Source organism: Anolis sagrei, chromosome 2 (genome assembly GCF_037176765.1).
Source record: "Anolis sagrei isolate rAnoSag1 chromosome 2, rAnoSag1.mat, whole genome shotgun sequence".
NCBI classification, from domain to species: Eukaryota; Metazoa; Chordata; class Lepidosauria; order Squamata; family Dactyloidae; genus Anolis; species Anolis sagrei.
This window is the reverse complement of record NC_090022.1, coordinates 20,548,976-20,621,064: the sequence shown is the minus strand read 5'-3', so window position 1 is coordinate 20,621,064 and position 72,089 is coordinate 20,548,976. Positions and strand designations below refer to the sequence as shown.

At 42.1% G+C, this 72,089-nt stretch overlaps 1 protein-coding gene and 2 non-coding genes across 3 annotated transcripts; 1 reads left to right on the top strand and 2 right to left on the bottom strand.

Annotated features, from left to right (window-relative positions):
• The first annotated feature begins 8,971 nt into the window (after window positions 1-8,971).
• On the top strand, window positions 8,972-9,044 carry TRNAA-AGC (transfer RNA alanine (anticodon AGC)). The gene has a single exon. It is a non-coding gene; the product is annotated as a tRNA-Ala (tRNA).
• Window positions 9,045-31,926: 22,882 nt separating this feature from the next.
• Window positions 31,927-50,096, bottom strand: LOC132765199 (lymphocyte antigen 6 complex locus protein G6c-like). The gene is made up of 3 exons (XM_060759421.2): window positions 49,886-50,096; window positions 43,258-43,374; window positions 31,927-33,136 (listed from the first exon to the last, which is right to left on the bottom strand). Exons 1-3 carry the CDS (start codon window positions 49,935-49,937, stop codon window positions 32,931-32,933), a joined length of 375 nt encoding a protein of 124 aa, XP_060615404.2. The 5' UTR covers window positions 49,938-50,096; the 3' UTR covers window positions 31,927-32,930.
• A 2,584-nt stretch (window positions 50,097-52,680) lies between these two features.
• Window positions 52,681-52,753, bottom strand: TRNAA-CGC (transfer RNA alanine (anticodon CGC)). The gene has a single exon. It is a non-coding gene; the product is annotated as a tRNA-Ala (tRNA).
• Window positions 52,754-72,089: the final 19,336 nt, after the last annotated feature.

The window sequence follows — 72,089 nt, the reverse complement described above, 5'->3', positions numbered from 1 at the left end:
CAAACAAACAATTCGACCCAAAATTTACAATAGACAATTGGCTTTTCCAAAACGATCTCCTGACATGGTAAATCTGAGTACCCAGGTTGGCGGATCCTCCAGCTTAAGGATGATGCTGTTAAACACCAGGTCTGTAAATGGAAAAACCATCACCATTCAAGACTTAATTCTTGATGAGCAAGTGGACCTGGCATGTATAACTGAGACCTGGCTGGATGAGGCTGGGAAGGTCAATCTCTCCCAGCACCAGCACCAGCCGCGAACTGGAGAGTGGGGGGGGGGGGGTTCCAGTAATCTATAAGGATTCTATCTCCTTGATCAGGGCCTCCATCCCACAATCTACCATGTTCAAATGGGTCCACTTGAGGGATTCTGTTAGTGTACCGACCACCCCGTACACTAACAGAATAGGGATTCTGTTAGTGTACTGACCACCCCGTTTCACTTCAGTCTCCCTGCCTGAGCTAGCTGGGGTGGTCTCGAGCCTGGCGTTGGAGTCCCATTGGCTTATAGTGCTGGGGAACTTCAACATTCATGCAGAGGCCATCCTATTAGGAACAGCTCAGGACTTCATGTCTTCCATGGCAACTATGGGGCTGTCCCAATTGATATCGGGCCTCACACATTGTGCTGGACACACATTAGATTTGATTTTCTGTTAGGGATGGGAGGAAGGTGGTGGTGTAGAGGAGTTAACCATCTCTCAGTTGCCATGGACAGACCTCTTCCTGATCAAATTTTAATTGAGGACCCATTAAAATGGTCCACCCCAGGAGGCTTATGGATCCGGATGGATTCCTGATGGCTCTTGAGGATATTCCTGCCTCGTTGGTTGGTGATCCTGTCAATGCTCTTATCACTCACTGGAATAGGGAAATGACTAGCGTAACAGACACGATCGCTCCAGAATCCCCCTCTCAAGTAGCCGAGCTAAACCATCTCCTTGGTTTACCGAGGAGCTGGCAGCGATTAAGTGAATGAAGAGGAGACTAGAGAGCATGTAGTGGAAAAAGCCTAGTGAGTCAAATCAAGCACAGCTTGATGGATTTGTTTCAATCTGTGCAGCTCGTGGATGTGGACAAGATTCTTGGAGAGGCGAGAGCGACCACATGCACCCTAGACCCCTGCCCATCCTGGCTGATAAAGGAAGCCAGAGGGGATTTGGCAGAATGGGTGAAGGTAGTGGTTAATGCCTCCCTATGGGAGGGCAAGTTTCCAGCAAACCTAAAAGAGACTGTTATAAAGCCGCTGTTGAAGAAACAATCACTAGACCCCACTCAATTAGACAACTTTAGGCCAGTTTCTAATCTCCCTTTCTTGGGCAAAGTCATGGAACGTGTGGTGGCCTCACAACTCCAGGGATTCTTGGTAGACACTGATTATCTAGATCTGACACAGTCTGGCTTTAGGCCAGGATGTGTTGGTCGCCTTGGTAGATGATCTACGCCGGGACAGGGGGAGTGTGTCCCTGTTAGTTCTACTGGACCTCTCAGCGGCCTTTGATACCATCAACCATGGTATCCTTCTGGGATGCCTCAGGGATATGGGACTTGGGGGTACTGTTTTGCAGTGGCTCCAGTCCTTCCTTGAGGGTCAGTCCCAGAAGGTGTTGCTGGAGGACACCTGCTCACCCTCACAATCATTGAATTGTGGGGTCCTGCAGAGTTTTATACTGTCCCCCAAGCCACTGGGAGAGATCATCCGGAGTTTTGGGGTCAGATGTCATCTATATACGGATGATGTTCAGCTCTATCACTCCTTCCCACCTGTCACTAAGGAGGCTGTGCAGGTCCTGAACTGGTGCTTGGCTGCTGTGTCAGACTTGATGAGGGCGAACAGATTGAAACTTAATCCAGACAAGACAGAGGTACTCCTGGTCAGTTGAAAGGCCCAACAGGGGATAGGGTTACAACCTGTGTTAGACAGGGTTACATTCCCCCTGAAGACACAGGTTCGCAGTTTGGGAGTGATCCTGGACTCATTGCTGAGCCTGGAGACCCAGGTCTTGGTGGTGGCTGGGAGAGCTTTCGCACAATTAAAATTTGTGTGCCAGCTGCGCCCGTTCCTTGGGAAGTCTGACTTGGCCACCGTGGTCCACGCTCTGGTTACATCCTAAATGGATTACTGTGACGCTCTCTATGTGGGGCTGCCTTTGAAAACCTCTCAGAAGCTTCAATTAATCCAACGGTCGGCAGCCATGTTGTTAACCAGCGCACTACTCCTCTGTTGCGCCAGCTCCACTGGCTGCTGATCAGCTTCCAAGTACAATTCAAAGTGCTTGTTTTAACCTTTAAAGCCCTGAATGGTTCTGGCCCAGATTACCTATCCGAACGTATCTCCTGCTATGAACCATCACGAAGTTTAAGATCATCAGGGGAGGCCCTGCTCTCGATCCCACCACCTTCACAAATGCGGTTGGTGGGGACGAGAGACAGGGCCTTTTCGGCAGTGCCCCCCCCCCCCCGGTTTATGGAACTCCCTCCCTAAGGACATCAGGTTGGCCACCTCTCTCCTGTCCTTTAGAAGACAAGTGAAGACCTGACTCTGGAACCAGGCATTTGACTAGGGGGGAATGGCAATATGAAAGAAAAACATTTGGACATCCCGACCCGATACTGGACTCTCCCGGCTTGGCTTTGGTGTATTGGCATGCTAATTTATTGTTAATGAATTTATGGTGAATCTGGATAATGTTTTAAATGGACTTTATTGTTTTAATTGTAATTTTATTGGTATATATGTGGATTACATCACTGGATGCTCATGTAAGGCCCTGAGTCCCCTTGTGGAGAGAAGGGTGGGATAGAAATGTATGTAATACATAAATAATAAATCTATATAAATTAAAATGTAATGTTCGTTTGTGGGATTAACAGAACCCAAAAACCACTGGGCGAATTGACACCAAATTTGGACACAATACATCTATCAGGAGAAGGAGTGACCATCACTCATAAAAACACTGAAAAACACAGAAGAGACTTAGAAAGCCAAAAACCAAAAATTACAACACATGCACAAAACCATATATATTTACGTAAGCACACATATATACACATATACATAAATATAAACACACACAAAACACATATATACAGACTGGGACACAGCAATGCGTGGCAGGGGACAACTAGTAATAAATAAATTGGGCCAAACTTCCCACACAGAACCCCCATGACCAACAGAAAATACTGTTTTCTGATAGTCTTTGGCAATCCCTCTGACACCCCCCTCGTGATCCCCTCAGGAGGCCTGACCCCCAGCTTGAGAAATGCTGCTGTAGGGGTTGTTGTTCAGTCATTCAGTTGTTTCCGACTCTTTGTGACCTCATGGACCAGCCCATGCCAGAGCTCCCTGTCGGCCGTCACCACCCCCTGCTCCTTCAAGGTCAATCCAGTCACTTCAAGGATCCCATCCATCCATCTTCCCCTTGGTCAGCCCCTCTTCCTTTTCCCTTCTGTTTTTCCTAGTGTAGGGGACCCCCTGCTTGGGGTCCTTGCTGAGTCCGTCACAGAGGGCAGCAAAATGAAGAAAGTCTAGTCTCTAGAGGTAAAGCAAAAATCTCTTTATTTCAAGTGTGGCCACACAGGGAGAAACAGCCCAGACAGACCAGTGTCTTCAAAGAGAGCTGTCTCTGATATTTGGATATTTCAGTCACCTTATATACATGTCTTTTCGCTGTGTCATGGGCACACACCTCTCTTATCGGATCAACCATTCAAAAACATGTTTTTCTCATATTTTGCCACTTCAGTGTCTTTCACTGCTAACCTTCTACAAACTACGTAAACACACACATTATTGTTACAGATAAGCATTTTGGGTGTTAACCCACCCTGGGTACTCCCTGGGCGTTCTTAACCCACCCTGGGTATCTTGTGTCTTCTAGATACATTATCTCCTCTTAGCTTCTGGTCTTCTGCAGGCCAGAGGAGAGGCACAAACCCCTCTCTAGGTTTGCATTTTAGAATTTCAACATTTCTGAGTTCTGTTAGCCCCTTCACTAGCATCATTGTTTACGGGCCTGCTGTAGGCAGGCCCGTAGCCAGGATTTTTATTCGGGGGGGGGGGGGGGTGCTGAGTTTGATTGGGGGGCGGGGGCTGAGTTTGATTCAAAGGGGGGGGGGTGAGGATCTACTCTAGCAAACTTTTTGCATCGTTATCCCAATAGACCCATGCATATGGGATATATATTGAGCATGGTGATCAGATCATGATATGAATAAACATAACAGTTTAAATAATGTACCAGTAAGGCCTTCTCGTGGACCACCCTGAGAATTTCGGGGGGGGGGGGGGGCTGAAGCCTCTCAAGCCCCCCCCCCCCCTACATGCCTGGCTGTAGGGGTAGAAAACACAATCAGGCAGAGAACACAATCAAAGAACCCCTGGCGGATGACCTTCCAGGCTCTCCTTAAAAAAAAAAAAACCTCCAGAAAACCTTGACCCCACTTGAACTGGCAGGGCCCCATGCTCTGTAGTTTGACGAGGCACCAACATCTTTTGGCAGAAAAGCCTAAACACCATGCAAAACTATAACTCCCATGACTAGAGAGCACTGAGCCATGCCAGTTTCAAATTGATTCAGGCTCCTTCTACTCTGCCATATAATCCCCACTATCAAAGCAGACAATCCACACGATCTGCTTTGAACTGGACTATCTGAGTCTACGCTGCCATAGAACCTAGTTCGAAGCGGATAATCTGGATTTCATATGGCAGTGAAGAAGGGGCCTCCGTGAATCCCAAGCCGGAGGCTTCTGGGAGTTGAAGTCCAAATCACTTGGAGGGACAGAGTTTGGAAACGCCTTACCTTGGACCTGGACAGGGGGAGAAACAGACAGCGCAACCAGCGCCAGCAGCAGCAGCAGCAAGCCCCAGGATCCCGCTTCCATAGCCTCTCCTTTGATCCCAGCACGTCCCTCTTTCCAAGCCTTCTCCAACTCCTTCATTCAGGACCTCGCCCGGCTTCGAAGGAAGCTACACGTGGAATGCACCTATGGCGCTCTTGCGGTCTCCTTCCGCGTTCTCCACCAATCAGGAAAGGAAGGGCGTGGAGGAGAAAGAGCTGGCCAATAGGAGAGGGTTCTACCTGACGTCAGTGCTCTGCAAGCCAAGCCCAGTCGCTTTCGCGCTCTTGAAAAGCCAATGTAGGCGCAGAGCCTGACAGCTCAAGTCATTAGGTTCTTGTGGGTTTTTTTCGGGCTATAGAGCCATGTTCTAGAGGCATTTCTCCTGACGTTTCGCCTGCATCTATGGCAAGCATCCTCAGAGGTTGAGAAGGTCTGTTGGAAGTAGGAAAAATGGGTTTATATATCTGTGGAATGGCTGGGGTGGGGCAAGGAGCTCTTCCCTGCTGCAGGTAGGTGTGAATGTTTGGCTGATCACCTTCATTAGCATTTGAAGGCCTGCCTGAGTCTGGGAAAATCTGTTGCTGGGAGGTGTTAATCTGTGCCTGGTTTTTTCCTCTCTGTTGTTTAGCTGTTATAATTTTAGAGTTTTTTTAATACTGGTAGCCAGATTTTGTTCATTTTCATGGTCTCCTCCTTTCTGTTGAAATTGTCCACATGCTTGTGGATTTCAATGGCTTCTCTGTGTAGTCTGACAAGCATGTGGACAATTTCAACAGAAAGGAAGAGACCATGAAAATGAACAAAATCTGGCTACCAGTATTAAAAAACTCTAAAATTATAACAGCTAAACAACAGAGAGGAAAAAACCAGGCACAGATTAACACCTCCCAGCAACAGATTTTCCCAGACTCAGGCAGGCCTTCAAATGCTAATGAAGGTGATCAGCTAAACATTCACACCTAACTGCAGCAGGGAAGAGCTCCTTGCCCCACCCCAGCCATTCCACAGATATATAAACCCATTTTTCCTACTTCCAACAGACCTCACAACCTCTGAGGAAGCTTGCCATAGATGCAGGCGAAACGTCAGGAGAAATGCCTCTAGAACATGGCTCTATAGCCCGAAAAAACCCACAAGAACCTAACAGAGTCTCTGTTAGGCGGCAAGCATGGAGAAGGGATCACTATGATACTTCTTGTTGTCGGGAAGCTTCCCACCGGAGTGGAAATCATCTATCTGACAGATGGCAAGCTATTGAACCTCAGCAGACTGAAAGCCAAAAACTCCAAGGTTACAACATGTGTTATAGAACTCCAGTATGCTGATGACAATGTCACCTGTGCGCATTCAGAAGAACACCTACAAGCCACTCTAAACACTTTTGCAGAAGCATACGAGAAGCTCGGCCTGTCATTGAGCATCGAGAAAACCAAAGTGCTCTTCCAGAAGTCTCCCTCTGGCCAGGTCCAAGGTAAGGCATTTCCAAACTCTGACTTTCCAAGTGATTTGGACTTCAACTCCCAGAAGCCTCAGGCTTGGGATTCACAGAGGCCCCTTCTTCACTGCCATATGAAATCCAGCCAATCCCTTTCCAATGCCAGAAATACAGCTTAATGGTGTAACATTAGAAAATGTTGATCATTTCTGCTAGCTTGGCAGCCTCCTCTCCACAAAAGTCAGTTTTGACACTGAAATACAACACCACCTGAGCTCTGTGAGTGCAGCATTTTTCCAAATGAAACAGAGTTTGAGGACCAGGACATCCATAGGGATACCAAGGTGCTTGTTTATAAAGCTATCGTCCTCCCAACCCTGCTATATGCCTGCAAAACGTGGACTGTCTACAGATGTCACATGCAACTCCTAGAACGATTTCATCAGTGCTGCCACCCGAAAATCCTGCAAATCTCTTGGGAAGACAGGCGGACAAATGTCAGCGTGCTGGAAGAAGCAAAGACCACCAGTATTGAAGCAATGCTCCTCTGCCATTAACTCCACTGGTCTGGCCACGTTGTCTGAATGCCCCATCACCGTCTCCCAAAGTAGTTACTCAACTCTCAACTCAAAAACAGGAAATGTAACATTGGTGGACAGGAAAAGAGATTTAAAGATGGACTTAAAGCCAACCAGAAAAACTGTGGCATAGGCCCATGAGCACTCTAACTGGTCAGCTGTGACCAGCAGTGCTGCAGAATTCGAAAAGGCACAAATGGAGGGTGAAAGGGAGAAATGTGCCAAGAGGAAGGCATATCAAGCTAACCCTGACCAGGACCGCCTTCCACCTGGAAACCAATATCCTCACTGCAGGAGAACAAGGAAAGGGCTCCACAGCCATCTACAGACCCACCTCCAAGACACCACATCATTCCAGCACCCCCTAAGGCAGTGGTTCTCAACCTGGGGTCCCCAGATGTTTTTGGCCTACAACTCACAGAAATCCCATCCAGTTTGCCAACTGTTAGGATTTCTGGGAGCTGAAGGCCAAAAATATCTGGGGACCCCATATTGAGAACCACTGCCTTGGGGGGGGGGGAGAGTGCTGGAATGATTCAGGGGCACTTGTAACTTGGCCTGCAATTGAGTCCCCCTTTGGGGGGGGGGGGGGAAAGATGGGGTAGTAATGCATGAAATAAATAAATAAATAAAGATATTGAATAAAGGTGTCTTATTTACAACATCTTGTTGTAGGATGAAGATAGAAATATAGATCCACAGAAGAACGCAAATTGTCACTACACCTTTCTGTTTCCAGTGAGGATGCTGAGTAATTTTTTTTCTGAAAAGAAGGCAATAGGTCAAATAAGTTTGGGAACCTCTGTTCTAAATAGCTCAGAGCTGGGGCTTATAACATGCTCAAGTCCCTGGTGCCATAACGCTTCGTCCCCAGCAGGTAGAGCTCTTACTCCATTCATAGCTGGATCCACTAAGCGTAGCTCATTTTCAGGAGATAAACTGTTACCTACTATATTATGCGATGGCCGGGGCTTGATGAATGCAAGGCTGGGGTGAAAATTGCTGGAAGAAACATTAACAACCTCAGATATGCAGATGACACCACTCTGATGGCCGAAAGCGAGGAGCAGCTGAGGAGCCTTCTAATCAAGGTGAAAGAAGAAAGTGCAAAAGCTGGGCTGCAGCTAAACATAAAAAAAACCAAGATTATGGCAACAAGAAAGATTGACAACTGGGAAACAGAGGGAGAAAATGTGGAGGCCATGACAGACTTTGTATTTCTAGGTGCAAAGATGACTGCAGATGCAGACTGTGGCCAGGAAATCAGAAGACGCTTCCTTCTTGGGAGGAGAGCAATGTCCAATCTCGATAAAATAGTAAAGAGTAGAGACATCAGACTGGCAACAAAATCCGCATAGTCAAAGCAATGGTATTCTCTGTAGTAACCTACGGATGTGAGAAGGCTGAGCGAAGGAAGATAGATGCTTTTGAGCTGTGGTGTTGGAGGAAAGTTCTGAGAGTGCCTTGGACTGCGAGAAGATCCAACCAGTCCATCCTCCAGGAAATAAAGCCCGGCTGCTCACTGGAGGGAAGGATACTAGAGACAAAGTTGAAGTACTTTGGCCACATCATGAGGAGACAGGAAAGCCTAGAGAAGACAATGATGCTGGGGAAAGTGGAAGGCAAAAGGAAGAGGGGCCGACCAAGGGCAAGATGGATGGATGGAATCCTTGAAGTGACTGGACTGACCTTGAAGGAGCTGGGGGTGGTGACGGCCGACAGGGAGCTCTGGCGTGGGCTAGTCCATGAGGTCACGAAGAGTCGGAGATGACTGAACGAATGAACAACAACAACCATATCCTTTATCTCAGTAGGATTTCCTTCTCCTGACAATCCAATCAGTTCTTCAGTAGCCTCTACAGTGAGATTTTCCTTTTGAATCATTATCTTTGGAGAATCACTCCAGGTGACATCTTCCTCCACTCCCAGCCAGTGACCTTTCGAAGCTAATTTATCCCTTTTCATGGTCATCAATGAATTCTCAAGGGTCATCATATACAAAGGTTGAACAGCAGAATGAGTTCCAGAGAGAGCCCCTTCCTGTCCTTCCATCCACAATACAAAGCGTTTTGAGATCTATTGCAGGACAGTTATGCCAGGCAGGTGGGGAATTAGCTCAAATGGTAGAGCGCTCGCTTAGCATGCGAGAGGTAGTGGGATCGATGCCCACATTCTCCAGCCAGGCTTTCATGTTCTTTCTTTTCCAATGCAAGCCTTTTATGCTCAGTTTCTGCATGGCTTTGTGGATTTTCATGCTATCTTACAGACCAGCACCACTAGGAAAATGCAAGGGAAGGCCACCTTAACACAACTTTGACCCACATTAATCAAAGTTGCAGGATTCAGATTAACTTTGTACCCATTTAAACGGTTGAGCCATAGAACTGGCCACAATTGTTCATACTGCCATCTCATATGTCCCAACCTCAGGCACCCCAAGTCATGGGATGGAATTTACAATCCCCTCCCATTCACCATCTCCAGCAAAGGATCGCCGCCTTGTCGGGGCGCTGGAGCTTGAGCACCTCAATGATGTCATGAGCGAAACCGTGAAGGGACACCCAAGACGGGACGGTTGTGGCAGAGAGGTCTGACCAAGTGTGATCCCTGGGGAAGGCAATGGCAAACCACTCCAGTATCCTTGCCAAGAAAACTAAATGGACCAGTACAACCAGAGATATGTCGGTATGCCATTGGAAGATGGGACTCCCAGGTCGGAAGATGGCCAAAATGCTACTGGGGAGGAGCAGAGGATAAGTTCAACTAGCCCCAGATGTGATGACGCAGCTAGCTCAAAGCCGAAAGGAAGGCTAGCGGCCGACGGTACTGGAGGTGAACGACGAATCCGATGCTCTAAAGATCAACACACCATAGGAACCTGGAATGTAAGATCTATGAGCCAGGGCAAATTGGATGTTGTTATTGGTGAGATGTCAAGACTAAAGATAGACATTCTGGGGGTCAGCGAACTGAAATGGACTGGAATGGGCCACTTCACATCAGATGACCACCAGATCTACTACTGCGGACAAGAGGAACATCAAAGAAATGGAGTAGCCTTCATAATTAATAAGAAATTCGCTAAAGCGGTGCTTGGATACAACCCAAAAAATGACAGAATGATCTCAATTCGAGTGCAAGGAAAGCCTTTCAACATTACAGTGATCCAAATATACGCCCCAACCACAGCTGCTGAAGAAGCAGAAGTAGATCAGTTCTATGAGGATCTGCAGGAACTACTGGATAATACACCAAAAAGAGACATTATTTTCATTACAGGAGACTGGAATGCCAAGGTGGGAAGTCAAATGACAACTGGGATCACAGGCAAGCATGGTCTGGGAGAACAAAATGAAGCGGGACGCAGGCTGATAGAATTCTGCCAGGAAAACTCGCTGTGTATAACGAATACTCTCTTCCAACAACCTAAAAGACGGCTTTACACATGGACCTCTCCAGACGGTCAACACCGAAATCAGATTGACTATATCCTTTGCAGCCGAAGGTGGCGGACATCCATCCAGTCGGTGAAAACAAGACCTGGGGCTGACTGTAGCTCAGATCACGAACTTCTTATTGCCCACTTTAGAATAAAACTAAAGAGTTCAGGGAAAATACACAGACCAGTTAGATATGATCTCACTAACATTCCTAGCGAATATACAGTGGAAGTGAAGAACAGATTTGAAGGACTAGATTTAGTAAACAGAGTCCCAGAAGAACTATGGACAGAAGTCCGAGACATTGTTCAGGAGGCGGCAACAAAGTACGTCCCAAAGAAAAAGAAAACCAAGAAGGCAAAATGGTTGTCTGCTGAGACACTGGAAGTAGCCCAAGAAAGGAGGAAAGCAAAAGGAAACAGGGATAAGGGGAGATATGCCCAGTTAAATGCGCAATTCCAGAGGTTAGCCAGAAGAGATAAGGAACTATTTTTAAATAAGCAATGCATGGAAGTGGAAGAAGACAACAGAATAGGAAGGACAAGAGACCTCTTCCAGAAAATTAGAAACATTGGAGGTAAATTTCAGGCAAAAATTGGTATGATAAGAAACAAAGATGGCAGGGACCTAACAGAAGCTGAAGAGATCAAGAGAAGGTGGCGAGACTATACGGAAGATCTGTATAGGAAGGATAATAATATTGAAGATAGTTTTGACGGTGTGGTGAATGAATTAGAACCAGACATCCTGAGGAGTGAGGTTGAATGGGCCTTAAGAAGCATTGCCAACAACAAGGCAGCAGGAGACGACGGGATCCCAGCTGAACTGTTTAAAGTCTTAAAAGATGATGCTGTCAAGGTGATGCATGCCATTTGCCAGCAAATATGGAAAACACAAGAATGGCCATCAGACTGGAAAAAATCAACTTATATCCCCATACCAAAAAAGGGAAATGCGAAAGACTGCTCAAACTTCCGTACAGTGGCCCTTATTTCTCATGCCAGTAAGGTAATGCTCAAGATCCTGCAAGGAAGACTCCAGCAATACATGGAGCGAGAGTTGCCAGATGTTCAAGCTGGGTTTAGAAAAGGCAGAGGAACGAGAGACCAAATTGTCAATATCCGCTGGATAATGGAGAAAGGCAGGGAGTTTCAGAAAAACATCTACTTCTGCTTCATTGACTATTCTAAAGCCTTTGACTGTGTGGATCATAATAAATTGTGGCAAGTTCTTGGTGGGATGGGCATCCCAAGCCACCTTGTCTCTCTCCTGAGGAATCTGTACAAGGACCAAGTAGCAACAGTCAGAACTGACCACGGAACAACAGACTGGTTCCAGATTGGGAAAGGCGTACGGCAAGGCTGCATACTCTCACCCAACCTTTTTAACTTGTATGCAGAACACATCATGCGATGTGCGGGGCTGGATGAATGCAAAGCTGGGGGGAAAATTGCTGGAAGAAACATTAACAACCTCAGATATGCAGATGACACCACTCTGATGGCTGAAAGCAAGGAGGAGCTGAGGAGCCTTCTAATCAAGGTGAAAGAAGAAAGCGCAAAAGCCGGGTTGCAGCTAAACGTCAAAAAAACCAAGATTATGGCAACAAGAATGATTGACAACTGGAAAATAGAGGGCGAAACCGTGGAGGCCGTGACAGACTTTGTATTTCTAGGTGCAAAGATTACTGCAGATGCAGACTGTGGCCAGGAAATCAGAAGACGCTTACTTCTTGGGAGGAGAGCAATGTCCAATCTCGATAAAATAGTGAAGAGTAGAGACATCAGACTGGCAACAAAGATCCGCCTAGTCAAAGCCATGGTATTCCCTGTAGTAACCTACGGATGTGAGAGCTGGACCTTAGGGAAGGCTGAGCGAAGGAAGATAGATGCTTTTGAACTGTGGTGTTGGAGGAAAGTTCTGAGAGTGCCGTGGACTGCGAGAAGATCCAACCAGTCCATCCTCCAGGAAATAAAGCCCGACTGCTCACTGGAGGGAAAGATACTAGAGACAAAGTTGAAGTACTTTGGTCACATCATGAGGAGACAGGAAAGCCTAGAGAAGACAATTATGCTGGGGAAAGTGGAAGGCAAAAGGAAGAGGGGCCGACCAAGGGCAAGATGGATGGATGGCATCCTTGAAGTGACTGGACTGACCTTGAGGGAGCTGGGGGTGGTGACGGCCGACAGGGAGCTCTGGCGTGGGCTGGTCCATGAGGTCACGAAGAGTCGGAGACGACTGAACGAATGAACAACAACCCATTCACCATATCGTGGCAGTCTTCACAAATGACACAGGTCCTGCTGGTTGGCTATGGCTAGGAGTGATGTTGGACAGGGAGATGGGCCAATTGAAAAAAGTTTCCCCACCTCTTGTCATCCTGTCACCTGGCTGACATCATTACAGGCAATGGCTGCCGGCAGGATGAATGGATCCAAGAATGGAAGGCATGTTAAAGGTTGCAGTCCAGCAGTACCAAGCCGGATTTAGTGATGCTGGGCAGTTGGTACCCCCTCCCGTTTCCACAGCAGCTGTGGGATGATTATGCTAACCATCCTGGTGTCGATCTGGTATACAGCATGCTGGATTGGCCCTGGGATAACTGGTCAGTGTGGATCTGCCTTTAGACAAAACTGGGAAAAGCAAAAATGTCATGGAAGCAATAGAGGGAAGTGCCAAAAAATATGGGGCTCCCATTACCATCATCATGCATAGAGCAAAACATTTTAGATCATTTTCTGTATGAACTTTTGAATTGATCTTTCTCAGGATATTGCTGAAGACTGCAGCTAATCAGATGGGGAATTAGCTCAAATGGTAGAGCGCTCGCTTAGCATGTGAGAGGTAGTGGGATCGATGCCCACATTCTCCAGGTTGAGCATTCTTTTCTTCCCTTTGCCATGTATTTTTCCAAAATCTTCCTTCATTTTTGATGCAGCATTTCAGGTTTATTTATTTACCACACTTGTCCCCATCCTTCTCACCACAAAGGGGGCTCAGAACATATTTACAAAGGCAATAATGAAGGCCTAACACTATTGTTTCAGTCCCTTTGAGGTCCTCCCTCAGAAATACATTCTCCCTTAGAAATACATTCTACATATTTCATACAGGGTTTTATCAATTGTATCAATTTTATTTCTAGTACATTTGACCCTCCCACTGTGTTTTACTCTTCTATTATGTTATTTTGATATTGTTTATTTTGTTTTGTTATTTCATGTATCTATTTTGATGGTAATTTTGCTTCTTGCATTTTATTTTATTTTATTTTATTTTATTTTATTTTATTTTATTTTATTTTATTTTATTTTATTTTATTTTATTTTATTATTTTATTTTATTTTATTTTATTTTATTTTATTTTATTTTATTTTATTTTATTTTATTTTATTTTATTATATTATATTATATTATATTATATTTTATTATATTTTATTATATTTTATTATATTTTATTATATTTTATTATATTTTATTATATTTTATTATATTTTATTATATTTTATTATATTATATTTTATTATATTTTATTATATTTTATTATATTATATTATATTATATTATATTATATTATATTATATATTTTTTGCTGTACTGTAATCTTGGGCCTGGCTTCATGTTAGCCACTCTGAGTCCCCTTTGGGGAGATGGTGGTGGGGTATAAATAAAGATTGTTGTTGTTGTTGTTGTTGTTGTTGTTATTCTTTGATGACACACAAAAACATATTGATAAACAATGCATTAAAGTCCAAAACAAATAAAAACATCAACTGAAGGAGTGATGTAAAGGAGTGATGACATTATTATGTCCCTTATACAAGAGAGACACCATTGTGTCCCCAATACACCATTGTGTCCCCCAGTACAGAAATGGCTATATACCACAGAGGGATTGGCACACCATACCTCTATATGGACATGGCCAATTTCAGTCCTCTGACACTAATGCTTCACACCATTTTGGCCAAGTATACAGGACATCATGACATAGGATTAAAGACAGGCCATACTTCCCAGATACATACACTGTTCCTACCCCACTGACCATATATGGACATTACCCTTGAAGACAGGAAGGATGACATCGCCTGTAGCTGACCTCACCTGTAGATTACCTCACCCTTAAGAGTCTAACCAATCGCTTGGCAGTTATGTAATCCTCCACTGTTGCTATGCAGACTTTACTGAAGAGCACCAAAACCTATATAAGCATTGCTTAGACAACAATAAAAGGTCATCATCATTCACTTCTACACCCTGCTTCCCGCCTGGTCATTATCTCGTTCTCAACAATCAACATTAAAACATCAATTCAAATCATGCCATCCAAATCATACTCCAGGGCCATTGCACCTCACTCCGGGTATTCTGAAGCAGTGTTTCCAGATAGCCTGGGGTTGACATGAGTATTTAATATTAGTTTATTTTTGTTTGTTTTTAGAATTTATTATTATTATTATTATTATTATTATTATTATTATTATTAATTTGGGGTTCTTTTACTCCGCCCTTCTCACCTCGAAAGGGACTCAGGGCGGCTTACAAAAGCAAAGGCACAATTTGATGCCTGCATCATAAAACAATCATACACAAAATTACATCAATTCACAGTTAACAACAATTCAAGCATTATAACCATAAAATCAATAAAACCAAATACAAACCCAATTTCTCCTCTTACATGGTCAGTGTTCGTTAACTCATAGATCTAGTTTTATGTTCCACTTCATCAATCCTGCTGGTCTTACTTGCCTGATTGTCTGATTTAATTGCCAGAGTGCCCAAAGGCCTGGTCCCATAACCAAGTCTTCACCCTCCTCCTGAAGGCGAGGAGGGATGATGATGCCCTGATTTCCCCCGGGAGTGAGTTCCACAGGTGGGGGGCCACTACTGAGAAAGCCCTGCTCCTTGTCCCCACCAGCCTCACTTGTGACAGTGGTAGGGTTGAGAGCAGAGCCTCCCCAGATGATCTCAAACTCCGGGGTGGGAATTTACCCAAATCCACACATTTATTCAAGTTTGGGATGGAAAGATTTATTTTAAAAAGTGAAAGTAGGAGAAAGAAAAACAGATATATGTATCCAAGCAGAGGACTTTGGCCAGAAACCTATATTTGTGCATAGCGTTGTATGTGGAGCTCTGTTTCCCCTCACCACACAGAAATCTCAAGTCAAAGAAGAACTTTTTATAAGGATAGAAGAACCAAGGGTAGCTAAAGGCTTCTATATCAGTGGGACAGTGAAGCTACTCCTGGTTTTTCCTCTCTACCCTTACTAAAAGTCAGATTTATCTTTGGCTATTGTTTTCTGTTTTCTGCTTAATTTCTCAGAAGGCTGATGGATGGTAGAAATTAAATGAGTCTGCATTGTTTTCATGTCTGTTGGCAACACCGATTGCATGAGCATGAACATGACTGCAGCTGCAGCTTGATTTTTTTTTCCTCTAAGGACCATGATCAGAGGGCAAATTCAGTGTTCGGGTCAGCTGCATATCTTGTCCATTTCCATTGTATGCTGAAAGTAAACACAGCTGTTTTAATTCATGGAGTAACACACTGAGCCATTATGTAAGGGAAAGTGAATCTCCAGCTCATTTGTGGGGGAGTTCCCATCTGCTCCAGAAGTGTAAATAGCAAAACATGTGGGGTTAAAAAAAAAAAAAAACTAAAGTCAAGATCTTCCATGTTATAATTTTCATGTTTTCTATGAATGGTTGTGAAAGTTGCAAAGAAAATGAAGAAAGGTGACCGGAGGAAAATGAACTATTTGAAATGTGATGTTGAAGGAGAGTGCTATAGATACTCATGGACTGTTGAAAAGACAAATGAGGCCACATTTGGCCTCATCACACTCGAGCATTTATCCACTTTAATCCACTTTAAATGCTGTGACTACCTCTTGCAGAATTCTGGGATTTGTAATTTAGGAAGACCCGGGGCTTCTCCAGATGAGCAGTTTGAAGGTCCCTCCCTAAACTACAAACTCCAGAATTCTGTAGGAGGCAGTCGCAGCATTTTTCAGCAGTTCATGGAATCAGATCTAGAAGTGAAGATTACTAAACTGTCTAAACTGTTATTTTGGACTTGTCATGCAGTGTCATGACACACTGGCAAATGCAACAATGTTTGGCAAAGCAGAAGGCAGTAAGAAAAGAGAGAAACTATGTTGCAAGTTTGATCAAGGGACCCACAGTCCTATATTTTCAAGATTTATTTATTTATTTATTATTCAAACTTATATGCCGCCACTCCCCTGGGACTCGGAGAGGCTTACAAGAAAACTAAAACAGATTAAAAACAATTTAAAACAATTTGAAAACAGCAATATCACAGATCAAAGGACTGCCGAAACAAATATGTCTTACATGCCCTGCGGAAAGCTGATAAGTCCCACAAGGCACGGACTTCAGGTGGCAGAGTATTCCAGAGTGATGGTGCCACTGCTGTAAAGGCTTTGCGTCTGGCTGCTGTTAGACGCAAGGTCTTTCCACTGGGAACTTCCAATAAATCTTGGTCCTCGGAACGGAGGGATCTCTGGGGTTGGTAGGGGGTGAGGCGGTCCCTCAGGTACATCGGCCCCAGACCATGCAAGGCCTTGGAGGTGAGTACCATCACTTTAAAAGTGATCCGGTGCTCAATTGGTAACCAATGCAGCTGCAGTAAGATTGGTGTTATGTGGCATCTCATTGGAGCTCCCGCAAGAAGCCGAGCAGCTGCATTTTGTACCAACTTGAGCTTCTGGATCACCGACAGAGGATCTGAACAGAGAAGCTGATAGAATCATAGAATCATAGAGTTGGAAGAGACCTCATGGGCCATCCAGTCCAACTCCCTGCCAAGAAGCAGGAAAATTGTATTCAAAGCACCCCTGACAGATGGCCATCCAACATCTGTTTAAAAGCCTCCAAAGGAGTAGCCTCCACTATACTCCAGAGCAGAGAGTTCCACTGCTGAACAACTCTCACAGTTAGGAAGTTCTTCCTAATGTTCAGATGGAATCTCCGTTCTTGTAATTTGAAGCCATTGTTCTGCGTCCTAATCTCCAGGACAGCAGAAAACAAGCTTGGTCCCTCCTCCCTATGACTCTCACATACTTATATATGACTATCATGTCTCCTCTCAGCCTTCTCTTCTTCAGGCTAAACATGCTCAGCTCATAGGCTTGTTCTCCAGACCCTTGATCAGTTTAGTTGCTCTCTTCTGGACACATTCCAGCTTGTCGACATGTCCCTTCAATTGTGGTGCCCAAAATTGGACACAGTATTCCAGATGTGGTCTAACCAAGGCATAATAGAGGGGTAGCATGACTTCCTTGGATCTAGACACTAGACACCTATTGATGCAGGCCAAAATCCCGTTGGCTTTTTTTTTTTTTGCTGCCACATGACATTGTTGGCTCATGTTTAACTTGTCGTCCACGAGAACTCCAAGACCTTTTTCACACGTACTGCTCTCAAGCCATGTGTCCCCCATTCTGTATCTTTGCATTTCATTTTTTCTGCCTAAGTGGAGTATCTTGTATTTGTCCCTGTTGGACTTCGTTTTGTTAGTTTTGGCCAATTATCTCTCTAATCTGTTCAGATTGTTTAGAATTCTGCTCCTGTCTTCTCTCCCTCCCAATCTGATGTTGTCTACAAACTTGATGATCATGCCTTCTAACCCCTCATCTAAGACATTAATAAAGATCCTGAAGAGGACCAGGCCCAGGACTGAACCCTGCTTCTGGCACTCCACTCATCACTTCTTTCCAGCACGAAGAGGAAGCACTGGGGAGAATCACCCTCTGGGTTCATTCACTTAACCAATTACAGATCCATCTAACCGTAGTTTTGCCAAGTCCACATTGGACTAGTTTGTTTGCCAGAAAGCCTTACTGAAGTCCAGATATGCTACATCCATGGCATTTCCTGCATCTACCCAGCTTGTAACTCTATCGATGAGCAGGGCTATTGGAGGTTTTTCATTTAAAGGGTCTACTAAAGTTGAGGCTAATGCCAATTTGCTTGCCTCATATAATAAAGTCGTAAGAGAGCCAATGTGAAGTACTGGTTTGACTAGGTGTCTGGAAGACTAGAGTTGAAATCATTGTACAGCTAGGGAAACCCTCCAGATAATCAGGGACAAGTTACTCTTTCTTCACCTTAAAGGAAGGCAATGTCAGACCTCCAATAAGCAAGTCTTCTCAAGGCAATACCAAGGAGAGGGTTGCCATAAATCAGACTTGACTTAAAGATGCAGAATAGCAATGGCAATTCTACCCTTGGACCTATCCCATCAGGTTCTGCAATACAACTCCCTGAGGTTCATACAGAATTGAGGTTTGGCACCTGAACTGAAAAAAGCTTCTCTCTCCTAAGCAAATAGTAAATGATAAACCAGGTGTTGCAATATCTGTTTTCAGCCCCCTTATTTAAATAGCTTTTGATTTCATCTATATCAGTGGTTTTCAACTTCTGGGTCCCCAGGTGTTTTGGCCTACAACTCCCAGAAATCCCAGCCAGTTTATTTATTTATTTATTTATTTATTTATTTATTTATTTATTTATTTCAGTTACTTTTACCCCACCCTTCTCAACTCCCGAGGGGGGACTCAGGGCAGCTTACAAAAAAGCACAATTTGATGCCTATATTGTATACATAATATACAATCATAGTTAAAAACAATATCACAGTTAAAAATAACGAAATAAACGAAACAGTCAATATGCAACACATCATACTATTCGCATGCTCAGCATTCATCTTTCCGGGTTCCAGTTCCATTCCAGTTTGACATTACCTGGACATCGTCACATCCTTTCTTTACCTGCCCGATTGTCCAAAAGCTTGGTCCCAGATCCATGTTTTTAGTTTTTTTCCTGAACGAGAGGAGTGAGGTTGCTGACCTAATTTCCCCGGGGAGCGAGTTCCACAGGCAGGGGGCCACCACCTGGTGGGGGTCCCCGCCAGCCTCACTTGTGAAAGAGGCGGGGTCGAGAGCAGGGCCTCCCCAGCCGATCTTAAACTCCGGGGTGGGACATAGACTATTAGGATTTCTGGGAGTTGAAGGCCAAAATATCTTGGGAGCCAAAGGGTTAAGAACCACTGATATATATACTACTTGAGAAGATTCCATGGTCAGCCTTTCCATACCTTCTTTTAATCAAACCCTTTGAAAGAAGTTATGCTGGGCCGGTGACACCTGATATGTGTCATGACTGAACCTCCTTTGTCCAGGTCAAATACAAGCAATCCACCCACAGCATCATGCTGTCTTCCCTCCTTGTATTCTTTGAGGACCACCAGTCTGATTGATGGATGCCTTCTGGGAAGTCTGTAACAACCATCCACATCATGAGAAGACAGGAAAACTTAGAGAAGACAATTAAGCTGAGGAAAATGGAAGGAAAAAGGAAGAGGGGCCGACCAAGGACAAGATGGATGGATGGTATCCTTGAAGTGACTGGATTGACCTCAAAAGAGCTGGGGGTGATGATGGCCGAAAGGGAGCTCTGGCGTGGGTTGGTCCATGAGGTCATGAAGAGTCGGAAATGACTGAACATATGAACAACAACAACCATCAAACTAACTCTAATTTCTTCTCCCTTGGAATTTAGATTTGCTTCTTTAGAAATTCACATTAATATGATTGAATATTCAGCTATTGAACTAGAAAAGTTACCTTTCTGGTAGATGTCAAGAGTTGAATTCTAGTTTTTCTAAGCCCATCACCATCATCATGATTAAGAGGTGTAGCAGGCTTTGGAGATGTTCAGTGTGTAATAAGGTTAAAAGCCCAGAGATTTCAAGGCCTAACTGTGAGACCAGGAACAACATCTGGTGGTGATGTTAAAGAGTCAAGTCACTAGTGATGTCATAGTGGATGGATCCTGACGATGTCACTAGGCATTTATACTAAGCACCAACCACATTTGTCCAGAACATGTTGCTTAGAATTGTAAAAACACAAAATTCTAACTAAGGAGAAAAGACATGCAGATGAGTCCTCACTATATATAATCCTAGTGTTGGAAGAGACCCCAAGTGTCATCCAGAGTAACCTCCTTCTGCCATGCAGTAAGACACACTCAAAGTACTCCTTTGTCATTCAGCCTCTGTTTAAAAACCTTCAGGAGCACCACAGTCCAAAGAATCATCATCCATTGTCAAACACAGAAATTTTTGTGTCATGTTTAGTTGGAATTTATTTTCCTGCAGATTGGAACAAATATGATCTGACATGATGCCATAAGAATGTAAAAGTATATTATTGTTGTTTTAATCAGTTATTTAATGATGTATTATGTGCCGTCGCGCCTGGGGCTATAGAGAAAGAGGCATGGACGTGACTGCTTTCCCCAGGGGATTGCTTTCTTGCCCTCCTTTAGGGAAACTGGAACTCCCAAGGACCAGAACACAACAGTTAACTTGAAATGATGTTTATTGCTAACAGTTCTCTATCTTTGACACAAACTTTATGTTTCAACTGAGAAAAGATACTTTGTAAACTCTAAGTCCAGAGTCCCAGGAGTAATAAGCTGAGAAGCTTTTCCTGTTCCCTCTCTCTCAATGGCTATGGATGCCGGAGCAAACCACAACCCCAGTTCAGTGGCCTAAATTGAAGGACAAGACCTTCCTATGGTGCCAAAGAACTGGTGTGAGGGCGCCTGAAGTCTTCACATGTTCGTTCAGGGGGTTTGAACATAAAGAATAAGACTCAGGGGTAAAACTTAAGAACTGGTAGTAAAAAATGCCTTGACCAGGGGCTTTTGGGCCAAGCTTTTGGACACGTCCATCCAATGAGTCTTTTACTGAGGTAAAAAGGGTGAGGGAGAAACCTTCCCTTTCTCCCTTGGAAGGGGCAGAGCCTAAACAACAGAACTAGGGAAACAAGCCAATTGGTGCACAACAACAATAAATTGACAGCTATAGTAACCAATGAAATTTAACTATACATGTACAAGGTAAACAGAAATAAAATGGCAGTTTAAAATCCTGCAACTAACAGTTCTAAGTGTATGAGGCGCCACACGCGCCGTCACATATTATACTTATTATCAATGTATTTGTATTTTTGCTTACATGATTTTAATATGTTGCAAGCTACTTTGGTTTCTGTGTGAGAGAAAAGCTGGCTGTAAATACAGATTATTATTATTATTATTATTATTATTATTATTATCATTATTATTTTACTGACACCAAAACACAGTATGTCACAGCAAATGAGATCTATATGCTGGATTTCGTATCACAAAATCACAAGTCGAACACTTCCCAAGCGTCTAGGACTGTGTGATGTCTTTTCAAATTATGCGCGCAGATCCAAGTAAGGTGTCCTTTTGCAGTTGACAGATCGTGATTTTGTCAATGTTTATTATTTCCAAATGCTGGCTGAGATCTTTTGGCACAGCACCCGATGTGCCGATGACCACTGGGACCACCTGTACTGGTTTATGCCAGAGCCTTTGCAGTTCGGGTTTTTCCTGTTGTTTTTCCTCAATGCGACAGTCACCTGGCATGTCAACATCAATAATCCATTTTTTTTTTCTTTTCCACTATCGTGATGTCTGGTGTATTGTGTTCCAAAACGGGTGCAGCTGGCACACAACTTTTAAATGTGCAAATGCTCCTCTGGTCACCGCCGAAACCTGAGGTTCCAGGCTCAGCGATGAGTCCAGGATCACACCCATAATACTGGATCTACCAATCAGCAAAGGAAGATAAACCATCTAAAAGTTGTTAGGTAAAGGAAAATACTTCCTTATTATTACCTTTTACTGCTGAAAAAGAGAGGAAGCCCCCTTTGAGATACTGTGCCAAACTAACAAGACAGGTTTCATGTACTATGCATCTGGTGGGTTTGGGAATTGTGTTACTCTGCCTCAGGCAGTGAAATGTTTCCAACCAGACCTGGTTTTGGCTAGATTGTCTGCCAATATTTATTCCCAAAAGAAAATATTTGCACAGCTTTACCCTGGCTCTCATTGGCTATTTTTAGAGGCCAGGAGAACTTAATCTGCTAATCCAAAAGAGATCACCTTTTTGTCATTTTCTCCAGTGCTTTTTTGATTTCTTAATATTCATTTATGAGACTGGAGCCTCACAAAAATTAATCAGGATGAGTAAGATTCTTCTCTTTGGATTTTCTGCTCTGTTCTGCTGGACTGTTGGTAAGTGTGAGAGTATATATGTGTGGAAATGTAGAGGGAAATAAACATGGGAAGTACTGGCTCGTGGGTGTTTTATTAGCATGGCTCCCAGAGCATGGGAATGGGAAAGAGTTAATGCATTTGTTGGTGTTATGTGCCGTCAAGTTGGATCTGAATTATGGCAGCTTTATCACAATATTTTCTTGGTAAACTGTGTTCAGAGAGGGTTTACTCTTGCTTTCCTTTGAGGCTGAAATAATGTGACTCAGCTAAAGTTTTCTTGGCATCAGGCATTCGGACCCTGGTCTCCAGAGTCCTAGTCCAACACTCAAACCAATTTGCTACACTGGTTTTTATATAACCACTAAAGATACAAGAGCCTTTTTAGTTTTTTTATCAGCAATTCAGAATCTAGGACTTATTTATTTATTTATTTACGACATTTATATGCCGCCCTTCTCACCCCGAAGGGGACTCAGAGCAGCTTACAAGATATGTATACATACAATATAATATAATATTAGCATAGCACAATATCAGTATTATATATTATTATATTGTACTATACCATTATATTGTAATATTATTAGGAATACATGTAATATAAAATATATAATTATAGAATCATAGAATCATAGAATCATAGAATCAAAGAGTTGGAAGAGACCTCATGGGCCATCCAGTCCAACCCCATTCTGCCAAGAAGCAGGAATATTGCATTCAAATCACCCCTGACAAATGGCCATCCAGCCTCTGCTTAAAAGCTTCCAAAGAAGGAGCCTCCACCACACTCCGGGGCAGAGAGTTCCACTGCTGAACGGCTCTCACAGTCAGGAAGTTCTTCCTAATGTTCAGATGGAATCTCCTCTCTTGTAGTTTGAAGCCATTGTTCCGCGTCCTAGTCTCCAAGGAAGCAGAAAACAAGCTTGCTCCCTCCTCCCTGTGGCTTCCTCTCACATATTTATACATGGCTATCATATCTCCTCTCAGCCTTCTCTTCTTCTGGCTAAACATTCCCAGTTCCCTAAGCCGCTCCTCATAGGGCTTGTTCTCCAGACCCTTGATCATTTTAGTCGCCCTCCTCTGGACACATTCCAGCTTGTCAATATCTCTCTTGAATTGTGGTGCCCAGAATTGGACACAGTATTCCAGATGTGGTCTAACCAAAGCAGAATAGAGGGGTAGCATTACTTCCTTAGATCTAGACACTATGCTCCTATTATAATTTCATTTTATTGGTAGTATTATATTGTATTACATTATAATATTATAAATATTATATGTATATACAATATATTATAATATAATATAATATAGGTGTGTGGTAGAAGCTCCTTCCTTGGAGGCTTTTACACAAAGGCTGGATGGCCATCTGTGAAGTGTGCTTTGTTTGTGCTTTTCCTGCTTGGCAAGGGGTTGGACGCCCACGAGGTCTCTTCCAACTCTATGATTTTATGATTCTAGACTCGGCTTTCTCATTACGTTTATGTGACACACCAACACACTTCCGCTGACACACGTACGTATTATGACACAAAGTTTGGGGAAACTCTGCTCTAGTTTGTTGAGCATGGTTTTGTGGTCAGATTCTGGGTGTTCTCAAGTTATAAAATAGCAATTTTATTCATGATTTTTCATTTTCATGGAGGGGTCCTGTTCCACTAACCTCAGCAAATATGGAGGGTTTATTGTATTTTTGGACCTACTTTGCAAGACAAGAGAAAACATAATCTTCCGATCTAGTGCATGAGGCAAAGGGCACATTTTTTATAAGTAACAGATAACTACACTGAACACAGGGGCCAAAAATGTCAAAACAACAAGCAAAAGAAAATGGGAAGTGGTCAGAAGTCTGCCTTTGATTTTGAAGAACAGGTTTAATTTTAAATGTACATGTGTCAAAAGAGATCAGGAGAAAGAGAGAAGCAAGGAGGCCTATTGAACAGCTGATTTGGTATTTATATCAAATATAGATATTAGTATTAGGTGACTTGATATTCTCATTGGGCTTCTAGAGGTCTATCTACACTTTGGAAAAAATGCAGTTCGACAGTTCTTTAACTGTCATTGTTTAATGCTGTGAGATGATGAGTTGTTTGGTGGGGCACCAGCATTATTTGGCAGAGAAGCCAAAAAACTTGTAAAACTACAACTCCCATGGTTCTATAATAACCAAGATGTTTTAAGGGAGAGTAGATGTTTTTGGTCAACTGAGAACTTCATGTTTCTTTGTGCATTGGCATATCTTTGTTCCTAACAGTTCAAAGAGATATCTAGGTATATCAGTCTAACAGTTGAGGAACCTAATTGCCTCGCATGAATACTCGTGGATATTTACCACTAAGCGAATGTTTAACTCTTCTCAGAGTTACTTTACAAAAGGTTATGACTTCTAACAAGGTCATGCCTTTCCAAAAGATTCCTAAAAGATTCTCAATTTCCAGTTTTCAAAAGGTTATGGAGATTTCCATTTTCCAAAATGGCCAGGTATGTTTTTGAAATGCATGCAGTTTCACTCTTTAAAACAGGGGTCCTCAAACTTTTTTAAACAGAGAGCCAGGTCACAGTCCCTCAAACTGTTGGAGGGTTGGATTATAATTTGAAAAAAACATAATTTGAATTCCTATGCACACTGCACCTATCTTATTTGTAGTGCAAAAAACACTTAAAAACAATACAATAATTAAAATGAAGAACAATTTTAACAAATATAAACTCATTAGTATTTCAATGGGAAGTGTGGGCCTGATTTTGGCTGATGAGATAGGATTGTTGTTGTTGTGTGCGTTCAAGTCGTTTCAGACATAGGTTGACCCTGAGTGAGGGTTGGGTAAATGACCTTGGAAGGCCGTATCTGGCCCCCGGGCCTTAGTTTGAGGACCCCTGCTCTATGCTATAGAACAGGCATGGGTAAACTTCAGCCCTCCAGGTGTTTTGGACTTCAATTTCCAGACTCGCAGACAGTTTACTGGCTATTAGGAATTGTAAGAGTTGAAGTCCAAAACACCTGGAGGTCCTAAATTTGCCCATGCCTCTTCTATAGCACTAAGCCATAGAAGTTAAGGTTGTGTCAAGTTGTATTAAGATTCACTCCGAAGGAGACATTACACTTTCCTTTCTTTTTGCAAGTAAATCCTTGTAGACTTGGGAATCTCGAGATGCCAAAGGCAACGGAAACTGACACATGTGTGTAAAACATAATTCCAGGGGCTTATTTTGTTTCTGTTTCCTTTTGAAACATATTTGATTAAACAAATTTTATTTCTACACTAGCCAAAATGTCCTTCTATTCCAGTGGTTCTCAACCTTAAGGTCCCCAGATGTTTTGGCCATCAACTCACAGAAATTCTAGCAGCTGGTAAACTGGCTGGGATTTCTGGGAGTTGTAGGCCAAAACACCTAGGGACCCACAAGTTGAGAACCACTGTTATTCTATAGCTGCTAATTTTATTAATACAGAGTCTTCAGGGTAGAATGGATTCAGAGGTGGAAAAGTTGGAAAGCAAAAAAACCCAATGATTTTCATTAAATTTTTGAAACATTTGTTTATTTATTTATTTACTACACTTTTATCCTGTTCTTTTCAGCCCGAAGGCGATTCAGGGCGATGTACAAGCAGGAAACAATTAGATGTCGAACACACATAAATAAATCATTTAAAACAAGTTAAATCACACAATAAAATTCATAATAAAACAGTATTAAACAATACAAAAATAAATGACTTCCGGGTTAAAATCCATTTCCATTTGCATTGTAAAGCCATTCCATATTTGTTCACAATACTGAGTTGCCTGGTTCCAGTGAGGTTCCAAAAGCTTGCTTGAAGAGCCAGGTTTTTACTCTTTTCCTAAAGGTCAGGAGGAAGGGGGGCAATCTAATATCCCCAGGAAGGGAGTTCCACAGCCGAGGGGCCACCACTGAGAAGGCCCTATCTCTCGTCCCCGCCAAGTACGCCTGTGAGGCAAGCGGGACCGAGAGCAGGGCCTCCTCATATGATCTTAAATTCCTGGGAGGTTCGTAAGGGGAGAACCGTTTGGATACGTAAGTTGGGCTGGAACTAACCAGATTCCAAAATATTAATCTCTAGCTGCACTGCACTGTCAGGTTTTCATCCCAATTTCAGGCAATCTGATCTTGTAACCATTAGTCCCTTATAACATGTTCGATTTCTTTTTCAGCCCAAGGCATCACGTGTAAAGTCTGTCCATCTGGAAATGAAAAAGGTTGTTATACTCCAGTTGCTGTTTGCAAGAGTGAAGTAGGACTATGTTATACATATGCAGCCTACCTTGGTAAGATCTAGGAATACAAAATGCGTGGGATCTGAAAATTCAGATCTACACTGAGATGGAGGGACAACCTGACAAACTCACATCACTGTGTGAATTTGGAGAAAATTGTGATAATTCTGTGTGCTTTCTTTGCTTGGCTTCATGGAAAACATTTGGAATTCTCAGAATGTCCCCACCAATTCATTTAGGGCTGAGGTGCTATAACATCTGTTGCCCCGTTTTATGTGCTGTCTCCTATGCCATGGTACTCTAAAATCTACAATCACAAACATTACACCAGTGTTTCTCAAACTGTGCTCCTCTTGGTGTTTTGAACACCGGCTCCTAGAAATCCCAGCCAGCTTGCCAGCTGTTAGGAATTGTGGGAGCTGAAGTCCAAAACATCTGGAGATTCACAGTTTGGGAAACTCTTCATTGCAGATTGAACATCCCTTATTTGGAATTCTAAAATCTGAAATACTCCAAAATCTAAAATTATCACATAGGGTGACTCAGATAGTGAGACCTTCAGTATTCACAACTTTCTTTGATGCACACAATTATTAAAAACATTACTTTCAGACTATGTATATATGGTAGAAAGATTTGCTCCTCTCTTCTTTATAGTTGAGTTGGCAGCTCTGCCAATGTCAGCACAGAGCATACACAACAGCCAGGAGTTAACTCAGAGCTCCATGACAGTATTTGTCAACCTGGGGGACCCCTGGGTGGGAGTCGCAAGTGGATATCAGAGGGGTCACCAGAGACCATCAGAAAACACAGTATTTTCTGTTGGTCATGGGGGTTCTGTGTGGGAAGTTCGGCCCAATTCTATAATTGGTGGGGTTCAGGATGCTCTTTGATTGTAGGTGAACTATAAATCCCAGTAACTACAACTCCCAGATGTCAAGGTCAATTTTCCCCAAACTTCTCCAGTGTTCACATTTGGGCATATTTAGTATTTGTGACAAGTTTGGTTCAGATCCATCATTGCTTGAGCCCACAGTGCTCTCTGGATGTAAGTGAACTCCAACTACCAAACGCAAGGTCAATGCCCACTAAACCCTTCCACTGTTTTCTGTTGGTCATGCGAGTTCTGTGTGCCAAGTTTGGTTCAATTCCATCATTGGTTGAGTTCAGAGTGCTCTTTGATTGTAGGTGAATTATAAATCCCAGCAACTACAACTCCCAAATGACATAATCAGCCCCCATCCTCCCAACCCACCAGTATTCAAATTTGGGCATGTTGGGTATTTGTGCCAAATTTGGTTCAGTGAATGAAAATACATTCTGTATATCAGATATTTACATTACAATTAATAACAGTAGCAAAATGACTGTTATGAAGTAGCAATGAAAATAATGTTATGGTTAGGGTCATCACAACATGAGAGTCACGGCATTAGGAAAGTTGAGAAACACTGCTCTGTGGCCATCTGGAAGCAGGAACACAGAAGATAAGTTGACCGTCTTGAACAGACTGGACTAAAGGCCTCATCACAAAGGCTAGGAAAAGTATCATCAGGAAAAGTATGTTCATCAGAAAAGAGGAGGGCAGCAGTGAGAATCTGTCACCCTGCACATAGTTCCCTCTTGGCAATGCTTTCCCCATCACACGGGCTAAGCATCACCCTACCATGGACGACCTGTGCTGTCTCCATTGGATCCAGTGCCACACAGGAAGCTTCCCATGTTGTGGGGGAAACCTCCAACAATGCTTTCACCCCGGTTGGGGGTAGGGCCTCCATTGGAAGTTACACAACATTGAGAGATGTCTGGAGTGGGGTTCTGTCTAGAAGCCAGGGTGAAAGCATCCTAGGACACTTTTTAGGTGAGTGTGATGAGGTCGTGATTTGACTCTGACCCACCCCGACTACAGGTTCAGGATGGCACATGTGGCCCACCATCAGTCTGCTCCAGACTGATCCTAGATTAACAAGCCTTGTCTATGAAAGCTTAGGCCACCAGCTTTGTTCTCTGAGCTTGTTTCTAAAATGCAACAAGATTCTTTTTCACAGTGTCTTCCCTACTGTTTATATTTTTCAAATGTTTTCCTGTTGTATAATCTCTTATTTACCAAATGGCATCTTAAGCCCTGGAAAAAGGGCATGTATTTCAGAACTGAGATACTCTTCATTTCCGTATGAAAAAAATTGCATGTTTTCACTGGGACAGATGAACTTGACTTTTTTGTTCTATGCCAGTGGTTCTCCACCTGTAGGTCCCCAGGTGTTTTGGCCTACAACTCCCAGAAATCCCTGCCAGTTTACCAGCGGCTAGAATTTCTGGGAGTCGAAGGCCAAAACATCTGGGGACCCTCAGGTTGAGAACCACTGTTCCAGGCCAATCTCCAATTTTCATTCTTTCTCTTTTTCCTCACAGATGATGAGCCCTATTTCCTGAGTTATGATTGTATCAATGATAACTTTTGGACCTGGTATTGCAACGGTACTGAAAAGAATGAGAAATATACACACATTGAAACTTGTTGTAACAAAGACAAGTGTAATGGAGAACTCCCACCACTGCCTCGTAGTTGGGATTAACGGATAATAGAAAACTGCCAAAGGCTCACCTCATGCTACAGGTGGGGCAACCTATCCATTTTACCTTTTCCATCACTGAAGTTTTAAAACTTGAAAAGTTACTATTAGAAAGTAACTCATTCCTGTAAATTGTTACTATATTGGAAAGCAATGTATTGACACTACACATGACTCAACCAAGAACGCACTTCTCTGCATCCCTTGCTGCATTCTTCATTACTTTTTTCCATTGAAGAAATGATTGAAAAAAGGTTGGCATTAAACTGGGGAAATTACTGTCCAAAGGCTTTTGAAACACTCTGTAGAAGTAACTGTGACTCATTCCTCCAATAAAATAACTTTATCCCCTTTCAGTCGGTTCTGGAACATCACTTTGTTGAATTCTTCTTGCCAATTCTCTCTTGCCATGGCCTTATCACAGTCAGAAGACAGAATACAAATAAATTATTATTTTACTGATGCAAAAACACAATATGACACAGCAAATGAGATATATATGCTGAATTTCACAAGGCGAACACTTCCCAAGGCGAAGAAAAGTTAATGAAAAGTAGAAAAACACTGCATAAAGGTAAAAATAAATATCTTGATCATGTATTGAAAGAGTGGATCCGTCAGCCTTGCACCAAACACCTGCCACTTAATGGTATGAAACAAGCAAAGATCTATCACAATGAATTCCACAAGGTGAACACTTCCCAAGCATTTAGGACTGTGTGTTGTATTTTCGAATGATGCATGCAGATCCAAGTAAGATGACCTTTTGTAGTTGACCGATCATGATTTTGTCAATGTTTATTGTTTTCAAATGCTGGCTGAGATCTTTTGGCATGGCAAAATTATTATTATTATTATTATTATTATTATCAAGTATAAATTAATAAAATAATTTATAATGAATATAAATTAATAAAATACATAAATAATAATAATAAAACTGGCAAAAGAAGGCTCTTTGTGGACAGTTGCTGGGGGAAATTGAGAGCCAAATTGACAAAGAAAAAGCATGGCTGTGGCTCACAAATGGAACTCTGAAAAAGGAGACGGAGGGCATGATTCTGGCAGCTCAAGAACAAGCCATTAGAACAAATGCTAACAAAGCCAGAATTAAAAAGTCGACGACAGATTCCAATTGTAGACTCTGCAAGTTAGCAGATGAAACAATAGATCACATCCTCAGCTGCTGCAAGAAGATAACACAGAAAGACTACAAGCAGAGGCATAACACAATTGCTCAGATGATTCATTGGAACTTGTGCCACAAATACCATCTGCCTGCGACAATGAACTGGTGGGATCACAAGCCTGAAAATGTTACAGAAAATGAACATGTCAAACTACTCTGGGACTTCCGAATTCAGACTGACAGTTTTGGAGCATAATACTCCTGACCTCAAAATTGTGTTAAAAAACAAAAAATGGATCGTTCATGTTGCAATCCCAGGTGACAGCAGGATTGAAGAGAAACAATTGGAAAAGCTGACACAATACAAGGATTTAAAGATCTAACTGCAAAGACTCTGGCACAAGCCAGTCAAAGTGGTCCGAGTGGTGATGGGCACACTGGGTACAGTGCCTAAAGACCTTGGCCTGCACTTGAACACAATTGGCATTGACAAAATTTTGTCAGCTGCAAAAAGCCACCTTATTGGGATCTGCACACATTATTTGCTGATACATCACACAGTCTTAGACACTTGGGAAGTGTCCGAGGTGTGATCCAATACGACAGCCAGCAGAATGATCTTGTTTGCTGTGGACTCATCTTGTTGTGTTTCAAATAATAACAATAACAATAACAACAACAATAAATGTCACACAGAATCTCAATCAAGAACATGCTCTACCCTACGGTGTCCATAATCCTATTCCTAGATATTCTAGCCAGGTGCCTCTGGAAAATCTGCAGCTTTCTACTTGCTCCCTTAACAACGGATGGGGGGCTTTGGACATTATCACCAGAGTCTCAGGGTTGATCACGCTGCTTATCTCATGACATCATTTTAAAGCAGTGGTTTCCGGCCTTTTATTGACCAGGGACCACTCTCCAATATCAGTACCAAAAGGGTTACAAATCATTTTTTGGTAAATCTTAGAATCAGTTTGGTTATTTAGGGTGCTGATTCAGAAAATTGCATTGGATAGACCACATCAGCTCTAGCTTCTGATCCAGAACCTATGCCATCCAGTAGTCCCCATTTGCTTGCCCACAGAAAACCATATTTAGTAATCTAGAGCTGATGTGGTCTACCCAATGCAATTTTCTGAATCAGTACCCTAAATAATCCCAGGAACAGGCCTAAAAATGAAGATACCAAGGCACCCCCACTTCCAAGCACCACATGGAACAGCTCTACTCAGGGGAGGGAAGAGGAGCAGAAGCAGCAGTCAGGCAGCTTGTTGTTGCACCTTTCATAGGTAGTCAGCCTCTCCCCGCCCAAAATCCCAGTTGCCTTGGCATTATAAGAGGGTTTCATGAGACCAGTCACTCTTATTGCAGCGATGTAGTAACGGTGAGGTCGCAGACCATATTTTAGTTCTTGGGGACCACTGGTGATCCATGGACCACAGGTTGGGAACCACTGTTCTAAACCATTGGTATAACTGGGATCCCCCTACAGTTTGGTTGTAATTGTAGATTTAATAAAGACACAGGCTGAAAGAAACATCTTTTTCTTATTGGTTTTATTATAATTATTAATGAAATAGAGGAGGCTGTAGCAGCAGAACTTAAGACAAAGCTACTTGGTTTTTCAAAAAGTGGTTCATTTGTGAATGACAGCGAGTAAAAGGACAAGGCAAATCAAAAACCGCAAGCCTGCAAATCTATAGGAAGCATTGATGACTCATAGCCATGTCAGACACCGGTCATATATTTTGCATAGGGACCTACAAGTGCTAGCCCAAAATAGCCAGGGAAAACTGGAGATTTGTTCCATTTGATTAAAAAAGTGTTACCACCCTGCAGTGTTATAGCACTGTTACCCCAGTGTAAACCACCCCGGAATTATGGGGTGTGTAATTTAAATGAGGCCCAAAAGCTCTCTGGCTAAAAATTCCAGCTATCCCATCCCTAAACTGCAAATCTTGGGATTCCATAGGAGGTTGGAATAATAATAAAGTGGTAATGGAAAAGTGTGATAAGGAACTAAGTGAATTATGGAGGAAGTGGCAATGTTTTCCTATATAGGGCCCTGTAAAATCAGATGAGGTGGATTTTACAAGGTGGAAGGGAAGGGAAGAGGAGGGGAAAGGGGAAGAGGAAGGGGAAGGGAAACTCACTTTGGAACAGTTGTGATAGCAATATTGCTGATATGACTTGGGGCAGCAACTAGTTGGGCAGGTGAGTTGGTAAATTGAAAAGGGAGTTCATGACTCAATCATACTCAGCTGCAAGCAATAGCCTATGTCAGAGTTTCTCAAACTGTGCTCCTCCAGATGTTTTGGACTTCAGCACCAATAATTCCTAACAACTGGTAAGCTGGTTGGGATTTCTGGCAGCTGAAGTCCAAAACACCTGGAGGAGCACAGTTTGAGAAACACTGGCCTATGTTGATAGTCATGTCACATCTACAGCTTGTAGACCATACCTTGCCCAGCTTGGGTCAAAAGGGTAAGAAGGAAAAAGTTTGTGTTTTGCCTCTTCTAATGAAAAGGGCATCCGTGCCAGTGTTAATGGGCTACCCACCAGCCCAACGCCATGCTGAGGCCAGCTAAGAGTGAGAAGCTAGGGTTGCCAACAACTCCCCCATTGCATAAGTCAGTGTCACAGCAGGTGCGGTTGTAGCTCGTGTCGAAAATGTTTTCCCTCTGCTCAGTCTTGTTGCAAAGCTCTGTGCCTTTGGTGCAGCCATATTTTGTGAAGAGCCTTATTCTGCCTGGGTGAGAAAACAAAAAAAAAGGAAAAACAGAAACATGAGACATCAATTCCTAGTCCATAATAGCCATTCCCCTCTTCAAAATTTATATGACAAGTGGTCTCTTGCTGACAATCCATTTATTTGGAGCCTGTTTCGCTCATCGCTGCAGGATGAATAGCAGTCAGAGATGGACAACTTGCGGTAGGGCATGTGTTCCAATGGCACAAAGCACAATATTTATTCATTTATTTCCTGCCTTTCTCCCAAAATTGGGATGCAAGGCAGGTAACAATAAATACCAAACGCTAAATAAAATCAATACAAATGCACTGAAATATAATTATCTTTTAAAGACATCTATGAAATTAAAACCATTAAATGTTAACATGTATTGAAATTTATACCCACTTTAAAATCCCAATCCCACTGCCATTTTAAAGGATTTAACTGTTTGTTTTCAACACCATTAATATTTAATTTTATTTGTATATTTTTAGGTTTTAAGCTGTATCGCATTGGGTTTTAAATAGTATTGCATTGGTTCTGTTGTAGAGAGAAAAAGCAGGGTATAATAAACACAATAATAATGATAATAATAATTTAATAGCATGCCAATTCCTTAAATCAAGAAAAAGTTTCTTAAGATCTATACAGATACTCCAGGAACACCTCAGCAAGCAAAAGTCCAAAAGTGGCAGGATAAAAACCAGAACCTCAATCCATGGCTGATACCAAATGAGAGACTCCCTCCCGGGCAACTTGGAAGGCGTTGAACAGACTGCACACTGGCACCACAAGATGCAGAGCCAACCTTAAGAAATGGGGCCACAAAGTGGAGTCCATGACATGCGAGTGTGGAGAACAGCAAACCACAGACCACCTATTACAATGCAGTCTGAGCCCTGCCACATGCATAATGGAGGACCTTCTTACAGCAACACCAGAGGCACTCCAAGTGGCCAGATACTGGTCAAAGGACATTTAGTATAATGCAAAATTGTTGAAACTCTTTTAAAAATGCATTGCAACTGTATCCTTGGTTTGCTCCTGATATGATAAATAAATCAATATAGCCAAATCAGGCATGTAGCCGGGGGGGGGGGGGGGGGGGGGGGGAGCTTGAGGGGCTTCAGCCCCCCCCCCCCCCCGAAATTCTCATGGTGGTTCACGAAAAGGCCTTACTGGTGCATTATTTAAACTCTTATGTTTATTTATATCATGATCTGATCACCATGCTCAATATATCCCATATGCATGGGGGTATTGGGGTAATGATACAAAAGGTTTGCTAGGGTAGATCCTCAGCCCCCCCCCTTTGAATCAAACTCAGCCCCCCCCCCCCCAATTCAAACTCGGCACCCCCTGAATCAAAATCCTGGCTACGGGCCTGCTTCTCAGTCAGATAACAATATTGCCTCTCCAGACAGCGCCCCTCAGGATTCCATAAAATGGACCCATATCAGTTAAAGTGGAATTACACTTCTGCATGTGAAAAGAGCCCAGAATGCAACATATTATTTCCTACAAGTGAATGGAAATAATGTGGCCCTCCAGATGTTGCTGTATTGCAACTTGAATGATTTTTTTTTTAAGATTTTATTTAAATACAATAACAACTTACAAAATAGACAAAACCCAAAACAGTGAACATTTTACAAACACATAACCCCACCACCAAGGCCTGAACAAGTATAATTTCCTTCACCATGTATTTATAAATCAGCCATTAATCAAATGTCATCTCCAAAATTCCTGACCAACCAAATTCTGTTGTTTTCCATTTTCGCTCTCTAAGACATATTTAATAAAGACCGACCAGTATGTCTCAAAATCCGACCTGTTAATTTCCCCCCTGAATACCCTCATTTCCATTGTTAGTTTATCGTTTAAAGCTACATTCCAAACTTCCCTGTACCATGCATCCAGTGTTAGATTGGTTATTATTTTCCAGTTCTTTGCTATTATAATTCTTCCCACTGTGAGCAAAATAGTCACCAATTCTTTCTTAGTTATTTCTACATTCAGCTTCGTGGTGTCCATTAATAATGCTAACCTAGCATCCGGCATAATGTTTAATCCTATAATGTTGTTAATTTCGATAAATATATCCTTCCAAAAATTCTTCACTTGGGGGCATTCCCACCATAGATGAAAATATGTCCCTTTGTGTTTGCCACATCTCCAGCAGAGGTTACTTTGCTTGCTATCCATCTGATGTTGTTTGACTGGCGTAGTATACCATCTCCATATAACTTTGTATACATTTTCTTTTAATCTTATTGATAGGTTCTTGGCCACTCTCCACTTCAGGACTCCTTTCCAATCAAAATCTGTCAGAGGCCCTAGGTCTCCTTCCCATACGTTTTCTAACTGCTTCAGCCCTATTTCTTCGCCAATTAATCCCTTATATATTTTCCCAATTAATCCTTTCCCCATTATTTCTTTGTTTTTAAGCTTGCTTAACCATTCCTCATATTTATTCAGTGCTCTACATCCGGGATTTTTACCTAACCAGTCCTTTCTCCAATTATACAGCTGTTGCCTCTCAAACCAATTCAAGGCACCTTGTTCTTCTAATTTATTAAACTTGCCCATCGAGTTTTGTATCCATTCCTTCCAGGAAAGAGCAGTTTCCCCCTCCACTAATTTTTTATGTTTAAGTTTAATTCTTAGGTCTTCTGGGAAGTTTTCCAGTACCACTATTGGAGTTAGGGGGGAAACTCCTGGAAATATCTTATTTTTTAACTTAACCCATGTCTCCATAACATCTTTAGCCAGGTTATTTTTACACCCCTTAATTTCTTTGCCTATTTTTGACCTAAAAAACATTTCCCCATAATCTCTGTGCCAGCATTTTCCTTCCACTTCCCGCCAGATTAATTTAGGTTCCGAAAGCAGCCTAAACACCCCCTTTATTATATGTGTCTGATGGTAGGTTTTTAGTTCTGGTATTCCTAGTCCCCCTAATTTCTGAGAAATATGCCATAAGCTTCTCGGTAGCCTAGATCTTCTACTTCCATTACAAAATTCATTGACTAATTTCTGCCATTTTTTAAGATCAGCCTCTGGCAGTTTAATAGGTAACATGTTACAGAGGAAGTTAAATTTAGATAATATTTTCATTTTAAAGATTGCAATTCTGCCGAACCATGAGAGATTGAATTTTTTGTATTCTAGTAGCCTTTCTTGAATTTCCCTAAATAGTCTATCAAAATTTAATTTTTTTAACTCTGAGTAATCGACAGATATTGTAACTCCCAAATACTTAATTTTGTTTCTAATCTTGACTTTAAATTGATTAATTATTTTCTCTTTGTCTTTTCTCTCCAGGTTTATTGCCATTACCTCCGTTTTCTTCCAATTAATTATTAGGCCTGTTATATTTCCAAACTGTTTTAAATGTAGGTTTATCCGGTCTAGTGCCCTATCTGGATTTCTGACCGTCAAAAGTGTGTCGTCTGCAAATAAGCTAATTTTGATTTTGTTGTCCACTCCTATTCCCTGTATTTCTTTATCCTTCCTGATTGCAGAGGCTAATAATTCCATAACTAATATAAATAGTACCGGAGAAAGAGGGCAGCCCTGCTTTACTCCTTGCATGATACTAAAGGGTTCAGTACTTGAGTCATTAATTATAACTTTAGCCCTATTTTCCGAATATATTTGCTCTATTATATGTTGGAACCCGTCTCCAAAACCATATTTTTTAATTAATGATTTCAACACTGTCCAACCCACTGAGTCAAAGGCTTTATATATATCTAATGCAATAATGCCTACTTGAGCTTTCTCGTTTTTTGCGTTCTCTATAATATTTATCAGTCTGCGGACCAAGTCAGACATTTGCCTGCCCTTAACAAACCCACATTGATCTGGGCTAATATAATCCTCTATGAAGTTTTTAAGTCTACTTGCCAAAATTGCCGTAAAAATTTTTGCGTCTTGGTTAATTAGAGAAATAGGGCGATAAGAGTCTAATAATAATTTATCTTTGCCCGGTTTAGGTATTAATATTATCCTAGTGTGTTTCCATGAATTTGGTATGGGTTTTCCCCTTAATATTTCATTGAATAATATCTGTAATTTGGGAACTAGAAATTCTATATAAGTTTTATAAATTTCAGCTGGAATACCATCTTCACCCGGTGATTTACCCTTCCTTAATTTATGTATTGTGTCTTTAATTTCCTCTTGTGATATAGATTTCTCCATTTCCTTACTGTGTGTCTCACTTAATTTCTTATCTAAGTTTTGTTCCAGATATTTATCCAGCTCAGCTGTATCCACTTCTGTATTTCTGTACATATTAGAGTAGAAATCCTGTATCACTTTAATTTTATCTACCATTCTGGCACATACAATGCCATTACTATCCTTGATACATCCAATCTCCCTTCTTACTTTTTTAGTCTGGGCTATTTTTGCCAGCAGTTTTGAGCTTTTGTTATTATATTCAAAAAAGTATCTGTTTGTGTACATCATATCTTTTTTAACTTTTTCTATATCTTTAGCCTCCAACTCTTTCTTTAGTCTTGTAATATTATTTATAATCTTCAGATCCTTTGTTAACAAGTACATTGATTCCAGTTTTTTTATTTCTCCTATCAGTTGGTTCTCTCGTTCCCTTTCCTGTTTCTTCCGTATGGCCGAATATTTACTAAACAGTCCTCTCAAAACTGCTTTCATTGCATCCCAGAGCACCTCATATGAAGGGGGTTCCCTTGCATTCAACTCCCAAATTTCTGCCCATTCTCTTAAAATATTTTCCCTTATAGATTTATTGTTAATAATATTTATATCCATCCACATTCTTTTTAGAGGTTCATAATCAGTTTGGTAATCTAATATCATGTTCACATCTCGATGGTCACTTATAGAATTTAAATTTACATAGACATCTTTAACATATTTTACTAGGGGTGGTGTTATGAATATATAATCAATTCTAGTGAACACCTTGTGCACTGCTGAATAATATGTATATATCTTTTCGTTCCCTTTCATTATTCTCAGTACATCCTTTAAATTATAATTATTAATCAACTGAACAAAAGCACGCCTCGCTTGTAAATCCCCTCTCTTTTGTGATGATGAATCCAGTTCCTGATTGAATGTTGCATTAAAATCCCCTGCCACTATCATATTGTCTATTTGTACTTTTCTCATCCTTTCGTCAACCCCTCTAAAAAAATCCCTTTGACCACTATTTGGGGCATAGATGTTCACCAGTACATAGTCCTCATTATTTACTGTACCCTTAATAATCAAGATTCGCCCTTCATCATCTTTATCAATTGAATCAATCTTAAATCCCACTTTTTGTGAAATCAACACTGCAACCCCCCTGGCTCTAGCACTTCCAGATGCCTTTATATAATGCTCTACCCAATTCAAATGAATATCACTACGTCTCCCTCCCTGGTGGATCTCCTGCAGAAAAATAAAGTCTGGTCTTGACCTTTTTAAATACGCTCTCAATCTCTGAGTTTTAAGCTTTGATAAGATACCCCTAACATTAAGGGTAATGCATTTATAACTATGCATTATCAACAAAAGTAATAGACATAATAAGTAAATTCCTCATTACAGGCCTTACACACACCCCATTTGACATACAAAAAAACATAACAGAATGCCCCATTTGCCCTAATTCCCCTATACCCCCACATACATATGCATTTCCCGATTCTGCCTTGGCTATAACCACAGCCAGCTTGTTAGATACTAACATGTGTCTAACAATCGGGAGGAGAAACCACATTAGTTGGCCCGCACTTAATTATTTCCTAACCCTTCTACCCATATATATATATTACCGAGTAATATTTGATACAAAATGCATTCCTTTGACCCCTTATACACTTATCATAATTACAACCCTTCTCATTTTAACTTCCTTCATTTTTATTTTTTATGTTATATTTTATTTTAATTCAACTTGATATTTTTCTCTAACTCACTCCTTTGACTGAAGTTATCAGTGTTTATATAACCTTGGCAGCCAGGCATGCTGCCAATCTTGTGCACCTGGAATTTACATCAACTAAACCAAACCTCCCTCCTCAAGCAGAAGCAGGCAAAAAAAAAAACAACAAAAAAAAACAACAACAACCAAAAAAAACAAACACTCCAGAGTCCTTTTGTTAATGTCTTTTTGAGTCCCGTTATTAGTCCTCGGAGTCTTCATTTTTATGATTTTCTTCATTATCTTCTTTGGTCGTGCCTTTCCCCCAGCAGAAGCAAGCAAAGAAGAAGAAAAAACCCAAAACCAAACACTCCAGACTTAACTGTGAGTCCTTTTGTTAATGTCTCTTTGAGTCCCTCTATTGATCCTCGGAGTCTTCATTTTGATGATCTTCTTCATTATTTCCTTTGGTTGCCAATTGTTCCAGTCCTAATTTTCGCAGTAACATATTTCCTTGATCTATTGACTTGGCAGTTAGAAGTTTCCCATCCTTATAAATCCTAATAGTTGCCGGAAATCCCCACGAAAATCTGATGTCTGCAGCCATCAAACTTTGAGTAATAGGGCGCAAATCTGCCCTTTGTTTGATCGTCTCTTTCGCCAAATCTGGGAATACCAAGATTTTTTTCCCTTCATATTGCAAATCTTTGATGTGCCTGAATTGTTTTAAGAACAAGTCTCTTTGGGATTCCTTCACAAAAGCAACCAAAACATCCTGAGAGTTGTATTTTTGTGAACTGTAAACTCTGTGAGCTCTTTCAATTTGGGATGGCTGCAGTTTGATGCCATAAGTTTTTCCCCAGGCAATCAGTTTGTTTAGTAAATCAGTATTAGACAGGTCATTGGGCAGACCCTTAATTCTGATATTCTTTCTTCTTGATCTGTTTTGAAGATTTAATAATTCAGCTTTCAAGTCTGCCATGTCCTGATGAACAGCATGTAAGTCTTTCTCGGTTTCCTTGCTTCTGGTTTCTGTCACTGTCATGCGCTGGTCCATTTCTGACATTTTTGTTTGTATTTGAGCCACCTCCGCCACTAAAACATTTACTGATGTTTCGACCCGAGTTTGCGATGCCTGCATGGACTCAAACGCCAACAACAGCTGGTCGATTTTTGTTTCTATTGATTTACTGGGCGAATTGCTGGGCGATGCAGGTGCAGTCTTATCTTTAGGCTTTGTTGCCATCGTGATTATATTCTCTTATATACACTGAAATACCAGTGTTATTGTTTTCAATTCTTCTTAACTGCAACTTGAACTTCTTTAGAGCTATCAACGGCTCTTGAGCTCTCTGTTGCAGAAGTTAGATAGCAAACTGCCTGCCACAGCTGCCCTCCTTTAAAGCCAGTTAGCTGTTTAATTATAAAGTTCCTTCATAAAATGTTGTGAGATAGAAAATTCTTCTTACAGAGCTGCATATAGTCCGTTATTAGCAAGGAGTCTTCGTAATTCTGATAAAGATATCTATATTACTCACATTCCTTGTGCGGAGCTACCGCCAGATGCGACTTATCTGACGGCCGGCATGCTGCAACTCCTGAATGATTTTTGACTATGGCAATGTTAGATGATGATGATGACACATTAAAATAGGAGCACCATAAAATACAACAGCCAAGATAAAACACACTAAACATAACAGAATAAAACAGATTGCATTGGAGCTCCATCAGACCACGTTCAATAAAACCAATGACCAGATTTCTAAGGTGGGCATGACCACATTAAAAAAGGGCTGAGCAAGGGTTAGTTCACATACTGTACTATAGGGCTGGGGAAGTGGATGAAGTGCAAAACAGAGTACTATCTAGTGACCTAGGGACTGGGTATATATAACAAGGGACTTCTGGGAGCTGTTGTCCAACAACATTGGAGACTCATATCAAAGATACAGAATGTTTAAGAGATCTTGCTGCAAATCCTCACCAATCCATGAAACTTACTCGATGGTCTTGGATGCCTGGCTCGAGAGCAGTACGTGTGAAAAAGATCTTGGAGTCCTCGTGGACAACAAGTTAAAGACAAGTTAAACATGAGCCAAGAATGTGATGTGGCGGCAAAAAAAGCTAATGGGATTTTGGCCTGCATCAATAGGAGCATAGTGTCTAGATCTAGGGAAGTCATGCTACCCCTCTATTCCGCTTTGGTTAGACCACACCTGGAATATTGTGTCCAATTCTGGGCACCACAATTCAAGAGAGATATTGACAAGCTGGAATGTGTCCAGAGGAGGGCGACTAAAATGATCAAGGGTCTGGAGAACAAGCCCTATGAAGAGTGGCTTAAGGAGCTGGGCATGTTTAGCCTGAAGAAGAGAAGGATGAGAGGAGATATGATAGCCATGTATAAATATGTGAGAGGAAGCCACAGGGAGGAGGGAGCAAGCTTCTTTACTGCTTCCATGGAGATTAGGACAAGGAACAATTGATTCAAACTACAAGAGAGGAGATTCCATCTGAACACAAGGAAGAACTTCCTGACTGTGAGAGCCGTTCAGCAGTGGAACTCTCTGCCCCGGAGTGTGGTGGAGGCTCCTTCTTTGGAAGCTTTTAAACAGAGGCTGGATGGCCATCTGTCAGGGGTGATTTGAATGCAGTATTCCTGCTTCTTGGCAGGGGGTTGGACTGGATGGCCCATGAGCTCTCTTCCAACTCTTTGATTCTATGATTCATACGTCCTCCCCACTTAGATACTTTAGACCATAGGAGTAGTACAATATAATGCTTAAGGCAGAATTTAGGTCTATGTATAGAACATGATGAACTGGGTGGGAATGCTTTGGCTTTCCAGCTATTGCTGAACTGCAACTCACAGAAACAGTGGTTCACACACCCAATAGTGAGAATGCCAGGAGGAGCAGTGCAACAACAGAAGTGCAGCATTGTATGGTTTCTACTTCTGTAAGAAACACGAGGGCAATAGCATATGCTGAGCTGAGATCCAGAAGAATTTTTGCATGAATTGCAAGAATTTTAACCCATTGTCCTAATTCCAACAGACCTCTACCTCTGAGGATGCTTGCCATAGATGCAGGCGAAACGTCAGGAGAAATGCCTCTAGAACATGGCTCTATAGCCCGAAAAAACCCACAAGAACCTAATTTTTGCATGCATTCCCATAGTTAGCAAATAATGCAGATGACTTCAGATTCATTCTAGCAAACAATAGTTGTCACACTCTCTGCAGTACTAGAAAATAGGAATACAGTACAACTCCCTTATGTGTGAGGGATACTATGAAAATAGGAAATCATTGGTAATATCAAACCTTATTGCAATTAATGATTTATGGCAGATGTTACCACAGAATCACCATGGAGGACCTAGAAGATTCTTAGAGAGATATCCTGTCTAGGTCCTGCAACATGACATTATGGTAATTTCCAGTAGAGGCATACCATAGGATAGCCAGTACAACACAGAAATTTTCTAGAGATGACATATTTTGTTGTATACAGGTAGATGAAACTGTGAGTATTGGTCTTACTGGTATCGCAATCGTACAGTAGTTGGAAATTTTCATTTGAGGAGCAGAAAACTTCTTTGGGAGTCAATGTACCTAGGACTCATATGTGTTCTCATTCTTTGGATCATATAAAGCCCAATAAAAATATATTGTTTTCTCAATGTCTAGATTTTTAGGCCTGTTCCTGGAGGTTGGGGCACCAATTCAGAAAAATGCATTGAACGTATCCATTCTATTTTCTTAGATATAGTTATCATGATTTTCAATGGGTGAACATGAACAGATGACGACTGCTAGATGGCACATATATTGCATCTCAAAAATTTAAAGTGGATAATGGAAAACTGGTCCCATTTTTGGAATCAGATGGTCAAATATACCCAGAAACAGGGCTAACATTTGAGGCACCAAAATGTGTTTTGACCAATGGTTTTGATTGCCCCATCTTTTGGGATGCCTTAGCTGTATTCCCAAATGCTCTGCTGAAGTTTAAATGGCTGGAATGCTAGAAATTGGGTGACTGGAGGAAAGGTTTGTAAGGCAAGTGGTCAACTTCCCATGAGAGCAATGCCATAATTTTGTCCTATGGCCAACAATGGGAGAAGGAGCTTGGCCAAGGGCTGGATGCATGCATATCCTTTCCCTACTGGGTTATCACCCGCAATGGCACAATCAAGAAGTCCCCAGACCAGTATAATCCCATTTTACCTGAGAAAACTTTGGTTGTCTCACAGAACTCGCCGTGTCCAGCTTGACAGGGCTCATCAGAATTGAGGCAGACACCGGCGAATTTGAATTTGCATACTTTGCAAACCAGACCTTGCGCTGGAAAAGAAAAAGAGAAAAAATAAAATATTTATTAAGGTCCAAAACCCCCAAAACAAGTAATTCATGTTATTTGAAGGACATGACAGTGGCTGCTTGCTTCTCAGACCCCATATAATCAAGTTTCTGAATCCATATTACCTACTTATATAGTAGCGTACACAAATATAATCCAGTTAAAAGCAGATAATCCGGATTCAGTAACTGGATTATATGGCAATGTAGATCCAGCCTTAAAGACCACTCTGCTCTGCCATCTTGTGGCCAAATGAGGTTCCCTTTTTAATGGTCACAAGTGGAATTTGTTAGGATTGTTCCTTGGCACTCTTGTTTTTGAAGATGAGCTTGTAAGAAGCAGAAGAGTTGTGGGGTGGCTTCATGCCTGATGGTGAAGAGGACAGGAATGACAAGATTTGGCTCATGAGTGACACTGAAATCTGCATTCTTCTCTGCTCTGTTGATGTTAGGCTGTGAAAATCTTTGTTGTTATTATAGAAATATGTTTTATGCATTTTTACCCTGGCAGGGCTGAAGGTCGCAGGTCCAAATCCGGCGAAAGGCGGATGAGCTCCCTCTATCAGCTCCAGCTCCTCATGCGAGGACATATGAGAAGCCTCCCACAAGGATGATAAAACATCAAAAATCATCCAGGTGTCCCCTGGGCAACATCCTTGCAGATGGCCAATTCTCTCACACCAGAAGCAACTTGCAGTTTCTCAGGTTGCTCCTGACACAACAACAACAACAACAACAAAAACCCTGGCAGGCACAATTTGTATGCAGTTTTCCTATGTGATCTGTTGGAAATAGCAACACTCTTCAAGCATCTACTAGTTATTTGTTAAGTATATAATTCAGATTGCTTACTGTATTATATATGTGTGTATTGGTATGCAATTTGCCTTAATTCTATGTTGTGGGAGGGACTGCAGACCATGTGATCAGATCTGGGACTATTCAGATCTCAGGTTCTATTTTAGAAACAGTATGTTTTTAGAAGTCAGTAGAAACTGACTGCACAGACTCTCGGAACAGAAAGATGCTTTAGACTTTCGACTGTTAAGATTCTAAGAAAGACGCCCTGTGTTATCTGCACAGAGAAACTACTTCAAATCCTATCTATAACTGGACTGATATGCAGTGTACCTGTATGTGGAATACATGAAGTTTGTGAGTAAACCAACTATGTTATTTTAATGAAGACTACTTATTTTTAGTCTCTTGAGAGCATGATTTAAACCAAGATGTTTTAAGGGAGAGTAGATGTTTTTTGGCAACTGAACACTTCATGTTTCTTTGTGCAATGGCATATCTTTGTTCCTAACAGTTTAAAGAGATATCTAGGTATATTAGGCTAACAGCTGAGGAACCTAATTGCCTTGCATGAATACTCGTGGATATTTACCACTAAGGAGAAGGTGGACTCAAGCGAGTTTTTAACTCTTCTCTAAACGATCATACTTTACAAAAGGTTATGATATCTAACAAAGTCATGCCTTTCCAAAAGATTCCTGATTTTTCCAAAAGGGTCTGGATTTCCATTTTCCAAAAGGTTATGGAGATTTCCATTTTCCAAAATGGCCAGGTATGAAATGCATGCAGTTTCACTCTTTAAAACAGAGGTCCTCAAACTTTTTAAACAGAGGGCCAGGTCACAGTCCCTCAAACTGTGGGAGGGCCGGATTATAACTTGAAAAAAAACATAACTTGAATTCCTATGCACACTGGACATATCTTATTTGTAGTGCAAAGAAAAACACTTAAAAACAATACAATAATTAAAATGAAGAACAATTTTAACAAATATAAACTTATTAGTATTTCAATTGGAAGTGCAGGCCTGCTTTTGGCTAATGAGATAAGATTGTTGTTGTTGTTGTTGTTGTTGTTGTTGTTGTTTGTACTTTCAAGTTGTTTCAGACTTAGGCTGACCTTGAGTGAGGGCTGGGTAAATGACCTCTGTAAGGTGTAGGAAGTAAAACACTGATATTTTTTTTAGAGTTTTGATAACAAAGAAATTCCTTTCCTGGGAAATGGCAGTGAGCTGGAATCATGCCCAAAATGCCTCCAGGAGAGGTGTTTTGACAAGTTGGGAAGAACTTGCCAACAAGACTTGTCAGAGTCCATTCCTTGTCAAGGCAAGATTAACAGGAAAACAAAAACAAAGCTAGGAAGAATCATTCCCTCTCATCTCTAAGGGAGAACCTTTAATAATGGCCCCATTATTAAATGTTTGAGCCAATGGCTAAACGTGGTGACAGGCTCACTTTTCCTTCTGAAAGCAAATGAAAATAATATGGAATAATTCATAGATGGTGAAACATTTTCCACCTCCTCTAACATTTTTGCATGGATATGGGTGGACAAGCAATATCTTATTTTGGTCAAGTGGGCTAAGGTTATGAATGAGAAAAAGTACACATACAATCCATTTGCTTTTGCCTGAACCCACGTGGAAGAGTGATATTTTGCTGTCAAGTCACATTTTCTCAACCCCAACTGCCATGGGCAATTAACATTTTCTCAACCCCAACTGCCATGGGCAAGTCACATTTTCTCAGCTGCAACTGTGAACTTTTTCTGAAAAAAATGCCATGAAAGGTTTGTTTTACATTGCTGTGAAAACAACTTGAAGGCCTGGAACACCAACCGTTCTTGTTTCAAGTATTTAATCTGGTTCCTGATCTTTTCTCATGACTCATTTTCTCTTCTCTGCAGTGAACCTTCTTGATGGGCAGCAAGCAGTCATGAGAGAACACTTAGTGATGTAGTCTTAATTAAGACATCAGTACTTTTGCCCTTTCCTTCCATTTATTCAGCTCTTCACTTTCCAATATAGTTATAACATGACTTGTAAAATGAATTTGAGAGCTGTAGAATTCACGCAGTTTGACACCACTTGAACATTCATGACTCGATACTATGAAATCCTGGGAGTTGTTGTTTGATGAGGCACTAGTTTGCTTTGGCCAAAAACTGACCCTTAGGAGTTCAAGTGGTATCAAACTGTGTTAATTCTGCAATGTAAAATGCACCCTTCTACACTGACATATAATCCAGATTATCAAAGTTAATAACCCCATTATCTGCTTTGAACTGGATTATATCAGTCTACACTGCCATATAATCCAGTTCAAAGCAGATAATCTGGATTTTATATTGCAGTCCAGAAGGTGCCACAGTGTGCTTAACATGTAGAGCTGTGAACAGCCTGGACAAATGCCTCCTTTCTGAGAGATTTCCAGAACTGCAGCAATGATATCTGTCATTCTTTGTCTCTTATTGTAACCCTATCTTAGCATTCCTTGGCAAGATAAATTCAAATGAGAATTGAGGAAATGGGGCTAGAAAGTCATTCAGTTCATTTCTATAGCTAAGTCAGGGACTGAAAGCAGATTTTCTGGATTCTTGGGGTGCATCTATCCAAGGAAGTGAAAATGGTGTTAAGCTGGATTCATTCTACATTGTAAAAGAACCCATAGCATTCAAGTATCTTGAGGACTTTAAATTAGAGGTCACGAGTAAATAATTAGAAATAATTAACCAAGCTACACATTACTGGCCTAACAACCCACTTTCTTCATTTGTTCAAGATGTAATACCATATCATTAATTCTCTAAATGCCCTACAGCAATAACTGCTCCACAAACTGCAAACGAGTGAGTTGTCACTTTAAAAAAATTAATGTAAGATTATTATTTCTCTGTGAATTGATTTGTGTGGTCTTAGAATATGTTGTAGCTGAGGTCTGGGACAGGTGTGCATGCAAGTCTTCCTTTCTAGTTTTATTATTTTCTGCAACATGCAATTTCATGGACATGGAACAACGGCTTCAGACTACAGGAATGGAGATTCCACCTGAACATGAAGAAGAACTGTGGGAGCTGTTCAGCAGTGGAACTCTCTGCCCCGGGGTGTGGTAGAGGCTTCTTCTTTGGAGGCTTTTAAAAAGAGGCTGGGTGGCCATCTGTTGGGGATACTTTGAATGTGATTTTCCTGCTTCTTGGCAGAGGTTTGGACTGGATGGCCCACGAGGTTTCTTCCAACTCTATGATTCTATGGAACAAATCCACCTCATTGAACCACATGCGATGAAATGAAAAGCCCAAGGTTTGGCAAATACACCTGTAGCTTAGCTATATTTAAGAAGCTTGGTGTTATATATAATAATGTAAAAGTGTAGATATTTAAGTCAAAAATTGATCCAAAACTTGGACTGATTTATTAACTATCCATGCAAGTACTATACATTATTTTTTTAAAGGAACCATAATAATAATAATAATAACTTTATTTATACCCCGCTCTATCTCCCCCAGGGGCACTCGGTGCGGCTTACATAAGGCCACGCCCAACAATACAGTAACACAATATAACACAAAAGCATAACAAAACCAGAAAATAAAATACATAAATGCAAAACCAATATAATAAACAAACAACAAAAGCAAATCAAACATTGAAACAGAGAAAATTAGGCTGGGCAGGGCCGAACTTAATGATAAAAATTTTAAAACACTGGGAGATAGGACAATATAAATTATTGGGAGGAGGATCCGGGGATAAGGAAGGATTTAACTGCACGAACCATAAAATAAAATGCTTCTGAGGTCATTTTATGCATAGTTTGGTCAGGGAGTAAGTAGAGTGACTCAAGATGAGAGGTTAGGAGAACCCAAAGCAATGGTCTGTGTACCACCAGCGGTCTGCAAGAACGAAAATATGGTCAACAGCCTCACCATTACTACACAGTTGCCTCGAAACCATGTGACAATGAGAGTGACTGGTCTTGCAAAACCCTTTTATAGTGCCGAGGCAATGGGGATATCAGGAGGGGAGAGGCTGACTACCCACAAAAGATTACTACTACCACATCAGCTCTAGATTATTAAATATGGGTTTCTATGGGCGAGCAGATGGCAACTACTGGATGGCATATGTTCTGTATCAGAACCTGGAGCTGATGTGGCCTATCCAATGCAGTTTTCTGAATCAGCACCCCAAATAACCAAACTGAATCTAAGGTTGACCAAAAACTTATTTGTAACCCTTTATATAATAATATTGGAGAGTGGTTCCTGGTCAATGTAGTCCCTGTTCAAGTGATCCATGGTCAAAGTGGTCCCTGGTCAAAGTAGGTTGGGAACCACTGACCTAAAGGAAGTGCTATACTTTCTATTGTTTTCCCCATGGCACTGCTTCTGAGTTTTTTTTTTAATATATAGGCAGAAAAATAGTGGTAACAAGGGGTAGTTAAGCTCCTGAAGTAGAACTGGCACTTAATCAATAATTTTGGTCCCACAGCTTCACCTCAACTGATACATGAGGTAAATTTGTACACACATATACAAAGTACTTGCTTTCAGTATTTATTTATTTATTTATTTTTCGCACTTCTACCCCACCCTTCTCAACCCCCGAGGGGGGACTCAGGGCGGCTTACAAAAGGCACAATTCGATGCCAGCACAACAACAAGGTAAAAAATAAAACATATATAAACAGCAATTAAACATTTAAAACAATTTAAAACAATCCACTTATACCTCACAATCCCTAAAAACCAATGTAATGCTCAACGTTTACCAGTTATTGTCCAATGCCACACCCTATTGTTAAAGAGGGTGGTGGAATTACCCCAGGGAAGCATTTTTGATGTCATTAAATCAGTAGTATCTTAAATTATTATTATTATTATTATTATTATTATTATTATTATACTGTCTCAGGCCTATTCCTTTTGCGAAAATAACAACTGGACCAATTTTCAACAAAATGCATTGTCACTTGATAGATGGGTGAATTATTTCCTTTTCACCCATAGGCAGAAAAAGATCTTAGAGGAGCCATGTTCACTCGGATCCCAGAAAAAAATGTTAGCTTTTTTATACAAGGAGAATTTCAAGTGAGACCTGCTTGTTATCTAAACTTACCAGATAAATTCCTAAGAATAAGAAAAAACAAATGCCTTTTTCAAATTCAAAAACATTCTACATTAACCCAAGTTAACACCCATCCCTTCTTCTCATCTCAGTCTTTTGGATCTGGCCTATCCAATAACATATATGCATAGAGATGCCCAATTATCTAGGACAAAGTTTTAACATTCCCAAGTCAGTATTTTCCGGGCAGTTTTTTCCAAAGGCATTCATGGCCGGAATCACTGGGTTTGTGTTTTCCAAGCTGTATGGCCATGTTCCAGAAGCATTCTCGCCTGACGTTTCACCTCCATCTATGGCAGGAATCATCAGAGGTTGTGAGGATGTCTGCCATAGATGCAGGTGAAAGGTCAGGAGAGAATGCTTCTGGAACATGGCCATACAGCCTGGAAAATACACAACAACCCAGTAATCCGAAGATATGGGTAAACACCAACATCTTCCCTTCTCATAGCATTTAAATGTCGACCTTAGGCTGATACCTTTTAAGAAAACCTCCCTGCCCTTCAGAAATATATCACTAAAACTTTTCAAGGAAAAATATACTCTTACTTTTTGGAATATGACACTTACCAACTGTGGATAAGAGCAGAACACAAAAGCCCAGAAAAAGAAACTTGTTCATCTTGAAAATATTCGCAAGGAAGCAGAGCAACCGTCTGATAGGAATGCGCCTGCAGAAAATGGCAAGAAGGCTATGAAGACGGGATGCCCAGCTCAGGAGCTCTTGAACAAGGAGTCTTTCTAAGCAGCTGTGAGCAGGGGAGGTTTTGGAGGGAATCACTTTTACTCAGAAAGGCAATTGGGAAAGAGCCAATCGGGAACACACAGGTGAGAACAGAGACACACCCAACATTTTGAAAGATGGAGAAGAAGGAACATCTATAAGATTGCATGTAAATGAAGGTTCGGGAGAATTCCAAGAGTGAAGGAGAAAAATCCACTCCCATCCACACTCTCATTCTGCAATCGCTACTATCCAAGCCCTGGCATGTTTGTGAGTGATTTGGAGGAAAGGATTCTTAGACATGAGTCAATATTGCTCTCTGTGTTTTTATAGTGCAGAAAACTAGGTACTCAAAAGCATGGCCTGACAAAGACCAGATGATCTGCTTGCTGTTCTTAACACAAAAGTGTACATTGTATGGTGATTCCGTAAGTGTACACAGTGACGTCATTAGTGTTGGTGTCACCCAGTGTGGTGTTTCATGGTGTTGCCCTTCTGGCCTTCTCTCATAACAGGCCATTCCACAATGGAAAGAAGTGACGAGCAGAGTGCCGCAGGGTTCCGTCCTGGGCCCGGTCCTGTTCAACATCTTTATTAATAACTTAGATGAAGGGCTAGAAGGCATGATCATCAAGTTTGCAGACGACACCAAATTGGGAAGGATAGCCAATACTCCAGAGGACAGGAACAGGATTCAAAACGATCTTGACAGATTAGAGAGATGGGCCAAAACTAACAAAATGAAGTTCAACAGGGACAAATGCAAGATACTCCACTTAGGCAGAAAAAACGAAATGCGAAGACACAGAATGGGGGACGCTTGGCTCGAGAGCAGTACGTGTGAAAAAGATCTTGGAGTCCTTGTGGACAGCAAGTTAAACATGAGCCAACAATGTGATGTGGCAGCAAAAAAAAAAAAAAACCAATGGGAATTTGGCCTGCATCAATAGGAGCATAGTGTCTAGATCTAGGGAAGTAATGCTACCCCTCTATTCCGCTATTCCACACTTGGAATATTGTGTCCAATTCTGGGCACCACAATTCAAGAGAGATATTGACAAGCTGGAATGTGTCCAGAGGAGGGTGACTAAAATGATCAAGGGTCTGGAGAACAAGCCCTATGAGGAGTGGCTTAAGGAGCTGGGCATGTTTAGCCTGGAGAAGAGATATTTATAGCCATGTATAAATATGTGAGAGGAAGCCACAGGGAGGAGGGAGCAAGCTTGTTTTCTGCTTCCCTGGAGACTAGGATGCAAAACAATGGCTTCAAACGACAAGAAAGGAGATTCCATCTGAACATGAGGAAGAACTTCCTGACTGTGAGAGCTGTTCAGCAGTGGAACTCTCTGCCCCAGAGTGTGGTGGAGGCTCCTTCTTTGGAAGCTTTTAAACATTGGCTGGATGGCCATCTGTCAGGAGTGATTTGAATGCAATGCTTCTTGGCAGGGGGTTGGACTGGATGGCCCATGAGGTCTCTTCCAACTCTTTGATTCTATGATTCTATGAATATTGCTGCTAAAATACTAGAATCTACAAGTATCCATACCCCCTGCCCTTTCTTCAACCCAAGATTGTGCATGTGTGTATGGACAGGTGAACACACACATGCACACAAAGTGCCCAATTCATTACTCCTAATGCTGCCAACAAACTACAGTAGCAGCAAAGTGAGACTAATCATTAAAAAAAACCCAGGAAATTATTCTGAAGTTCAAAATATATTCCGTATTTAGTTCATTCAGCAGTATGAAAAGTGTCTCTTAAAAATCAGAACTACAAATGAATTCCATAGTTATCTTCACAAAACAAGGCACATTGTGCAAGAGCACGTGCTTTGACACACAGTGAGAAAAATACAAGTGGTTGCTGCTGGAGAATTTTTTAAGGAATGTCAATGGAGAGAAGGTGAGGTGAAATGTATTCTTGTGTAAACATGTGGGGGGGGGGGGGGCGAGAGTGGCATTCTGGAAGCACACAAGCATACAACCCTGTTATGTCAGCTCCATTGTCTGCCAGTCTGCTACTGAGCACAATTCAAAGTCCTGGCTTTAGCCTATAAAGCCCTAAATAGTAACAACCCAGCTTACTTGTCTGATCGTATCTTCCTCTATGATCCATGTTGGAGGTTAAGATCATCCAGGGAGGCCCTGCTCTCAGTCCCACCTCCTTCGCAGGAGTGACTGGTGGGGGCAAGAAACAGGGCCTTCTCAGTGGTGGCCCCTCATCTATGGAACTCCCCAACAAAATCAGATCAGCCTCCTTTCTCCTGACTTTCAGAAAATTTAAGACATGGCTTTGGGACCACTCGTTTGACCAGTAATTGGAGCAGTGCAATAGGTAACCACGAATTAATGTGACTGACAAATGGAACAACCCTGGATCTTTTATTTGGATGGCATGATTGTAATTGATAGCATAATGTACACTGATAGCATAATAATGAAGGTAATGAAGAAGAAGATGATGATGACAATGATGAAGCTTACATCAATTGTCTTCCCCCAACACATACATTCTGTTTGCTAAAACCCATATATTCGTTAAACCATCGATCATGTACAAAACTTGAATGTGGAAACAAAACAAACTTTCTTTTTGCACAAGATTATTCAATCAATGCTTATGGAAATAGAAAACATTGTGGAGAATATGGGCATCGATCCCATTACCTCTCGCATGCGAAGCGAGCGCTCTACCATTTGAGCTAATTCCCCAGCTGCATGGTATTGATGCACCTATAAAAATATGTAACCGAGTGTTTATTATATGGAATAAGGTATTGGACAGTAAAGGGAGTAAGAACATGGAATGTTGAAGGTGAATGGTGATTGGCTGGGAGGTGTTTGAAAATGCTTGTGATAGAGAAGGTTAGGAGAGTTCATCAGTTGAGTCAGTTGAGTCCAGATTGTATTAATAACAGGGTCTGGCCAGAACAGAGACTGACCACAGAGTCATGCTGGAAGATCTAGACATTCCTAAAGAAAATATATTAATGAAATCCACAAAGAATGAAATCTTCAGAAGTGAAACCTGCGGATGTGGAAGAATGACAATAGTTTTCTCAAAGAAGTAAGTGTCATCTGTGGTGTGCAATTGTTATATGAGATATTTAGGATAACCAAGTTACAATAACAAATAAGTTAGAACAATTGATTCGTAACCATACAGGTTAGTAGTATCCGTTGTGGTGGCACAACGGGTGAGACTGTTGAACTGTTGAATCTTCTGACCTAAAGCTTGGCAGTTTGAAGCTGCAGGTTGGGGTGAGCTCTGTTAGCCCTTGCTCCTGCCAACCTAGCAGTTTGAAAACTTGCAAATGTGAGTAGATCAATAGGTACTGCTTCAGTGGGAAGATAATGAAGGTGCCCATGCAGCCATGCCAGCAACATGACCTGCAAGTAAGTGCCTACAGACAACAGGCTAATTGGCTTGGAAATGGAACAAGAGCACCTCTCCGTGGCCATTGAACACCACCTCCAGAAAGCCAGAGTTGAAAGGGGAAGCCTTTACCTTGGTTCTGTGTATTTGTATGTCATTGTTATTCCATTGTATTAAAGGCACTGAATGTTTGCCTATCTGTGTATGTTGTAATCCGCTCTTAGTCCTCTTGGGGAGATAGAGCGGAATATAAATATATTATTATTATTATTATTATTATTATTATTACCTTAAGTAATTGTGGGCTGCTTGCTAACCTCCCTGAAACATTCATTTCTACTACACATATCTCTTGGGTTGCTGTGGTTGAAATTTGGGCTAACGTCAAAGACATTGGAGTCTTTGGAGCCAGAAGACCTAAAATTGAGTACTTATATTTGGCCGTTGGTGGTTGACCAAAGTGAGAGGGAGACCTGTGATGCCATGCATTTTGTTGCACATATGACTAAAGTAAATATAGATAATAGAGAGCATGAGCATCAATCCTGCTACTCCTTGCATGCAAGGAAAGTAGCTTCCACTTGGGCTGATTCCCCAGCTGCATGGTGTTGCTATCCCATAACATTCACAGGAAGGGGAGGCTCAAAGAAATGGCTAGAGGGCTCTAGCTCTATGCATTCAAAAAAGAAGAGAGCTGAAACTTAACTGGAGAATATGGGTATTGATCCCATGATCTCTCACATACAAAGCAAGTGCTCTTCCATTTGAGCTAATTCCCCCTCTACCTAATGCTATGATCTCATATTATCCCAAGAAGACAGTAGACATGGCATTGACTTATAAAAAACATGAAGGGCAGTGCTGTATATTTGGGGGGGGGGGGATATAGAAGACCCCCAATGAGGTGCCTGAAAAAAAAATGTTTCAGCTCCACTATCTCTCACATCTGAAACAAGTCTCATATCTTTTGAGCTAATTCACTGGCTACCTTATAACACTGCCTTACTATCACAGGTCCATGATACCATGGAGAAAGTAACCAAAGTAGGCTTGGGTGTGTCTATGACTAAAGAAGTCCAGAGGTTGGAAAACATGAATACCAATCCCACTGTTTCTTGAATACTAAACAAGTGCATTCTCAATTCATCTAATTCCTCACTGGTCAAGTGTTTAAAAGCTGTTCTAATGAGGCCTCTGAATATAATAGTGCCACCAGGTGGCTCTCTGAGGCATGGTTTCCATTTTCTTTCTGCTATTCAACTCTTTTAGTCCCCAGAGGCAACAGCGCTGGTGTTAACAGAAACCCAAAAACTATCCATATGTGTACGAAGTTGAAGTACTTTGGCCACATCATGAGGAGACAGCAAAGCCTAGAGAAGACAATTATGCTGGGGAAGGTGGAGGGTAAAAGGAAGATGGACCGACCAAGGGCAAGATGGATGGATGGCATCCTTGAAGTGACTGGACTGACCTTGAAGGAGCTGGGGGTGGTGACGGCCTATAGGGAGCTCTGGCGTGGACTGGTCCATGAGGTCACGAAGAGCCAGAAACGACTGAACGAATGAACAACAACAACATCCATATGTGTATGAGCACATATGCAAAAGTATCCTGGTTAGGAAATGTTTGTTTCATTTTCACTCCAGCAATCTTGCACAAAACTGATGGAACAGAGTGTGTGGCTGACTTGGGATTGCTGAGTTTAGAGAATGCTAACACCGTTAATAGGCATTTAGTGCAGTGGCAGTTGGTGGTCTTTGTGTTGTTAAGGCTGTGAATTCACTCTGGGAAAGGGTAGAGAATAGGATTCAGGACCTTGGCTAGCTCCTAAAAAGGTATATCCTCTTTGGGTATCAGAACAAACATAAAACAATCTATGTGTAATATTATCAAAGTGTAATATCAATTTATGCAATTGGTATGCAATTTACCAAAATCCCCAGTACATAGCTCAATTCAGTGGTACAAAGCAAAATCAAAAGGTATATCCTCTTTGGGTGCCTTCGTACTGCAGAATTAATACAATTCGACACCACTAAGTGGCATAGCTCAATACTATGGACTCTTGAGATTTGTAGTGGACTGAGCCACTAGCACTCTTTTGTAGTTTCACAAGGCTAAAGACCTTCTGAAACTACAACACCCATGCCTCCATAGCACTGAACCATCACAGTGTCAAACAGTATTAATTCTATAGTGTAGATGCAACCTTTTGCCTATTGTTACTAAATCACTGTTGCCTGGTTCCTCCCATATTAGTGAGAGCAGTGAATGCATTCTAAAATTTCATAACATGGCATTATGGTGTCAGATATAAGGGGGATTCACTCAAATGCTACCCCATTTGCTTGGAATACAAGAGATAGTGGGAATGATGCTTTCATTTTCCTGTCATGATTTTCTTCTCCTCCTTTTGATATGTATGAACTTCCTCCATTCACTTTTAGGGCAGACCTTGAATCTGTTATTGTTGTGGAATAGCAATGCTATCCAACTGGAGAATTAGCTCAAATGGTAAAGTGCTTGCTTTGCATGTGAAAGTTAGTGGGGTCGATGCCCACATTCTCCACTGAGTTCTCGTTGTCCATGTGCACTTGTTCAGGGAAGGGGTTGTGTTTTGTTTGTGCAACATCTGGTTTTGTGCATGCAAAATAGCTTGATGAATTACTAGTTACTGAGGTGAGGGAGGTATTTGGCAGGATCCTGTCATTGACAGTTTGAGCAAGTCATACTGTTTCAGCCTCAGTGAAAGGCAATGGCAAAGTCACCTCTGGATAAATTGTGCTGAGAAAATTACATGGTAGGGTTGATATGGAGTTGCCATAAGTCAGAAGTGATGAAGGCACACAAAAACACATTTCTCTACTCTTCCAGGGCCCTTATTATCTTTCCGTCACCTCTAGAAAAATATCCAGACTCGGAATTTGGTGTTGGTAGGATGATCCCACAGCCTCTTATATGATAAGATAGTGCCCTACAATTTGAGCTAATTTCCCACTTAATCGGCACTGCTTTATAGTATCCTGACAAAGAGACCAACTCAAGATGCCATGCAGAAAGTGGCTTGAAAAGGCTTTGTTCTATGCATGATAGAAGAGAGGACCAAAAAGCTTAACTGGAGAATGTGGGCATCGATCCCACTACCTCTCACATGCTAAGCGAGCGCTCTACCATTTGAGCTAATTCCCCACTGAGCTATACTGATTATAAATACATATCACAAGAACCTGAAAACAGGGTGATCCAAGGTACGATGAAGAACGTGATCTGAAAAGGTTTTGTTATAGGTATGACAAAAGAAAGATTATGTCAATTTGGATGGAATGTGCTAAACAGGCACACTTCCACCTGAGCTAATTTCCCACATCAGATTGATGTAAGTGCTACCTACCATCAGGATCAAAGATAATTACATTATCCAGCAGATCATGGAAGATGAGGTTTGACTTTAAATTGGTTATTTGTTATATTACTGTTTATTGTTTGCATTGTTCACATTGTTGCAAGCCACTCTGAGTCCCGTCGGGGAGATGGGGTGGCATATAAATAAAGATGATGATGATGATGATTATTATTATTATTATTTGAAACTCAACAAGATGAGTCTACAGAAAACAAGATCACTTTGCTGGCTGTTGTATTGGATCACACATCAGACACTTCCTAAGTGTCTAGGACAGTGTCTGATACATCAGCGAATAATGCAGCTGACGGATAATTCTGTCAGTGCCGATTGTGTTTAAGTGCATGCCAAGGTCTTTAGAAACTGCACCCAGTGTGCCGATCACCACTGGAACCACCTTGACTAGGTTGTGCCAGATTCTTTGCAGTTCAATCTTTAAATCCTTGTATTGTGTCAGCTTTTCCAGTTGCTTCTCTTCAATCCTGCTGTTGCCTGGGATTGCAACATCGACGATCCATACTCACTACCTCCGAGGATGCTTGCCATAGATGCAGGCGAAACATCAGGTGAGAATGCCTCTAGACCATGGACATATAGCCCGAAAAAAACCTACAACAACCCAGATCCATACTTCGTTTTTTAACACGATCATGAAGTCAGGAGTATTGTGCTCCAAAATTTTGTCAGTCTGAATTCTGAAGTCCCAGAGTAGTTTGACATGTTCATTTTCTGTAACTTTTTGAGGCTTGTGATCCCACTAGTTCTTTGTCACAGGCAGATGGATCATCTGAGCAATGGTGTTATCAAGTTGATGCATTATGTCAGTGCAATTACATGGGTACAAAGACCTTTCAGATGCATCGTGTGCTCATCCCTTTCCTGGTTTCAGTTTGTTGTTTTTGAAGTAGAAATCCAGTCTGGGTCTTAGCCGGAGAGGAGGTAGGGTTGGTTATTGAGTTCAGCACCTTGGACAGATCTTGAAAATCGTGTGTACCCTCTATCTGCTTTTATATTGGTACCTGTTGTTCCCATGCCGGGGCTAATGGTGAAGCTTCTCCCAGGGATAAAATTGAATTTTTCCGTTCTGTCCAGGGTACTAAATCCTATTCTCAGCCATTTCTCCTTCAGAGTTCTGATGGAAATAGAGAACAAATCTACAATTCTGTTGCCACGAGAGCCATCAACTGCCACTGCACTGACTGACAGTTAGTGATGTTAACCTTCCTTTAACTCAGCAGTCACCCATCTCAACCCATCTCAATCACTGGGATGGCAGTAAGGATAAAACTTCCTAATAAGAATGTCTTCATGTGTGTTCACAGGTAGACTTGTATAGCCTCAGGATCCCTGCCAACTAGTGATATTACCAATATTATTGTACTTTTATCATTGTAATTTCTATTTTTAAACAAATTTTAAACTAATTTAATGTATTATTCATAGGTAATTGCTGTATGGATTATTTGTTATGTCTTAACAGCACCCTGTGTCTGCCCTTTTCTTGCAATATTGCAAGGTGTTGCTGTTAAGCAGTTGGTGAATTAGCTCAGATGGTAGAAAGCTTATGTATAATATGAGAGGCTGAAGCAAAATCTTTTCCAGTGATCTACCAGTGGCACTCCACTTTATTTTACTTTATAGAGAGCATATTGCATATGGCTATGTCTGTCCTTAAGGTAATATGGGGCCACACTGCTAAGGAACTGGGGAATTAGCTCAAATTTATTTATTTATTTATTTATTTTTTGCATTTATTGACCGCCCCTCTCAGCCCGAGGGCGACTCGGGGCGGTGAACAGCAACAAGAAGAACAGTGTACAAAAGGTCCAGACAATACAGACTCGACAATACAAACATAACATATACTTATCCTAAAAATCCGCTTCGTCAAGTCCTGGGGTCATGGCCAATTTCGTATTCCTAGTCCATTCCAGTGTCGTTCAAGATAGTTTCAGTTAAAGGCCTGCTCGAAGAGCCATGTTTTTAGGGCTCTACGAAAGGCCAGCAGAGAGGGCGCCTGTCTGACTTCAACAGGGAGGGTGTTCCACAGCCGGGGGGCTACCACCGAGAAAGCCCGCTCTCTCGTTCCCGCCAGGCGTGCCTGTGAGGCAGGCGGGACCGAGAGAAGGGCCCCCCCGGATGATCTCAAGGCCCTCGTGGGCTCATAGGCCGAGATGCGGTCTGCAAGGTATTTTGGGCCGGAACCGTTTAGGGCTTTGTAGGATAATACCAGCACCTTAAATTGGGCCCGGTAGCGAATCGGCAGCCAGTGGAGCTGGGACAGCAGGGGCGTTGTATGCTCTCTGCGTCCTGCTCCCGTTAACACCATGGCAGCCGCACGTTGGACTAGCTGTAGCTTCCGGGCCGTCTTCAAGGGCAGCCCCACGTAGAGAGCGTTGCAGTAGTCGAGGCGGGATGTGACCAAAGCGTGTACCACCGTGGCCAAGTCAGACTTCCCAAGATACGGGCGCAGCTGGCGCACGAGCCGGAGCTGTGCAAATGCTCCCCTGGTCACCGCTGAAACCTGAGGCTCCAGGCTCAGCGATGAGTCCAGGGTCACACCCAAGCTGCGAACCTGTGCCTTCAAGGGGAGTGCGACCCCGTCCAGCACAGGCTGTAACCCTATACCCTGTTCGGCCTTGCGACTGACCAGGAGTACCTCTGTCTTGTCTGGATTTAATTTCAGTTTGTTCGCCCTCATCCAGACCATTACAGCGGCCAGGCACCGGTTCAGGACTTCGACGGCCTCCTTAGTAGCAGGTGGGAAGGAGTGACAGAGTTGGACATCATCTGCGTACAGGTGACACCGCACCCCGAAACTCCGGATGATCTCACCCAGCGGCTTCATGTAGATGTTAAACAGCAAGGGGGACAAGATGGAACCCTGAGGAACGCCACAAGTCAACGGCTGTGGCGCTGAACAGGAGTCCCCCAGCAACACCTTCTGAGTACGACCCTCCAGGAATGACTGGAGCCACTGCAGAGCAGTGCCCCCAAGACCCATCCCTGCAAGGCGCCCCAGAAGAATACCGTGGTCGACGGTATCGAAGGCCGCTGAGAGGTCCAGGAGCACCAACAGGGACACACTCCCCCTGTCTAGCTCCCGGCGCAGATCATCCACTAAGGCGACCAAGACCGTCTCAGTACCATGTCCCGGTCTGAAACCAGACTGTGCCGGATCCAGAATATCCGTGTCTCTCAAGAATACCTGGAGTTGTGAGGCCACCACGCTTTCCATGACTTTGCCCAAGAAGGGAAGATTGGAAACAGGCCGAAAGTTGTCCAATTTAGTGGGGTCGAGTGATGGTTTCTTCAACAGCGGCTTTACAATAGCCTGTTTTAGGCTCGCTGGAATCTTGCCTTCCCGAAGGGAGGCATTAACCACCACCGTAACCCACTCGGCCAATCCCCCTCTGGCCTCTTTCAGAAGCCAGGATGGGCAGGGGTCTAGGATGGACGTGGTGGGTCTCATTCCTCCAAGTATCTTGTCCACATCCTCGGGTTTCACAAACTGAAAGGAATCCAACAAAATCGGACAAGCAGGTGCTTGTGTCACATTCACAGAGACTGCATCTAATGTGGCGTCCAGCCCAGCGCGGATCAAAGCGACTTTGTCTGCAAAGAACCGAGCAAATGCTTCACAGCGTGCTGCCGAGTTGTCAGGGCTCCCACCTGAAGTTGGGGGAGTTAAAAGACCTCTGACAACCCGAAACAACTCCGCCGGACGGTTTTTTGCAGACGCAATAGTGGCCGCAAAGAAAGTTTTCTTTGCGGCTTTTATTGCCGCGGCATATGCCCTTAAAAAGGACACAAACCGTGTTCGGTTTGACTCGCTTGGGTCTGAGCGCCACACGCTCTCTAGAACCCTCTTCTTTCGCTTCATCGCTGCCAGCTCCTCAGTAAACCAAGGGGCTGGTTTAGCTCGGTTACTCGAGAGGGGACGTTCCGGAGCGATCTTGTCAATAGCCCTGGTCATCTCCCCATTCCAGAGAGCGACCAAGGCCTCGACATGATCACCTACCGCGGCGGCGGGAAACTCCCCAAGAGCCATCAGGAATCCATTTGGATCCATTAGTCTCCTGGGGCGGACCATCCTAATGGGTCCTCCACCCTTGCGGAGGTTAGGGGGCGCAGTGAGTCTAAATCTAATCAGGAAGTGGTCGGACCATGGCAACGGAGAGCTAGACAACTCCTCCACCCCGCCACCTTGCTCCCATCCCTGACAGAAAACCAAGTCCAATGTGTGTCCAGCACAGTGGGTGGGGCCAGTTATTCGTTGGGACAGCCCCATGGTTGCCATGGCGGACATGAAGTCCTGAGCCGCACCTGTGAGGGTTGCCTCGGCGTGGATGTTGAAGTCCCCCAGCACAAGAAGCCGTTGGGACTCCACCGCCAGGCTCGAGACCACCCCCGCTAGCTCAGGTAGGGAGACTGTAGTGCAGCGAGGTGGACGGTACACTAGCAGAATCCCTATTCTGTCCCGGTCACCCACCCTCAGGTGGACGCATTCAAAGTTTGTGGTCTGCGGGATGGGGGTCCTGGTTAGATGGATGGAATCTCTATAGACCACTGCGACCCCGCCTCCCCGTCCTCCGGCTCTTGGTTGGTGTTGCACGGAGAAACCTGGAGGACAAAGCTGGGAGAGGTTTACGCCCCCCGCTTCATCCAACCAGGTCTCCGTGATGCACGCCAGATCTGCCCGCTCCTCCAGGATTAAATCCTGGATCCAAGATGTCTTTCCGTTGACAGACCTGGCGTTCAACAACACCACCTTCAAGCCAGAGGGCCCGCTCACCTGGTTACACCAATTTACCTTCGGAGACCGATTGGGAATAGTTAATTTGGATAAGCGGTCCGAATTGAGCCGAATTCGAGGTCTCCGTCTCCCGCATCTCCTCCTTCCCACCACGACCTCTATGGGGGCCTCACGGCTAGTGGAACGCCTCCCCCCCTCCATGCCGCAGTTTCGAGCCAAACGATCCCGTTCTTCTACACTGGTAGAGCGCTTGCTTTGCATGCAAGAGGTAGCGGGATCGATGCCCGCATTCTCCAGCCAAGTTTTTACTCTCAGTCTCTCTCTTCTTTCCCCTCTCTTTTCTCTCTCTCTCTCTTTTGCTTAAAACTCAATCTAAATATTGGGCTATTTTGGGTGATGTCTTGGGTTTGCCTCTTTCAATGAATATCTTGGGTAGCAACACCATGCAACTGGATGATTAGCATCAATGACAGAACAAATGTGTAGTATGTACTCCTCCACAGCACATTTCCATAGTCTTGGAGTTAATCCTTTCTATGACTATTATGGGATAGTAACACAATGCAGCTATTGAGTTGGCTCAAGTGGTGGGATCCTTACTTTGCATGAGGAAGGCAATAGAAGTGATGCCAACACACTCTATATCCATATTCATGTTACCCATGTGTAATCCCTTCAAGACATTCTTTCCATATTTAGAACAAGAAATCCTTCAGTGACAATGACATATCATCATCATTGTTTTTTAATATGCTACCCACACCTGTGGCATAGACACCAAGAACTGGGAAGCCCTGGCTCTTGAACACTCTAGCTGGTGGTCAGCTGTGACCAACAGTGCTGTAGAATTTGAAGAGGCACAAATGAAGGGCAAAAGGGAGAAACATGCCAAGAAGAAGGCACATCAAGCCAACCCTGACCAGGACCGCCTTCCATTTGGAAACCGATGTCCTCACTACGGGATAATATGTGGATCAAGAATAGGGCTCCACAGCCAACTATAGATCCACCACCAAAACACCACATCTGGAAGACAATCATCCCCGAGCTATGAGGGATCGCCTAGTAAGTACACCAAACACGACACTTTACAAGTAAAAGAACAACAAAACAGTTCCCTGGCTTTAGGCTCACTTTGTAGGTCAATGGCACCAAAGTTTAGATGCACTAACCCAAATTTTCATTTATGCAGCAAAGTCTAATCGCTTTCCCCATAGCATAATGGGTCTGACCTCATTTTTGATATTGTGTGACAGCACTTCTAAGCAATTGGAGAACAAACGCAAACAAGAGGTTGCTTCCTTTGCATCAAGAGAAACTTGAGCCACCTCCCAGATTTTCCAACTATGCTTCTGAAACTTCTATGAATTATTGCGTTGGTTCTGCATGAGAAACCCTCAAAGAGAGCTTGAATTCAAGAAAAGGGAGAACCGGAGAAGAGCTACACTGCTTGGGATAAGGATTATGCCCTTCTCACTCTAAATAAGGTAGTTGGATTTTCAATTATGCATTTAGGAAGGGACAAAATTTGACTGTAGTTGAATTTCTATGCTGTATTTACACTTACTTTCTATTTTAAGGCTTTGAAGTTTGCATCTGAGGGTGTTATACTGCTGCTAAGCATATGTAGAAGAGTCCTATAACCAAGTCCTACATTGCCACCTAATTGCATAGAACTTTTGAGAGAGTTAGAATATCTCTCATTCAGAATATGTCTTGCATTGCTCAACATAATGGATTGAAATTGTGACTGACAAGAAGACGGATGCCTCCATTCTGGTGCCATTCTTTCCCTCTTTTCCTTTTGCTGTGCATACAATGAAATCTCCTTGGGTGACTATCAGGGCCCTTCCACACAGTCATATAACCCAGAATACCAAGGCAGAATAACCCACAATATCTGCTTTGAACTGGGTTATCTGAGTCCCCACTGCAATATATTCCAGTTCAGAGCAGATAATGTGGGGTTTTATTCAGCTGTGTAGAAGGGGTCTCAGTGTGACATTTTGGGTCTACCACTTTCTATGAATGGTGAATGATTGCAACAGTAAATACCAGATGAATTCACTGAAAGTAGAGAGAGCTTGCTTAGCATGCAAAAGAGAGTGGGATTTTCTCTGCTTCATAGAGAAATGGATTCAGACTACAAGAAAAGAGATCTTACCTAATATTAGAAAGAACTTCCTGACAGCAAGAGTTATTTGAAAGTGGAATATGCTATTTCAGATTGTAGGGAAGTCTTCTTCTTGGAAGAGTCTGGATGGCTGTTTGTCAGGAGTGCTTTGATTGTGTATTCTTTCATGGCAGAATGCAGTTGGCCCATGTAGTATCTTCCAATTATGCCTACTGAAACAAACTATATCTGTTAGAATCACAGACACCATAAAGGCCAGACTTTAAGTCTCATCTCCATATGTATTTATATGCAAATACAACTCACACAATGTTTTTAAAAAACTTGAAATTCCAAGCAATTCTGATAAGAGAAAATAAAAATAAACAGTTCAAAAAAGACTCTATTTTCAAAGACATATGGTAATTGTAGTCTATTGTAAGTTCAATCAGAACATGTAACTTTGATCGTGTGCAATGGAATCAGTTTAAGATGGAGTCTTTCCTTTAGAGGATTAAACAAAAGTCAACTCTGCACAAAGCATCTTTGATTAATGCTGGAAGGTATGGGAATTCTGCTCACTTTGGCAACTTGCTGGCTGTCACTGGTGACTAATTATGAGTACAGCTAATTAGCCCCACCTTTGCTAATAAGCATTTCAGTCAATATTGACTCGGTTGTCATGGGTAAAGCTATGACTTTTCTTATAGTGACTGGAGAAGAAATAAGGCCTCATGAATATGGGAGTAGACTATTGCAACCTGCGATATGGTTCAGCGCCACCTGGACCGCTCCCTCTGGAGTTTCTGTGACTAGGTGGCACTGCCCAGCAAAAAGGAAGGTAGGAGGCTCATGCTAATAAGTAGCCTGGAAAAGGCATTCATTATCAGGTTGGCAAGGTAATGCCGGGCAACTCAATACAACTTCAGCCCAACCTGTGTGTGTGTGTGTGTGGTTAAATGCAATCTGGAAGCAAGAATCTGAAATGCAAGGTGGAGCCAACTGCCTTCCAGGGATGAAGAAACCTTGTTTGTTGCTGCTGCATTCAAGTTGGAACAAGATGCCCGCCTATGCCTAGAAGTTTCTGGCTTGTTCCATTATGTTATTTAAATAAGCTCTAATTAGCTTTCTGAGACATAGAATTCTTTTCTAACCCTAGGTATGTTTTTTCCCCTTTTTTCAGAAAGGTTATCCCTTGAAGGTAAACTTTCAAAACAAAATCCAATCAGTGCATGAAATCATAGGGCTGGAAGAGACCACAAGGGCCAACCAATCCAACTCCATTCTGCCAGGCAGGAACATCCAACTTCTGAAATGTGAAACTTTGGTGTTTTATATAGATTTAGCCAAAGAAACGGCTGGCGGGGACGAGAGATAGGGCCTTCTCGGTGGTGGCTCCTCGGCTGTGGAACACCCTTCCCGTGGACATCAGGCTAGCCCCCTCCCTGTTGATTTTCCGCAGGAAGCTAAAGACCTGGCTGTTTAAGAAGGCATTTGATCAAGAAGTGCAATGACTGGAGATTTGACCATAGGAATGGAACAACGGAAATTATATTGGATTGTGGGTTTGACGATGAGACGATTCGGAATGTAGTAGAAATTTTGTAGTATTGTTGATGTTTGATAAGATGTTTTTTGATAATGATGATTGTGGATATCTTGCACTATGTCTTGCAATTTGCACCTGTTTTTATGTTGTACACCGCAATGAGTCGCCCTCGGGCTGAGAATTGCGGTATATAAGAGCAGTAAATAAATAAATAAATAAATAAATAATAAAGATCTCAGCTGGCATTTGGAAACAATAAACATTGCCAAAATCATGATCTGTCAACTGCAAAAGGCCACCTTACTTGGATCAGCATGCATCATTCAAAAATACATCACACAGTCCTAGACGCTTGGAAAGTCTTCGACTTGTGATTTTGTGATATAAAATCCAGCATATATATCTCGTTTTCTGTGACATACTGTGTTTTTGTGTCAATAGTAATAATAATAAAAATTGTCATTAACTGCTTCTATAATGTGCTGTGCTGGCGGTAGTGTAAACTACCAGTAGGTTCAACCAAGTCAGAGGGATCTCATCTGAGAAGTAGATTTAAGGGTGCCCAACCCATTTAAATATGGTGAAACAAACTCTAAAGAAGTCTATACTGGCTCTGTTGTCAGCCAGGATAAGTCAACGTGGTCCCATTGGTGATCGGCACACTGGGTGCAGTGTCTAAAGTCCTAGACACTTGGAAAGTGTCTGAAATGTTATCCAATACAAAAACCAGCATAGTGATCTTGTTTGCTGTATACTAATCTTGTTATGTTTCAAATAATAATAATATTTATAATACTATAATACAATACAATAATTATAAAAATAAGAAAAAGCCTTTAGAACAAATGCCATCAAAGCCAAAATTGAAAAGTCGCAACAGATCCCAAGTGTAGACTCTGCAAGGAGACAGATGATAGATCACATCCTCAGCTGCCGCAGGAAGATCGCGCAGACAGACTACAAGCAGAGGCATAACACTGTTGCTCAGATGATTCATTGGAACTTTTGTCACAAATACCAACTGCCTGCAACAAAGAACTGGTGGGATCACAAGCCGGAAAAAGTTACAGAAAATGAACATGCTAAACTACTCTGGGATTTCCAAATTCGGACAGACAGCATTTTGGAGCACAATACTCCTGACCTCATAGTTGTGTTAAAAAACCAACTATGTATCATCGATGTTGCAATCCCAGGCGACAGCAGGATTGAAGAGAAACAACTGGAAAAGCTGACACGATACGACGATTTAAAGATCAAACTGCAAAAACTCTGGCACAAGCCAGTCAAGGTGGTCCCAGTGGTGATTGGCACACTGGGTGCAGTGCCTAAAGGCCTTGGCCTGCACTTAAACACAATCGGCACTGACAAAATTACCATTTGTCAGCTGCAAAAGGCCACCTGTCATGAAACTGACCTTTTTGGCAGGAAGGCCGAAGCCTGGAAAGTCTGTAGCTGACATGTTCTGGATTTGGCAAGAGAGCCAGAGGCAGGAGGGAGGAGTCAGCCGACTCCTGATTGGCTGAAGCAGCCAGGGGAGGAGTTTGGATTTAGAGGGGAAAAAGGCTGGCTTATTTGACAAATAAGTGGAGTTGGAGTTTAGATATCGTGGAGAAAAGAAGTATATTTTAGGGAGAAAGAGCTATAGAGATCTTAGGCAGAGAGGGAAAACTTTTGTGTGAGGCTTTAGAATTAGAGCAAGGCATAGGCAAGGGATCCTGGTTCACTGTACAGGATAGGGTCAGTGAGAGGGAAGCCTGATTTCGCTCTGGGAGGCAGTTTGGGTGCTGTGCTCCAAAGACACACTGTGTCAGTGGTGATCCGTGTGAGGACAAGTAATTCAGTGAGAAACAAAAGTTGAAGCCTTTAAGTAAAACTGCCTGTTTATCCAGCTAAGCATTAAGAAACTGAACTGCATCAAGATTATTGTACCACTCTTTTAAGAGTTGATCTGTTTATCTAGTTCTAAAATAAACCTGTTTCTTATTTCACCTTTAAATTGGTGTCTGCCTCGGTCTATAATAACCTTTACATTCTCAGCTAACGTAAAGAAGATTTCTTTCAGTCCAGTCAGCAAAAGTAACAGTGGTCAATGAAGAACAAAGAGCTTGAATATAACTTTTCCTAATTTTCACAATCACACCTATGGTTTTCCTCAGACTTATTTAATTGAGGTGGTGGCAGTGATTTAACAAATACATTGGTCTAAAACTACATCATAGCTGGTCGCATATTAGTTATAATACTGAGGTGGGATAAGAGAGTCTTTCCCCCTTTGATACAGTTAACCATCTTTATTTAATGTAGTGTCCAGCTGAGCAATAACCCTGTAAGCTGGTGTGCAGTGGGAGAGATTGCTTGTTCTCTCTTGCCAAGATAGCCTTGATCTTTGTCACACTAGTGTCCAGTGGTGGGTTTGTGTTCCCTTCTGTCAGGGTTGTCGCTGTGATCTTTTTACACCACCCTACTAGGATCTGCACACATTATTTGCTGATACATCACACAGTCCTAAACACTTGGGAAGTGTCTGACATGTGATCAAATACAAAAGCCAGTATAGTGATCTTGTTTGCTGTGTACTAATTTTGTTATGTTTCTAACAACAACAACAACACCTAATTGATTCATGTATCCTGCCTCCATCTCCCCATAGTGACTGGGGGCTGACATGGGACATGTCCATTCAACATAGTTAGAATACAACACACGAACATTCATAAAACAATTTTTCATAATTTGGGATTCTGTTTATTCTTTGTTTTAAAATGTTTTTCCACAAATTACCTTGGAGTTTGTGAGAAAAACAAATGGGATTTTAAATAATGTTGAAATACTTGAGGGGTTTTTTGTAATCTGGATTTTTTTTTTTTGCACTTCTGGATTTGTTTGTGGAAAAATTAATTTGTGTTAAAAAAACCCCATAATTTTTGTACAAATTATTTTTTTTCACACTGTGAAAAGTTATGTAAAATGTACCAACATGCTAATAACCCCATCCAGCAATCTTCTCCTCTCTGAAGTTATTTACAATAATGAAGTACATTAGGAATTATATCCTATCATCAAAGCCATTCTTTCTGCCATTTCAAATAAAATTTTCATGAGTGACAAAATTGCAGCAAATGTGTCCTTAAAAGAAGGGACCCCGTGAAAACTTGAGCCACATAATACTTGTTCAGACATTGCATGGCACATCAGAGAGAAACTGGAAAATGATGCAACGTATCCACAAATGGGTGTCATCATAACAGAGCACAGAGCATTCATTTCCAGCAGGGTTTGGTGTGCCTGATACCAGCTCCTTTTGGCTGTCCCTGGATGTCTTCATACAGGTTGGTTTGAAGAAACATGTCTAGTAAATACTGATTACACCCATAAGGAAAAACAAACAAATGTGCCTGGATTTCCTTTGTGAAATTGATGAAAGGAATTAGGTGCCAAAGAATTAATGGTTAAGTATCATCCAAGGTTTTCCCATGCTCTTTGGTGAGTAGGAGGTTGCCTCTTGGAGAAACAATCTCTCTCATTCACACACACATACACACACAGAGTGTGGGCAGTGTAACATACATGTAGAAGACTATAAACGTTTTGTAATCTGTAGGAGTCACACCAGGTTCTTGTAAACTCCCATATTTATTAGGATGTGGGTGAGTAAGGGAGGACACCAGGGTTGGGAGTCACATGGGATGATTTGCAAGTTAGGACAGTCCCAAGGACATTTCATACTATACAATTTTAACCTTATGGTTCTACTTTAACTGCCATGAGAACGTTCTATGGTGTTCTGGTGTTCGTTCCTTAGTAAGGGACTAGAGCAAGCATGGGCAAACTAAAATCCTGGGACCAGATGTGGCCCTCTGGGTGCTTACCTCAGGCCCCCCTCATTTTCCCTGTCCTCTCAGCATAAGGACATGTTGGCCCGACTTCTTATGCAGTAGCTGAGAGTCCTCGAGTGCTCTCAGCCACCACATGTCTCACCGTCCTCCCGGCATAAGGAGGGCAAGCAGCCCCATCCTTATGCTGAGAAGATGGACAGAGGAAGGCACGTACGGCTGAGAGCCCTATGGAGTCCTCTTGACAATTGCTTGTCTTGCCCTCCTCTCAATATAATGCCGAGAGGACACCTCAAAAATCGAGGAAGGAGGATCGGGACAGTTGGTGCATGTCTTGTTTTGCTTCTGTCATAAGAATGGGGCAAGCTGCCCCATCCTTATGACAGGAGGACAACCTGAGGATGACCTGGGCCCTTCCTACCCCCTCCCCGCCCCATCCTTTCCCAGCCCCCCCCCTCCCAGGCTTGTCCCACCCAGCATGTGCCTAGCCACTCTCCTTTCCAGCCCTCTCGGCCCAGCCCAAAATGCAGCCCCAAGGCAAAAAGGTTTGCCCATTTCTGGACTAGAGCACTGGGGTTAGGAACCCCTCTCTTAACTACAAGTCTCGGGATGATGCCATAGCAATTAAAGTGGAATCATATCACCAGGGGTGGCTCAACCCATTACGCAAAGGGAGCATTTGCAGTATAGTTGATTTTGCCCAGGGGCGCTCTTGAGGAGCTCTTGGGGGAAAATAGATCTTGACATATGTGAGTTGTAGTTACTGGGATGTATAGTTCACCTACAATCAAAGAGCATTCTGAACTCCACCAATGATGGAACTGAACCAAATATGGCACACACAACTCCCACGATGAACAGAAAATATATATCAATGATTGGTTGGGGGGGTGGGAGCGCCAAAATACTGTTTGTTTACCGTTGAAAATTACCTGGGGCCGCCTCTGCATATCACATATCTGATGCCACAATTGTCACTCTACAGCTGAAGTGAAGGGTAACAAATCAAACCTTTGGAAAGATAGCAATAACTGTTAGGTATACAATGAAGTATCATATAAGTCAACCTCATGTACAAGTTGAGGATAGAGTTTGGGATTTTGATATGATCCATGGATAAATCTCATGAAACCAATCATGCCTTGTTGCCACTCCTATGTCTTATCTCAGAGATTCAAAAAGGGTCAAAAGCAGTGCCACGGCAGAGCACTTCTTTTATGCTCTCCCAGGAGAGACTAAGCCCTTGCCTTTCACCACTATACTCAGAAAATAGGATGGTTCTTTTTTTGCTAAGGGTTAAGGGACAAAATTTACATTGACCCATAGATAAGTCAATGCAGGTTTGCTGGCTTTGTTTTTTTTAAATAAATTAAAAAGTAGTAGTAGTAGTAGCAGCAGCAGTAGTAGTTTATTCATACTTAGATCCTAAACCATCCAAATACAAAATATATACATACATATGATATAAACTTGCTGCTCTGGGCCAGAGTGAAGAGAGAGGAGGCCAGAGGACAATTCCACCTTGTCTCCTGTGCTATGTTAATAATATAATATATTGTATAGACATATAATATTTATAGTATTATAATGTAATGCAATATAATACTACTAGTAGTAATATATTATAATTATATATTTATATTACATGTAATATTACTAATCTTATTACAATATAATGGTATAATACAATATAGTAATATTTAATACTGATATTGTACTATGCTAATAATATAATATATTATATGAATATATCTTGCAAGCCGCTTTGAGTCCCCTTCGGGGTGAGAAGGACGGCATATAAATGTCGCAAATAAATAAATAAATGAAAGTGTAACAATCAAAAGTATTACGTAAAATAATTGGCATTTTAAAAATTCCATACAATTGAAATACAATAGAGCGTAGATTAGATAAGAGCATCCCCGGAGCAATCAATTGCAACATCAGAGATAAGTTTCACCTGAATGTTCATTGGTGCCAGAATGAAAAAGAGAAACATTGTGAGTTATCATATTGGTTATTATATCACTATCACACAGAAGATACAAAATCTTTTTTTGAAATGTTCTTGGAATGTAGATGATACAGAATAGAGCCCAAGACTTGTTTTGCTTCAGAATATAATGAACAAGAGAGCAAATGGAGAAGTAATTTGAAAAACATGTTTGGGAAAAAACCAAATGAATGGGTCTCAGCCTGAATTCAAGCCTGAATTCTCAAGAAGTGAATATAATTAAAGGGAAGCTGTTGTACTTTGAACACATCATGAAAAGATGTGGATTAAGGAAAAGATGCTGGTGCTTGGTAAACAGAAGGTAATAGGGAAAGAGGGAGACCAGCCTATAGATCAGTGTTTCTCAACCTGGGGGTCGGGACCCCTGAGGGGGTCGCGAGGGGGTGTCAGAGGGGTCGCCAAAGACAATTAGAAAACACAGTATTTTCTGTTGGTCATGGGGGTTCCGTGTAGGAAGTTTGGCTCAATTCTATCATTGGTAGAGTTCAGAATGCTCTTTGATTATAGGTGAACTATAAATCCCAGCCACTACAACTCCCAAATGTCAAGGGCTATCCTCCCCAAACCGCACCAGTATCCACATTTAGGCATATTGAGTATTCATGCCAAGTTTGGTTCAGATACATCAGTGCTCTCTGGATGTAGGTAAACTACAACTCCAAAACCCAAGGTCAGTGCCCACCAAACCCTTCTAGTATTTTCTGTTGGTCATGGGAGCTCTGTGACCCAAGTTTGGTTCAATTCCATCATTGGTGGAGTTCAGAATGCTCTTTGATATTGTAGGTGAACTATAAATCCCAGCAACTACAACTCCCAAATGACAAAATCAGTCCTCCCCTCAACCCCACCAGTATCCAAATTTGGGCGTATCGAGTATTCGTGCCAAATGAATGAAAATACATCCTGCATATTGGATATTTACAAGATAATTCATAACAGGAGCAAAATGATAGTTGTGAAGTAGCAATGAAAATAATGTTATGGTTGGGGGTCACCACAAC

Excerpts from the sequence above, each read along its gene's own strand:
- LOC132765199 (XM_060759421.2), bottom strand. The coding sequence starts at position 49,937 with ATGAACAAGTTTCTTTTTCTGGGCTTTTGTGTTCTGCTCTTATCCACA. Across the intron at positions 43,375-49,885 it reads TCTGCTCTTATCCACAGTTG|CGCAAGGTCTGGTTTGCAAA; the intron begins GTAAGTGTCATA and ends TTTCTTTTCCAG. Across the intron at positions 33,137-43,257 it reads GACAACCAAAGTTTTCTCAG|GCAGAATAAGGCTCTTCACA; the intron begins GTAAAATGGGAT and ends TTTCTCACCCAG.